We start from the raw sequence: 72,089 nt of genomic DNA on the forward strand, positions 1-72,089 counted from the left end.
TCTAATAACTTCAGTCAGATAGATTATGTAACAGAAATGTATGAAGTTCTCAGAAATACAGTTCACCCAAACTGACAGATCGGGAGTTAGGAATTCTGAATAGTAATGTATTTTTTGAAGAAATTAAATCTTTACAGATCTTACTACAGTAGCTAAGGATGTTCCTTAGTGATAGAGGCTTGACAGTATGGCCAAGGTCCAGGGATGGATCCCAGCACCGTCCAGTGACACCCTCTCCTGACCAGAATCCTAACCACAAACCTTACACAAAGAAAGCCTGAGGTTAAGATGTCTTCTGGAATGACTAACTTTTAGTAGAAACAGTACACACTTTGGCTGTCAGAATCCTTTGGGCTGAAATTCACTTACTTCGTCAAATGGCCTACTTCACCTGTCTTCAGGTTTCCAATCTGTCAAACCTAAGACAGACATCCAACTTTTTAACATTTTGAAATCTGACCATCTTAAAATTAATGGTAGACCATACATATTGACTGTTTCTTTTTTCTTTTTTTAAAGACTTCAACTTTATTGGATAAAAAATTACAAATGATACAGCAATTAGAGTAAAATCAGTTCTTGAGGGGCTCTAATTTAAATACAACAATAACAAAAAAAAATCTAATTATACCCTTGGTTTTACCAAGTCTGCATGTCAATGCCATCCTCACGATGCAGATTTACGGGCAACCATCAACCACAGAGAACAGAGTAGTTCCAATGTGAGAGGTCTCCTTTCCTGTGTCCTAGAACACAAAATGTTTCCAAAATTAAAGCTGTTTACAGCAAAATACTTCAAGCAAAGTTTTCATTCTTTCCCGTGGAGCCGAAGCTTTCTGAGCCCCTCTCAGTGTCGCCCTGTGTTTGAACCTCCTCTCACTCATGAGCTGCGCAATCAGATCGCCTTTTTCCACCTCAAACTCCTCTTTTCCTAAATTGAACAACACTGCGACCACATTTCCGCTATAATGGTGGTCTATGACACCGGCTCCTACATCTAGGAAGTGCTTTACAGCCAAGCCAGAACGTGGAGCTACTCTTCCGTAGCACCCAGAAGCAACAGCTATCTGAATGTCTGTCTTCGCAGTGGCTTTCTCCAGGGGTGGTACTGTATAATGATAGGCACTGTACAGGTCATAGCCTGCAGCCTGCGCGCCGACCCGCGGGTGGGTGTGGTGGCGTGCTCCGAGAGCCGCACAAAGCGCTGAGAAGCGCCATCCTCCTCTCTTGGAGACAGAGCCGGTCGCAGGGGTGGGAGCAGGGCATGGCGGCAGGCGGGGGAAAAGCAGAAATCAATGAGTGCACGAGCTGTCCCCGACTGTTTTTTCTTTCTTCACATTGTAGAAAATAGTGACACTTGCGATACGGTGCCAGTGCCACATCTCTGTACCCTTGTTCGGAAGCTGAACTGGGATAATGTAAATTTCCGGAAGATAGTGACTAGATGCTAGTCTTCTTTTCCTGTTCTTCATTTTCCAGCAGAGTTTGCATAAGGCTGGCATTATTTCTCCTCTATCATGTGAAAGAGTGGACTAGTCCTGTTTTGAGAGGTTTATGCTAATACGTTAGAAGAATCACACGGTAACAACTCCCAGTTGGATCCTTTTCCTCCATATCCGAACATCTCGCACCTGTGCTTCTGAGACACTGACGGCAGTGACTGGATCTTACTACATCAGCTGCCTTAGATGATGCTGGATGCTCTTCTTTTTAACCAATTTAAGACCAATCTTAAATCCTGAAACAATCATTTGAGTTAGGTAAATATTTCCAGCTTTACACATGAGGAAAGTGAGACAAAGCCATTAATTTGCACAAAGTTCCAAAGTTTGAGCTGCAAAAAAGTTAAACGCACTGATAGGAAGGAGTCCGAAAAGGGAACCGCGTGGAAATGAGAAACCACCTCATGTGTTATTAGTGTGATAATTTTTGTAGTATTTTTCCAATAGAAAAGAGTATTTGTTATTGGTTTTATTTTGACCCTGACACCATGCTAGAGCACAAAGCAAATGATAAAGGTTCATAGAGCTGGCTGCCCTGTCCTCTTTCATGAAGGAACATTTTGATGCCTTACATAATATAGCTGGGATGCTATAAGAATGGGCAGATTTTCTCACGTTGGCTGCCAAATCACTCTTTTCCTTTAACTGCTGAAGCAATATAAATTCGTGGATTTTGAGTAGAGAAAAATAGGATAAACCTCTAAGCTTTAAAAAAATTAATTACATTTATTTATGTGCTGGTGGGGGCATTTATGCCACAGCGCTCCCTTGGAAGTCAGAGGACAGTTTGCAGGAGACTCTTGCTCCACCGTGTGGGTTTAGCATCGTTTGTAGGATCTCTGCTCCTCAGTATGAAAGCAAGAGGCAAGGTGAACCCAAGGTGCCTGGGCTTCTTTCCTGGAAATCGAACCTTCCCTTGAGTGTCTGCTCAAGACAGGCTCAGTGCTCCACTCTTTGTTAGGAGGGGAGGAGAAAGCCAAACACTGTCTTCTAGGTCTCCCTGATTTGAGCTAGAGTTTGAAAGGGAACACTAGAGAGGACATTCTGCCTCGAGCTCCAAGGACCCCTTTGGCTAAATGCTAACCTGTACATGTATGCAAGGTAACTGATAATCCAGGGAAAGAAACCCCAGAAAACAGGGGTTAAGCCATTTTCCTGGAGCTGAAACAGTCATAAGAGTGTTTTCTTGCCAGTGACCTTATGAATGTGTCTCAAAAGGGTCAGACAGGTGTCGGGTAGCTTTATTAACTTGGGCCAAAACAAAGCCCACCATAATGAAAATGGCGTAACAAGATCTGGAAAGCAGGAATGTAAAGTTTACATTGTGGCTTACAATAGAAGTCTTTAAAGCAAGCAAGAAAAAAAAAATAAAGATAGGAAATACCCAGGAGAATAAAAAGACAATAAAAGCAGATGTAGAAACGATAGTGTCTGAGGGTTTTATTGCTGTGAAGAGACCCTATGACCGCGACGGCTCTTACAAAGGGAAACATTTAATTGGGGCTGGCTTAGAGTTCAGAGTTTCAGTCCACAGTCGTCATTACTGGATGCATGACTGCAAGCAGGGAGACGTGGTGCTGCAGAAGTAGCCAGCAGCAGGACGAATGAGTGAACCACCGAGCCTGTCTTAAGCATCTGAACCCTCTAAGCCTGCCCCTGCTGACATACTTGTTCCAACAGGGCACTCCTACTCCAACAAGGCCCAGGGTGCTGCTCTGTGAGCCGTGGGGGCCCTTTTCATTCACACCACCACAGACAGAGATGATGAAACACCTCTTAAACCTCTTCACCTTTTAAAGATGCTAAACTATTGTCTGTACATGTGTCTTACATACTGTTACATGTTTCTTATATGGAAGTCTTCAGAGTAGAAGAAAGCTTGAGCATCATACAGAGCAACATAAAGGCCGCATAAAGACCCAGAGGGTAAAGACCTGTGCAGTACTATACTGATCTACAGTGAGAAATACACAGCGAATTAGAGATGGCCTAAGGAAAGAGCAGTGGACTGCAAGATGTAGCAAGGGAAGCTAATCAAATGAGGCAAGGACATAAGAGAGTAAGAAAACTGGAGAAAACAAACAGGCATGCAAGTAACCAAAATTCTCAACCTTTGCCTAAAACTGCAAACCAGAGATTTTCAACCTTCAGCCATTAGTATTTGGGACAGCAAGCATTCCATGTATTGTCCTGAGTATCATAGGTCAGTTAGTAAGGACTCTGGTTTCTGTTTACGAGGTGTGATTGGCACTGCCATGTAGAGGGAGAAGCAGTCACCCCTGGATGAAAATCACCTCCCAAACCCACAGGTCTAGAGACTCAGGGAGCCCCCTGCAAGGAAAGTTAGCAAATTGTACTAGCAGCCACCATCATCATCATCAAACCAGCGAAAAAGAAAAATCTTGGAAGCAGCCAGACTGCAAGCCTGGTCCAGAGACTCAAAGGTGGCGAGAATGGTCGCCAGCGTCTTGCCAAAGGGAAGGACCCCAGCTTAATCTGGACAGTGGTGTAACTTTCAAGAGTGAAAGTCAGTGTTGTTGAACACTCAGATTCTCCGCTAGTGTGGTCTGATTCTCTGTCTTCCATTTGACGCAAAGCTTTTCCCGAGTGTTCTGGTTGGACTACTGGACTTTTGGGTTCCATCTACGTTTCCCGTGAGTTCCCTTCAGTGTGACTATCTCTACCGAGTTCGGTTTTCAAATCCTGGACCTTTTCCATCTCAGCCAGCCTTGTGCTTTCATCCTCTCGGGCACCCTCAGGGTTTATCCCCTCTCTGTTCCTTGAGCTGTTTGTCTTTAACTTCCTTTAATTCTTTGGTGGAGTTCACCATTGTTCTTTCGATGCCTTGGAATTGGAACAGGTGATTCTCACTGGAGAAGTTAGGCCTGGTGGACTCAGAGCAGACGTACTGTTTTGGTTGTCATATTGTTTGCGGTTTTGCAGTGAAACCTGAGTGTGAGTGTTTTGTTGGTGGTTTTGTGCCTGATGAACACAGTGGGTTTCACAGTGTTTTGTTCCAAGCTGGGATGTTCAGAGATACAGGCAGACCTCTCAGAACTGGGCCGGAGCCCTGGGCTGGACTGGGGTCCATCTGAGAATTGGGGCAAGCGTAGGAAGGGGGCTGAGGGATAAGAGGGTGGACTCACCAGGCTCGGCCACAGCACAGCGTGTGCTGACTTGGCTGTTCTTAGGATGCCATGGCATGAGGCCATGGAGTCAGGTCTTGCAGAGTGAAAGCGAATGTTTATAATATGATCGTGGACATTATAAAAACTCAGGCACTGCATCTCTGTGGTAGAGATGGAAACCTTCCCTTGTGATCAGCAGGAAGGCAGGTGGCTTGTATCCCCACTGCTGTACGACACCGAATTGTAAATCCTAGCCTACAACGGGAGAAAGTAGTAGTCGCTTCTAAGTCAGAAAGGCAGCAGCGGTACTGACTATCTGATAATACATAATGTTATTATGTAATTTGATCTTACATAATAACGTTAAAAGGTGAGCTGCTTTTAATCCACCGTCAGAGGTGGACTTGCCCGACGGGCTTGCAGAACCCCAGCCCCTTTCGTAGGCGTGGATCCAGTCTCCTTGATATTAGGCATCTTACTTCTGCGTCATGTGAAACAGTCTATGAGTTGCCTTTCACGCTCTGTGACAAAAGCGCACAGACCAGGACAGAATGGAAGCGAGCCTGGGTTAGAGTCCCCAAAGGTGTGCCCACCTGCTGAGGTGTCACAGCCCTCCCCCAAAACAGCACCACCTGCATGGCGCATTACAGTAACTGTCTCTTCAAACCTGCATCATAATCTGCTTTCTTATTATTGGCTTTTAATGATTATTTGAGTGTTTTAGATACCGGGCTTTATCAATAACGTGTTGGCCAAGTTTTCTTGTTTGAAGCTTCATTGTTTGACCAGCGTGTTTCACAAAATACAACTTTTTAAACCTTAATAAAAGCTACTAACTTTTTTCTTTATGAATCACACTTTTGGTTTTATATCTAAAAACAAAAACAAACAAACAAAAAAACCAATCACTGACAAGCAAAGTTGTCTGAGGTTTCAGCTCTATTACCTCTGGGGTGGTCTTGTTTCAAAAGGCTCAGTACTTGGTTTGTTCTCTCCTCTCCCCCTCCTTTCTCTTCCTCTCCCTCCTCCTCCTCTTTTTCCTGTCTGTGTACCATGAGCATGCCTGATGCCCACAGAGACCAGAGCAGGATGTTGGATCCCCTAGAACGGGAGTTACTGTCAGATATGAGCCACTATATGGGTTCTGGGGACTAAACCTAGGTCCTCTGAAAAAGCATTAAATGTTCCTAAGTTCTGAGTCATCTCTCCAATGCCATGTATATCCCAGCTTTATTCTGCCAATGGGGCAGAAATTTAAAACATTAGAGGACTAAGTAAAGCAAATTGGTACTTTGCACTCTTCTTGTATAAAGTAAAGCATTCTCAGACTGATGGCAGCTGTAAGCTCAGCACTCAGGAGGCTGAGGCAGGAGGATCGCCATGAGTTTGATTTTATTAATCACCTTAAAATTATTACTAGCATTGAAGAATTGTTCATCGATAAGTTTTAGTGTCCCTTAGAAACGGATGTCTCATAATTTTTCAGTACGTACTGCATTAGTCCGTGTGTCTTTTTCCATCTTGCCTTTTTCTTCCACAGGTATCAGAGAAGAAAGGAAAAGAAGGCAGTAGTGGGTTTGGTGGTCCAGTCGTTAGTTCTCTATATCATGAAGAAACAATCAGGTAATTTCTTTTCTGATTTTTGACAATAAAGTGTACGTACAACATGCATGCATATATGTTATGTGTGCACATAAGTATCTATGTATATTTATTTTAATCTGGTAATTTACAATCTGAAACATTATTCTTCCTTCCCTGTTCTTCTTTCTCTTTCTTTCTTTTTTTTTCTTTCTTTTCTTTTCTTTTCTTTCTGTTTTTGAAACAGGGTCTCTATGTAGCCCGGGCTGTCCTGGAACTCAGTATGTAGAAGAGGGTGGCCTTGAACTCAGAGATCCATCCGCTTCTCCTTTTTTTTTTCTTCTTCTGGTATAAAGGTGTGTGCAGCACTGCTGGCTTGTTCATTCTCTTACTTGGATTTGGAAATATACTATTTAACAGCTCTATTAGCTTTTGTGCTGTGTAAAAATGTCATAATCCTTTTTCTTCAACACCATGTAAGTCAGGAAAGGAATCCTGTGCTACTTTAAGGAATCATGGAATAACTCTAAGATTGTCACTTTACACACTAAAGGGGAGAGTGTTTAATGCCTTTATCCTTTTAGTTAACCAAACATTGCCTTGCTTCCTCTCCAATATCAAATGTTTCAAATGGAAAACTCCATTTGGCCTCCCCAAAATTTACTGAGGGGGAAATGAAGAGAGGGTTGTACCAGAGAGAAACTATGAAGTTTTAACTTTCCAACAGTATCAGTCACCTATCTGTGGTAATGCTCTTTATTTGTGTGCTAGTTTATGCAAGGGCCCAAGATTGAAAGTATTTTCCAGAATGACTTGCTGATTAGTCTCTCTTGGAGCATAGGTGATGTGAATGAGGAGTAACTTGGTGGGACAGAAGCCCATCAAACGTCTTCCAGGAAAGCGAGGTAGCGCTCTGGGGAGAGCTTTCCTGAGATAGATGTAAGCTGATTGGAGTGGGTGATGTTGCAGGGCTTTTGGGATCCTGCTTGTGGTTTAGTTGTAAGGACACAGAGACATCTATAGTATAAGCCTTGCTGGCCTGTTTGCTGGGGCAGCCTCTGAGCTAGCCCATCTAACTTTACCCAACTTCCCCGCCATTGCATCTCCCCATGTGGCTCTCTCTGCCCTACCCCCTGCCCTTCTTCCCTTCTCCCCTCACCCACTTCCTAAAGCAATGGCTCTTAGATCAAATCTGATGGCACAGAAGAGTATCGCTTGTTTTGGTGACATAGATTTTTTATCTGTGTGTTGGGTGGGCATGTTGAGACAAGGATTCTTTGTGTAGCCCTGGCTGTCTTGAAACTCACTCTATAGACTAGGCTGGCCTCAAACTCAGAGATCTGCTTGCCTCTGCCTCCTGAGAGCTGGATTAACAGCATTTCCTACACCCCCAATTCTAATGGAGATTTTTAATTCAGCTAACACGTTTTTACACATCTACCCTGAGACAAAACATGGGTATTTGTCTTCACTTCTTCACTTTGAATAGTGTTTTCTCAGAGCTTTTTGTTGTTCTTGTTTGTTTTTTGAAATAGCGTTTCTCTATTATGTAACTCCTGCTCCCTAAAACCCACAATGTAGGCCAGGCTAGCCTTGAACTCAGAGATCCCAGGAGCTGGGGCTAAAGGCGCGTGCCTCCGTGACAAGCTACTCTTAGTACTTCTGTTTCTTTGGTGTTGCTTTGTTAGTGTTCTTAAGACAGGTCTCATTTGGTCCAGGTCAGCCTGAGTGCACAAGGTGGAGGATGACCTTGAGCTCATGACTTTCTCGCCTCCATCTCTTGAGTGCTGGGATCATAGGTACATGACACATTTGCCTTTTCTTAGTACTTTTGACACTTTCATGTATGTATAATAAATACTACTGAGCCAAATATGAACTTTTGCTATAGGTAAGCCTGGTTAGACCTGGTTTGATCTTTATGCTATTTCTGATTTTTATTATATGCTTATTCATTGTATGTGTGGTTGGTGGGGCAGGTCTGAGCCACAGCATACATACAGAAACACGAATGCTAAGACTCACTGAAAGTCCTTATGCTATTACAAGCATAGTAATTCTCTTACTACTTACTACAGTAGATCTGGAAACATAATCAGTCATGCTTACATTAAGAAACTTCATTTGAATAAAGTGGAATAATTCTGTTATAGTAAACTTAACCCTAGTAATGTTTTCCTGCTTTGGCTGCTGGATTGTTGCAGTGAAGTGCCAGCTGTACACTTTTAGAATTTCTTCCTAAGTATTAAAATGTTTTCAACGATGAAAACAGGCTATCTTCTAAAGTTTATGTCATGGGTATTTGGCGGGATATGGTACTACTACTTTTCTAAGATGAATTGTGTTTTAACTGATGTTATTGACACATTCTTTTTTTTATTATTATTAACTTGAGTATTTCTTATTTACATTTCTAGTGTTATTCCCTTTCCCGGTTTCCGGGCAAACATCCCCCTAATCCCTCCCCCTCCCCTTCTTTATGGGTGTTCCCCTCCCCATCCTCCCCCCATTGCCGCCCTACCCTCAACAATCTAGTTCACTGGGGGTTCATTCTTAGCAGGACCAAGGGCTTCCCCTTCCACTGGTGCTCTTGCTAGGATATTCATTGCTACCTATGAGGTCAGAGTCCAGGGTCAGTCCATGTATAGTCTTTAGGTAGTGGCTTAGTCCCTGGAAGCTCTGGTTGCTTGGCATTGTTGTTCATAAGGGGTCTCGAGCCCCTTCGAGCTCTTCCAGTTCTTTCTCTGATTCCTTCAATGGGGGTCCTATTCTCAGTTCAGTGGTTTGCTGCTGGCATTCGCCTCTGTGTTTGCTGTATTCTGGCTGTGTCTCTCAGGAGAGATCTACATCCGCTCCTGTCGGCCTGCACTTCTTTGCTTCATCCATCTTGTCTAATTGGATGGCTGTATATGTATGGGCCACATGTGGGGCAGGCTCTGAATGGGTGTTCCTTCAGTCTCTGTTTTAATCTTTGCCTCTCTATTCCCTGCCAAGGGTATTCTTATTCCCCTTTTAAAGAAGGAGGAAGCATTCACATTTTGATCATCCGTCTTGAGTTTCATTTGTTCTAGGCATCTAGGGTAATTCAGCGTTTGGGCTAATAGCCACTTATCAATGAGTGCATACCATGTGTGTTTTTCTGTGATTGGGTTACCTCACTCAGGATGATATTTTCCAGTTCCAACCATTTGCCTATGAATTTCATAAAGTCATTGTTTTTGATGGCTAAGTAATATTCCATTGTGCAGATGTACCACATTTTCTGTATCCATTCCTCTGTTGAAGGGCATCTGGGTTCTTTCCAGCTTCTGGCTATTATAAATAAGGCTGCGATGAACATAGTGGAGCACATGTCTTTTTTATATGTTGGGGCATCTTGTGGGTATATGCCCAAGAGAGGTATAGCTGGATCCTCAGGCAGTTCAATGTATTGACACATTCTTATCAGAATTGTGTTCAATTGATACGAAAGCAGAAATAAATTTAGAAATATCAAATAATAGATGGGCGAAAAGAAAAAGGCTTTTTGCATAATCACTGCTTTTCCTTAGGAGATAAACAATGTATTTTGAGCGTATTGTGAAGTTCAGGAAGTCAGCAGGCTTTTGAATAGCTTGGGACCAATGGTTCGGCTCTCCTGGCCATGTTACAGATGAGCTCAGAGCCCAGTTTGTGACCTTGTGGTTCAAATCTTTGTTTCTGCTGTATAGGAGAAAGTGACAGCATGATGTCATCATAGCCCAGAGGCCACACAGGGGCAGCTAGTGCTGAAGTTAGTTAATTGTTGTGGGCTCCACCACTCTAGCTGGGGCCTGAGGAACTTACTCATCTGTAGAATGGGGTGATAGTGTGGCATTTGTGTGGAATATACAGATGCATACAAGTGCCTAGAATACTTCCTGGCAGAATATGCATTTCCATAAAGCTTTTATTAGCACTCAGCACAGAGGGCACCACAAGAGACCAAGCGCTGAAAATAGGAACCAAAAATTACAGTTCAGCCTGCTTACAAGTCAGGTGCAAACTGTTTACTTTTGCAAGAGATTCTGGAAAACTAGGAAGGGAAAGCCAGGCTATTAGATTTGGTACACGTGTAATCTTATCATTTGGTTAGCTGTAGTTCTCAGATGAGCTGTATTTTGTTTATACTCCCACATGCAGGGGTACTGTCTACAGGGCTCTGCACATGGTGCAGTCACCAAAATGACTTCAGTGTTCAGTGAACGCCTGCTTGTGTTTGCTCTAGAAGTCAACATACGCATTGAAAAAAATTAGGGCCAGAATTAAAAATAGAAAAAAGGAAAGGTATACTGCCTAGCCAGCCTGCAGAAAGATTTGGTCTTCTCTGTTATATTTTGTAGTTTGATGCCTCATAATCTGTTAGAATTTTAATTCCACTTACTCAGGCAGCCATCTGGACCTCCTCTCAGCGAGACCAGTCTAGTATACAACTGAAATGATTGATGGGCTCTGGAATTGATTAGTTGTTCTGTGAGACAAATGAAGTGTTTTGGCAGAAAATGCCAGAGGTCACTGCTGTGGTCAGACAAAAAAACATGCAGAATTTCAAAGAGATGTTTGCATTGTTGACTTACAAAGTTTCCATTTTTAAACAGTAATAACATTTGAAGACTATTTTGAAAAATAACTTTTCATTGGTTGCTAGTTGCTCTTCAATATTGATTATAAAGTAGAAGAATATAAGTAAAAACGAGGATGAAAATGCTTGCTTTATGCCTTGTTTTCTTGGTTGAAATATAAACTAGACTGAAAGCACAGAAGCTTGACACTGATACAGAAACTATTGTAAATTTTTTGGAAGCAAAATGTGATTGGATAACAGGCAGCAGTATGACATAGTATTATTGCTATTTGTAAAATTCGTTGGTATAAAATTCTACTTAGGGTTTTATTCAGAGCCTACTGTTGTTATATACTAACCTGGTTTTCGCAAGTCTGTTTAAGGACTGCCATTGTTAAACATCTCTTATGTTTTAAAGATGGAGTCTTTGATCTTTACACTTTGATTAGGCTCAGTCATCATGAGACACCACTGTCCCAGTGACAGCACCGTTCTTAGCACTAAGAGCATCTGTTTGGCTGGCTAGTGTAACCCTTCCCTATTTCACTGTTGCCTGCGATCAACACTGTCTTAACACTTTGGCGATCGGGGATAAATTAGATGACATATGTCTTGTTACAGTCTGGTCGTTCCTTGAGGGCTCACAAGTGTGCACAGGCAAGTGGGCAACCCTCTCTTGAGGATCTGACTGCTCAGAATGAACTTGAGCTATGGATTTATTCAGCCTGTAAAACCTCAGCTGGCATAAATAATTGAGAAAGCAAAGGTTTGTCTGTGGTGCATACCTCAGGGACTCATGGCTCCCTTCCTGCTCTCTACCTCCCTTTCTTATGAAAATGATCCCAGTTGCACTCCCAGATAATAACACACCAAGCAATTAAAAGCCATGGGTGGCTGGAGAGAGGAGAAAAGGTTTAGTTAATGAGCTTTTCCTCTTCCAGTGCCCATGAGAGCCTCTGGAATGACAAGGCGATTAAAGCAAAGAGATAATTATAGATTATGTGAAAATGGGTCCCCGGGGACTAGCAGGTCTTGACATAAACAGTAAGTGTTGTAACAGCCTCCTGGCTCTCATATCCTCCCTTTTCTGGTGTGCTTCCTTGGCTTCTGTGTGCTCGGTGCCATGATGCCGACCAAGCATTCAGGCAGATCCACCTGTTTGCAGATCAGAGCTCTTTGAAAAAGGGGTCATTCATCAGCCACAGCCACGGACTTCCCTTTTATCTCCAATCCTGTTCCCTTTCCTTTGTTCCCTCTCTTCCCACTTTGATCTCTACCTAGTCCTGCTCTCCTTCCTCTCTGATATCCTCATCTTTAGCTAGCGACTGACATGCTTACACTCGTGTGTGTGTTTCCTGTGTGTTAATGGACATGCACAGAAAAGGCTAGAGTTCGTAGTTTTGAAGACAGTATGGCCATTACAATATCAAGAGAAAATATGTCGGGGCTGGAGAGAGAGGGCTCAGCAGCTAAGAGCATTCATTGGCTGTTCTTTTAGAAGTCCTGGCTTTGATTCCTAGCACCCGCTTGATGGTTCACAACCCTAGTCCTAGGGGCTCTGACTCCCTCTTCTCACCTCTGGGCACCTTGGACACACGGTATATGGACATACATGTGGGCAAACACTCATACACATAAAAGAAACCTTAGAAATTAAACAAGAGAGGCAGTGTACACATTATAAGTAAAAGGAACAAGGTCCCTCACCACGTCATTAGGAATAGTCTTCTCTTATGCTTTGGTCACCCTGCTCAAGTCATAGTGCCTTATTTTTATTTTTCAAGGTCTAATTAATATAGGGTTTATTGGTGGATTGATTGATAATGATAATGTCTAAATATGATAAATTATCCCACCTTCAAACATATGATAAATTATTATATATTTTAGATAAGGTCTGACATAGCCCAGGCTGGCCTTGAACTCTTGATTCTTCTGCTTCTACTTCTTCTTACTCTGCAGTTAATATAATGACACTATCATCTACTGACTGTTTATACTCATATGATGTTATATGAGCTATCTCACTCAATTTTCATCCTGGTTTTGTTAATGAACATCTGTGTCACAGATGAGGACACAAATTCAAGGTTAGGTTACTTGTCTAGGGTCACTGTGGCTAGTAGCTCTCCTACAGTTTGTGTGCCCTGCTGGATCCTGAAATGGCTGAGGAGACATTGTAATTTTTAATTAATGAAGTGGAATTTGACAGCTGGTATTGTAGTTCTATACTATCTTCACTTTAAAAATTAAATACTCGAAATGTACATAAGAAATACTCAAGTTAATAAAAAAAAATAAAAATAAAAATTAAATACTTTTTCCTTTCAGCATTCTTAAGAATATACTTCCCCGAAAAAAAGATGATGCTTCATCTGTATTGTTTCATTGATTTTTAAACAATTTAATGGTTGGGAATGTTAACTCACCCTTCGGAGAAGTCTTTTAGCAAAGCAGGTGTGTGAATTTTTCTGGTGTTGGCACTGACTTTCCAGGGATCGATCAGAAATTTTATTTTCTTGGACACATTTAAAGCACCACAATTTTCCTTCAACTTTGCAAAGAGGCAGATTTTAGAAGGTAGAAAGGACTTCAAGTAGTCAGTGTCTTTATAAAATCATAGTTAATTTTTCCAACATAACTAATTATCTCTAATCAATGGGTGACTTCCACATACATGTCTGTTTGACATGCAGGGCTTCAAGAATAACATTACAGTAAACCAGACAGTAAGTGCTTTAATCTTAAGGGGTATGCCTTAAATGTGATTACCGTTGAAACAGTGTTTGCCAACACTATGTCTTTGCTTCTTGGTCTTGAAAAAGAGTGGTTCAGGAGGGAGCTATGACTTGCAGGATATTTGTGAAGCTCACAGAACAAACTCTCAGTAATAGTTTTGATAAAATTAAGACTCAAAACTGGTGTTCTACAGGGCAAAATTATCATCTAAGATTTTAATTACATATTAAGTAGAAGCAAGAATTTTTAATACACTAAATTAACCCTTGTGTGAGTAAAATGGTTTTGTTTGTTAATATTTCCTGTTGTTGTCTTTTGGCTTTGGGTTGTTGTAACACAGTAAGGGAAGGCATCTGCAGCAGCAGTCTGCCGAGGCGTCCACGAGGCAGGCCCCTCCGTTAGTACTCACCTCGTTTGTGTAGAAGGACAGTGTGGTGTCCTCTTGCTCCTGATCCAGAGTGTAGAGAACTTACCTTTGTTCTTCCCCAGCTAACTCACTGCACTGCCAACATGTGCAGGGCTCTGTATGATGGGCTGTCCTGCCTACTCCTCCAGTGCCACTGGTACCTCAACCACGGCCGTGGACAGTTGCCCAATTTATTAATTTTTATTGGATATTTTTTATTTACATTTTAAATGTTACCCCTTTCCCAGTTCCCCTCCAGAAACCCACTGTCCCATCCCCCCTCCCCCTGCTTCTATGAGGATGCTCCCCCTCCACTCCCTCCTACCTCTCCGCCCTGACATTCCCCTACACTAGGGCATCAAGCCTTGACAGGACCAAAAGCCTCTCCTCCCATTGATGCTCTACAAGGCCATCCTCTGCTACATATGCAGATGGAGCCATAGGTCCATCCCTGTGTACTCTTGGGATGGTGGTTTAGTCCCTAGGAGCTCTGGTGTGTGTGGGGGGGGATCTGGTTGGTTGATATTGTTGTTCTTCCTATGGGGTTGCAAGCCCCTTCAGCTACTTCAGCTCTTTCTCTAACTCCTCTATTGGGGACTCTGTTCTCAGCTCAGTGGTTGGCCATGAGCATCCACCTCTGTATTTGTCAGGCTCTGGCAGAGCCTCTCAGGAAACAACTATATCAGTCAGGCTCCTGTCAGCATGCACTTCTTGGTCTCCACACTATTGTCTGGGTTTGGCGTCTGTATATGGAATGGATCCCCAGGTGGGACAGTCTCTGGATGGCCTTTCCTTCAGTCTCTGCTCCACATTTTGTCTCCATATTTCCTCCTGTGAGTATTTTTGTTCACCCTTCTAAGAAGGTCTGAAGCATCCACACTTTGGTCTTCCTTCTTCTTGAGCTTCATGTGGTTTGTGAATTGTATCTGAGCTTTTGGGCTTATCAATGAGTGCATTTACTTTTTTTTAAACTTTTTATTTTTATTTTATTTTACTTTATTTATAAGGTCTCATTTGCAGACTCACTTTCTTTCTTTTTTTTGTATTTTAATCATGTCAAGCCAGGAGAGAAAGAGAGAAGAGAGAGGAGAGAGAGAGAGAGAGAGAGAGAGAGAGAGAGAGAGAGAGAGAGAGAGAGAGAGAGAGCGAGCAGAAGAGAGGAAGAGTGGAAGAGAGAGTGAGAGACTCCTGTAGCTTTATTCACCACTGCAGGCTCACTTTCTAATGCTTTCTTTGACCATCCTTATTGTTATTTATATATAATTTTATTTTAAATTCACAAATAATCATGTATGTGTTTATGTGGCACATTGTGTTATCTTGATTCATATATACATTATAGAAAGTCAAGCAAGTTAATGTCTCTGTCACCTCACTAATATGTCACCATTTGTGGTGAGAGTTAAAATTCTAGTGATTTTATGATACACAGAGCTTATATAACTATGAGCACCCTGTCGGGCAGTAGATCTCTAAGATATGTTCCTCAGTGTAACCAAAACTTTGTTGCTTTAACCAACTTCTTCTTTTCTGAGCCCTCCCTCTCTCCCTCCTTCCCTCCCTCTCTCCCTCCCTCCCTCCCTCCCTCCCTCCCTCCCTCCCTCTTCTGGTCTGAGGTAACCACTCTTCTTACTGAATTGATGTGAAATTTACCTTTTAAGATTTCACCACAAAGTGAGGTCATACAGTACTCTTCTGTGTTAGACTTCTTTCCCTAATCAGTGTCTTAATTACTTCTCTATTGCTGTGAAGAGACACCATGACCAAGGCAATTTATAAAAGAAAGCATTTAAATGAGGCTTACAGTTTCAGAAGGTGAGTCCCTGACAGTCATGGTGGAGAACATGGCAGCAGGCAGGCAGGCATTGTTCTGGAGCAGCAGCTGAGAGCTACGGGGTGTGTGTGTATGTATGTGTGTGTGTGTGTGTGTGTGTGTGTGTGTGTGTGTGAGAGAGAGAGAGAGAGAGAGAGAGAGAGAGAGAGAGAGAGAGAGAGACAGAGAGAGACAGATAGAGACAGACAGACACAGAGACAGACACAGAGAGACAGAGACAGACAGACAGTATGGAATGATGTGGGCTTTTGAAACTCAAAGCCCACTCCCAGTGACACACCTTCTTTAACAAGGTCACACTTCCCAACCCTCCCTATCCCATGTTTGCGAACCAGACATACAAATTAGACTCTTTGGGCCACTCTCACTCAAACCAACACACTCCGTTTTCTGTGGTCCCACCTGCGTTCTGTGTTGTCACAGACAGTAGAAACTTCTTCATTCATTGCATTGTGAATGTCACGTCTCCTTCACCCATCCACTCATCGATGGACACACATCTAGGCTATTGAAATAATGCAGATACGAACATGGAGTGCAAATATCTCCTCATAGCACTTCAAGTCCGCTAGCTATACACCCAGAAGTACACTTGCTGGAAACATGGAAACTTCATATTTGTTTTTTTAGGCACTCCTATAATTTTTCAAAATGCTCTATTATTAACAGCATGTGGGAGTTCCTTTTCCTCCATGTTCACCAGTACTTGTTAACATGCACCTTCTTGGTAATAACTGGCTTAGTAGGCAAGAGATGGAGTCTCACTGTGGCTTTAAAATGCAATTCGCTTCTGATTAGAATTTAAATTTTTTTCTCGTGTGGCTATGGGCCATCCATATCTCTCTTCTCCCCCCACCCCCCATCACTTTCCCTTTTCCCCCTCCTCCCTTTCTCCCTGTTCCCTCCCCCCCCTCCTCCTCCCCTTCCCCTCTTCCTTTCTCTCCCCCTTCTTCTTCCTCCCTTCCCTCCCCTGCTCCCAAGAAATGCCTGTTCCGACCCCTTTTCATTTTAAAATCAGGGTATTTGTCTTCTTACCGTTGAGTTTTTGAGTTCTTTACACATTTGGATAGTCTTTATTTGGGTAGCTGACTCCTGGCTTCTGGCCACTCCTGTGTAGAGTACTGGGTCAGAGCAGTGGTGACCCAAGCATCCTTTTGTAGTGCCTGAGGACTTTAGGAAACATTTCCAATTTTTTAATAATTGCAAAAGATAATGACTTTACTTTCTATAAATGATATAATTTTTAAAATAAATTTCACTTCAAAAATGTGGTTAATGAAATTTAAATAAGGTGATAATAATTCTTTTTTTTTAAAAATATGTGACAGTTATTGAAGAATTGGAAAGGGGTGATGCATGGGAGATATTCCCCCAACCCACGTGATGCTTCAGTTATCTCAAAAAGCTACATTCTGATCCTGATTAAAAAGTGTGTGAGTGCGCTCTCTATAAGAAAATTCATATATATTTCTTCTTAGTTTTCACTTCCGTCTTCATTTAGAACTAACATGTTTCTATGTGGTCATCATGTTATCACAGTTCTTTACAACAAAATATGTGTATAAGCTGAAGGTTAAAAATTGTGTTTTCTGAGACATCACTTACTTTTTTTTATTTGAGCTTCTTCAATTATTATATCTGAATATTTGATCAAAGTAATTCACATGATACATTTTGTTAAATAATTAACTATACACGCTTTAAAAAGAGATTGTTTGAGTGAAGAAAACACAGGAAGGGTGACGGGGTGAAATTCTTAGCGCCTGAAGTCCTGTGGGCGGATGAACACAGCAGAAGGTGTTGCTTAGCTGAGACTGGGGATGAGCTCCCTGGCCAGCACATCCCCTGGAGGCCTTTGCGTACTTGTATCTTCCTGGGCCTCTGGTCTAAGTAACCGTCAGCATTTGTTTGTATCTTTTTAAATGTGGTCTTACTCCCTTTGAGTTTTAATCCCTCAAATATCTCCCACTATCTCTTTACTAGAATACTGCATTATATATCAGTCTTCAGTTGCTTAATATTTTGAAGTAAAGTGAAGTGTTTTCTGAAGACTAGATTTCTGAGCTGGCACCATAAGTATATTTTTAATTTTATGAGATAAGTGAACTAGGAACTGCATGGACTTCATGGATCACACCAGGAAGCCTACTTGAAAACAGCCTTTGGCAGGAAAAGATAGTCTCTGCAGAAAGTGGGACAGACAGCAGTTTTAGGAATGAGCACGGCCCTCTCCTCTTGAGATCAGATGAAGTAGCTATGTCAGTCAGCTTTGCATTGCTGCCACAAAATACCAGGAATAAATTAAGTTCAGGAAGCCAAGGTTACTCCGGTGCACTTGCAGAGGCTACGGCTCTCCAGGGCTACAGGCCTGACACTGACGGCGTGCTAGCAGGAGTGCGAGCCACAGGACGCTACCCCACGGCAGCCAGGGAGAGAGAGGCGGGTGGCAGGCCAGATCCAGGGACAGAACTTATCCTTCAGAGACATCCTCCTCAATAAGGGCTTCCAAGGAGCCCCACCCCCTTAACAGTCCACTCAGCCTGCACCGGTCAGTAAGATTAGTCCCCTCGTGGTCCAAGACTCTCTCAAGACCTCCACCAGCCAGAAACCAAGCCTTCAGCATAAGAGTCTGTTAGGGAGGCTGCATATTCAGACTGTAACAGTGGCCATATTCTAACACCACCCCCATTAGGGCGTGTCTTTACATTTCAAGTGAATTTGAAAGATGCCAGTAGGTTCTTTCCCCTTTAGGTATAGTGATATATTTTAAACCTTTGGAGTGATCTTAGAAGAGACTTTTGTCTTGTGCTAGGGAAAAACTCATTCACCAAAGAGGAAAAAGATTATTAAGTAAAAATCGTAAGAGAAAGGGAGATAAATCAGAAGATGCAGAAAGGCCCTAATTAATATTTCTAAGGTCTACACTGTATAAGGTTAGGGTCACTCGCCATCTCTTAAACGGCATCAGAGGGTGATTGTTTCAGAGGACTTCTCGGGAGATTGCAAAGGGAGGAAAAAGTTTGGTTTGTATGTGTCAGATGTGGTAACACATACCTGTAATCTCGCTCTTAGAAGGCTGAGGCAGGAGGTTGCAGATTTGAAGCCAGCCTGAGCTACGTAGTAAGATCCTGTTTACAGGAATTAAAGTGGTTGGCGGTGGGGTGGGGTAATTATTTGATTTGTTTACTAGTAAATAAAATAGTATTCTGGTGTAAGTATTGATATACATATATATTTAACAGATAAGACCAAGAATATCTTTAGTGTTTTTTAATATTAGACACTTGGCTTTGTAGCACATTTGCAGTGGTTTTATTAAAGTTTTTTTTTATATTTAAATTGTATTCCTTACCATGTAGTGTTATTTTAGATGCCTCTGCCTTACCTGTTTAGCAGTAAGAGCTGCCTATTATAAACAGGTAATAGATTTTAAAATGTCTGCTGCTCTTTAGAAATTTTCATACCAAACCGAATAGTTGATACAGGTAAAGCGTCTAAGAAACATTAAAAACGCATTAGACAAGATACACAAGTGAGTGTGTCTGTGCTGCTCTGAGTGCTAAGGGGCAGGCGTGCATGGCATCGGGAACTTGGGTTCAAAATGGAGCAGGCTAAACGCCCTCTCGCCCATGAGTAACCCTTGCATATGACCAGGAGTGGTGGCCCAGGTGGCCTGCAGTTTTCCACTCTGCCCCACCCCAGCTCCCATCATTCCCAAGTCAGAACCGTTGTTCCAGAGACCGCGGTTCGTTCTGCTTCAGGTGATAGAATCATTTTCTCCAGCAGTTGAGGTCATCGCCGCTTGAGTTCCAAGGCCCTGTTGTTCCCAAGATGGAAATAGAAACCCACTTTTTAGCAGAAGTAGTGTTGCCATTGGTAGCCAGTGACAGCAAAAGTCATAGTATATACAGCCATAATTTTAAAACAGACTTTTCTAGGGTTTGGCCTTAGTTTTTCATAGTTTGTTTGTTTGTTTTGGCTTTGGGGTTTTTTTTTGGGGGGGGGGTGTCTAAAGCACACTTTGATTTCTGTGAAACAAGACATGGTTTCTTCCTTACAACCGAGCTCACTTTCACTGGCCGGAAGCAGGCCGTTCCTTCTGCTCTCCTTCAGTCCTTTCCCAGGACAGATTGCCCAATTTAATGATGCTCAGAGTTTGTCACTTTTACTCTCCTGTCACGTTCTTGCTCAGCCTTGTACCTCTGGTTGGTATCACCTTGCCCAGTGCCCTCTGTGTAGTGGGCACACAGTGAGATATAATAAATGCTTCAGAAAGGCCGTGTGTGGTTGCTGCCAGAGTTGTGTGTTCTGAGATCATCAGCTACGGTTGCAGTAACTTTTTACTCTGCATGGCTATTCAGATTGTCTTTTAAGGTAGATAGATTCTGAAGGGTTTCGATTTTTTTTAATGAGTAGATGATAAGGTCTTGAAAATAATAAAACACATTAATGCCCAGTCGGTGGTGGTACACGCCTTTAACTCCAGCACACAGGAGACAGAGGCAGGAGGTTCAAGGCCAGCCTGGTCACAGAGCAAGTTTCAGGATAGCCAGGGCTACACAGAGAAACCTTGTCTCAAAATAGTAGTAAGTAGTAGTAGTAGTAGTAGTAGTAGTAGTAGTAGTAGTAGTAGTAGTGGTAGTAGTGGTAGTAGAAGTAGTAGTAATAAATTTGGGAATACAAAAATTCTTTTATACCTGTCCATAAAGTTCATCTACATATTAGAGATGTTCGTTTTTATATTCTAAATTACCTATTGCCATTTTTTGAGTCACTAATCTAGAAAAATGCACACATATGCATTACAGGGATAATTCTATGTAATATTTTTGAGGCTTCATTTATCTTTATTGTATGTGTACATAGGTGTTTGCCTGAATGTGCCCGTGCATTACATGCATGCAGTGCCCGTGTAAGCCAGCTGAGGGCATTGGATGCACTAGGCTGGAGTTAGAGACAGTTGTGAGCCATGTGGGTGCTGGGAATGTAACCCAGGTCTGCTGGACGAGCAGGCGGTCGTAACTGTTGAGGCATCTCCCCAGACCCAGTTCCAGGTAGTATTTTAGAGAGCTTGCAGACCTCATACTAAAACAGTCTGCCATAAATTCTGGACTGGACTGCCTCCGACTAGTGGAGGCACATGACATAATAGAAAATATATTATTATATATATAAAAATCAGCTGCTCTCAGTGAGTTCTGTTTTTAAAGATTTTTAACTGTGTGCGATGGGGGTGCCATCTATGCACTTGAGTGCAGGTGCCAGAGAGACCCGATGTGTCAGATGCCCTGGAACTGGAGTTACAGGAGGTTGTGGGCTGCCAAGAACTGCACTTAGAGCCTCTTCAGGAGCAAGCAGCGTGCACTCTTAACTGCTGAGCCATCTCTCCAGCCCCACAGCTTTGCTTGTTTGTTTTTACATTTGATAGCTGTGGGTTAATTTGCAAGGTTATTTAACCTCTCTTTGCCTGTGAAGTGAGAGTATTGTAAAGAATGAAGACTGGGGAGAAGGGGTTTGCCTCACAAGCATGAAGACTGATTTCAGCTTCCAGGGCCTAGGGCAGAACTCAAGAGGCAGACAGGGGACCCCTGGTGCAAGCTGGCCAGCTAGACTTACTGAATTGGTGAACTCTGGCTCCGCAAAGACCCTGCCTCGTGTAAAGGAAAGAGCAATCGAGGACATCCACACGTGCTCACCTGCCTTCACACACAGGAGTGTCCTCACACTTGACACACGTGTGAATGAACGCATGATGCATAAATACGGGCCAAACAAAGATGAAATGAGTTTCTCATTTGCTATACTCTGCTCCCTCCGAATTGCCATGTTACCACAGTGCTGCTCTAAATGAAAGCTCCTCCCAGGAATGTGCTGTCAGGGTATGAAAGTGACCGGTGCAGGACAGGGTGCAGAAAACCCACCTTGAGGCAACTTTGGAGGAGGGGAAGTCTTTCCTACGAGGACCACGGTTTCTGTGGTCCTTTTAGACACTGGGAATCTAATGCTCTGCCTGTCACTTTAAACCCACTAAGGTCTATGTCCTCAGAGAACAACTTGTGTTAAGACCATGTAACCTTTGTGTTTTATCCAGTAGGACAAACAAACAGCTTTTCTTTTTTTTACTCTAATTAGGGAAGAAGACAAAAACATATTTGATTACTGCAGGGAAAACAACATTGACCACATAACCAAAGCCATCAAATCGAAAACTGTGGATGTGAATATGACAGATGAAGAGGTATGGAAAGCAAGCCCTGGGGTGCCAATGTCGTGCATGGGTGCTGCGGGTGGCCGGTTACGTCACATGCGTTTGTTGTTCTGCTGCAGTGACACTTTGTCACTGCCGTGCTTCTCAGCTGCAACTCTAAGTGGAGCGGGGCCAAGGGCATCTCAGAGAGCATCGTCCATGCTGTAAATTAAGTTAGGAGCTGAAACTTGCCAAGTAGCTTCCATTTGTCTGTGGTAAAGGAGAGGAGCCATGAGCACGGTAAGCGGTATCTGTAGGTATGCCTTCGGTCATGCTGTAAATGTGCGAGTCTTGTTCAGAAGTATATTCCTGGAAATCTGGCAGAATTTTTGTAAAGCCAGTCATTTAAACGCTGGCCCACTATACTAAATTATTTTGTAGGATATACTGCTTTGCAGCTGACTTTGGGTATGAAGTTGCAGCATACCGAATAATTGAGTTACAGTTAACACAGGAGCAAAATTTGCTAGTTACCGTTTAATGACTTCTTGTTATTTTGTGATTCTGTACAAGAAAATAGAAATAGTCATAGGGGCCCTTGGAGGGGTGGTGTGCACAGCTGTATAGTGCTTATCCAGCGCCTGCAAGACCCCAAATTCCCTCCTTGCCACTAACAAAGGAACAAAGAAGGGAGATCTAATAGCAAATGGCTAAAACGGAGTCGCTCTTAGGAAGGAGACACACAGCGTCCATGGGTGATCTGCTGAGGTACAGACAATAACTGTGTGTAGTTAAGAGCTCTGTATACAGGCAGCCTTTGGTAGCATCTCACCTTTAGAAAGCATCCTCCCTGTACTATGTTGTCAGTGACTTCTGGAGGTGAAAGGGTAAATTACTATTCTACAAATACTAGAACACATTTGACTCTAGCTCACTTGAGGCCAAAACTTTGAATTCTTTAATTACTTCTTTTGTAATTTCTATATATCATGCTAAATGACACACTTTTGTCTTTTCAGTTATTGAGTGCCTTCTGTTTTGTATTTGCACTTGCCTGTTTTAATCATCTTGCTCTCTGTCTTTCTCTGCCCTCTTAAATTTCAGCTTTCTGGTAGAATATTAAATTGGTGTTTATAATTCTACACTGTGTAGACACTGCTTGTGGTTGAGCTGTCAACTGTACTATGTTATTAATCAACTTTTGCTGCAGAAATGAACAACTCCCAGAGTTCAGCAGCTTACAGTGTCTTGCTCATATCACCTTCTGGTCATGGGTGATAACATTTCCTATATTCCTATATTCTTTTACTTCATTTCCTGTTCAATGGTAATCTCTCTATTTCAGAAGGGCTTGGGATTAGTGAGGCCTCTGCAGGTTCTCCTGGCTATGTTTGGCCCAGTTCCTCTTCATTTCAAGTGGCTTTTCTCTCAAAGGTAAAAGGTCAATGAATTAGATACTGTGGGGTAGGAAGAACTAAAGATAGGCACAGCCAGGCCTCCCTCTACACACACTCCACGTCCATTAAATGTTTTATTACAAGTGTTAGCTATCACATCTACCTACATTCCTTTGGCCAAAACAAGTCACAAGACCAAGGATTTTTGGTGGGATGTTCTTTCTGATTATAAACTAGCAAGGCAAAAAAGAATCAATGACTATATAACTGTACATAGTAATACCTACTTACTGTGGAATAACATTTTGTCTTGACCTGTTGTGTGCATGTCATCCTGGGCCTTTTTTTACTGTTTTGAGATTTGTTTTCTCTCTTGCCTGGCTTCATGTTTTCTGTGTCCTGTGAGCTTTTCTCTTATTGTTTACTTCCTTGATTTCCTGGAGCATCTCCTTCATACCTTTTCCTTTATTATTCATTTCCCATTTTTGTGAGTCACCTCTTCTAGTAGCTTCCTTTTTTAAAAAAAAAAGTATGAATGGCTTGAGAGCTCATTGAAATTCTCTCAGAATTCTCGGCATACTCCCTGAATAGTTAATGAACTAATGAGTGACTAGGTAGAGATAATGGAGTAATGGTGGAGGCAAGACCCCATGGATTCACATCCAGTCCCTATCACTTTCAAGCTCCACGACCCACGTGGAGCTTCCTGTGCCTCAGTTTCCTAATGATAGATGGAGATAGTGGTGCTTGTGTGGATCACTTTGAGTATTAGTTAATATATGCATGTAAATTGTACCCAACACGGTGAGCACACAAAATTGTCACCTTGTTAACTTTAATATGAATGAAAAGTGATAGCAAAACTAAGAAATACATGAAGGAACTCGCTCTCAAGAGCCACTTTCCATAGAAAGTATGCAAATACCATCTGACCCGTTAGTGTTTTTATCTTTCCAGAATAGTACTTGGTGCAGCGTCTGTAAGAGTCTGCGGTGCATTTTTGTTTCTTACTCTACCATAGTGACAGGAGCTCTTTAAGTTAAATTAGATTCATCTTTATCCCACAAGCAAGAGCTGACATTCGGAGGTGAGCATTTGCCTTTCCAGTGCAGACAGCTGCCAGGTAGGAGTGAGGTCCAGCAGAGTGCTCGCCTCTGGACCCAGGAAGGAGCAGCAAAGCCGGGGAGCAGCACAGGTGCCCAGATCACTTAGGGTTTGCAGCAGCTGCCCTCCCTCCCCTCCCCTCCCCCTTTCATCCCGAGCAGTTGTGAAGGTCATATCCAAGTGTGCCCTCTACAAAGAGTAGTGGGTAGTCCGAGTAAGTGAGTGACCGCAAACAGCTTACACAGCAACACATTCTTGTTGATGGAGCTGGAAGAACTGGGAAGGCTGTTCTTGACCACTCAGTGTTGGATCAGCGCGGCTGCTCAGCTCCTCCAGTTTCTTACCCATGCAGCTGCCGGTACCCCAGCCTGCCAGAACACTGTTTCCACGACAGATGAAGTGCTTACACATTCATAGACTGAGACGCCGAGAATTCAGTTGGGTTCTCTCATTGCTCCAAGCAGATTTCTGCCTTTCCAACCATGACAACGCTGGCTGAGCTTTGAATACTTATGGCAAGCCCTTTATTATCGATCAGGGATTTCTATGAATTAATTTAAGAACAAGGGGACCTGGGGCTTCAAATCAGAATCAGATTTGACAGCCTAAGTGAAATAAACTGTAGTGCTTCATGGCCTCGAAAGCTCTGACAAGTAGAACATTTGGTGAGCGTTGACGATACTAAATTAAGTGCCTCAAAGTTGGGCTTCGCAGCTGAGAAGGGAGTTTAGTGTCAAAAGGGCAGCCTGTCCATGTGTCTGAGTTTGAATTTAAGGCGTTTCTGTGCAAATTGTACAGGATTTCTGAAGATACCATTATCTTTATTATTTTTATTGAAAATACTCACCTAACAAGTTCAAACAATTTTAGTCTCGCCCTTATGTGACTAAAAATTACATTTCTTGCTTATAAAATTTGCTTATAATGAACTTTGTAACTTCATTATAGTCATAAAGTGAAAAGCACATATACTGTGAACTATTATGCACTAAAAATGATGCAATAAATTGTTAAATTATTTTAAATATATTAATCATTTTACCTAAGATTCACGTGTTTGGACCTGACTATCATAAAGTAGGAAAGAATGTATATGAAAGGCCTTTTAAATAAGCTGTGTTTCCTTGTACAGTGAGGCTGCCTGAGTATATATAGGTCCATATTCGTCCATATTTACTATGTAATTGCTCATAACATAGTAAAGCCAGAAGCTGTGTTTCCTTTGTTTCCTTTTTATTTTATTTATTTATTTTGTTTATTTTTATTTTGCTGTGTGAGTCTCAGGCCTTAGGCATTGGGCCACACTTTCAGCTGAGGCCTGTTATTTCTAGAAGAAGTTTTTTTTATTCTTTGAGAATTTCACATATGTGTTTAATAAAATATGATCATATTTACCACCCAGGACATGTATTTCTAATTTGAGAAAGTACCATGGTCTTTTTAGTTGACGAAATTAGGAGATAGTACTTTGCATAAGAGAAAAGTTCTTGTAGTTATTCCTTCTATTCGGGAAGATTTTCTGTCAGGTGTGTTTCAAAGCCTAAGTTTATAGGAATTCGGTGTTATATGGGATGGCTTTTACATTTAAATTACAACTTTTACTGTAATTTTAATATCTACAAATGTTTGGAGCATGAGAATTATGAGAAAACCTGAAGGGTCGACTGTCAGAGCCGCTCTTCATTTCATATACTGGCTTGGGCTGTGTATGTGAGTCAGGGCTGTGTATGTGTCAGTCAAGCTGTGTTTGTGTGTGTATGTCAGTCAAGCTGTGTTTGTGTGTCGAGCTGTATATGTGAAGGGCTGTGTATGTGAGTCAGGGCTGTGTATGTGAGTCAGGGCTGTGTATGTGAGTCAAGCTGTGTATGTGAGGCGGGCTGTGTATGTGAGTCAGGGCTGTGTATGTGAGTCAAGCTGTATGTGAGTCAGGGCTGTGTGTGTGAGTCAGGGCTGTGTATGTGAGTGGGGCTGTGTATGTGAGTCGGGCTGTGTCTGTGAGTAGAGCTGTGAGTAGAGTATGTGAGGCAGGCTGCATATGTGAGTCAGGGCTGTGTATGTCAGTCAAGCTGTGTTTGTGTGTCGAGCTGTATATGTGAATCGGGGCTGTGTATGTGAGTCAGGGCTGTGTATGTGAGTAGAGCTGTGTCTGTGAGGTGGGCTGTGTCTGTGTTCAGTGCTCACTGCATGTGTAGTGATGCCTTGGAAGGACAGGAAAAGGCATCAGATCCCCTGGAGCTGGAGTTACAAACCCTCCTGGGCCACCAATGAGTGAGTACTAGGAACCAATCCTGGGTCCTTCGGGAGAGCAGCCAAGTACTCTTAACCTCTGCACCACCTCTCCAGCCTCAAGAAAGAGTCTTTTAAGGGGGAAAGAAGGTATAAATAATTTGTAAAGTATATTCATGGCATAAGCAGATTATTATGAAAATAAGCATAAATTATATAACCTTTGTCTTGTATATTACTTCTCAATAAGTTGCATAAATAAACACTTAATATTTACTGATGACATTTGAATAGTATTTTAAATCTTTACAGTAATTTGAGTTTAGTTTAGAGCACAGTAGTGATGTGCTCACAATGTTAGAGGATGTCTTAGGGTTTACTGCTGTGAACAGACACCATGACCAAGGCAACTCTTAAAAGGACAACATTTAATTGGGGCTGACTTACAGGTTCAGTCCATTATTGTCAAGACAAGAGCATGGCAGCACCCAGGCAGGCAAGGTGCAGGAGAAACTGAGAGTTCTACATCTTTATCTGAAGCTGTAGAAGAAGACTAGGAGGAAGGTCTTAAAGCCCACACCCACAGTGCACTCTTCCTCCAACCAGGCCACACCTCCAAATAATGCCATTCCCTAGACCGAGCATATTCAGCCTGCACAGGAGACAGATTCAGTGCGTGTCTACCACCAGCCCCAGTGTGCTCACACACGAGGCTTGGTTTTCTGTACTTACCCAAGCGGCTGCTTTACGGTGGTTCTTTCCCTTCTGACCGCCGAAGCCATAACTGGTATCATTAGCTACCTTCTGTATGTCTTCGCTCTTTTGTACACTTTGAGGGTCACCTTCTGTTGACCCTGTCACTTCCCTTTGCTTTATTTTAAATCGGTGTCATATATCATAATGTAACGTACAGTTTTGGCTCAAGACACAGCTGAAAACTATGATAAAACTGACAGTGTTAACCCAGCAGAAAGGTAAAGATTTAAGTAGCCTTTGAACTGAAGCCAAGTTCATGATTTTATTTGAGATTTGGAAAGGAAAAGAAGAAAAAACACACACAAGGCACTAAACTGAAGGAACTTTTGTTTTCCACGCTGATTGGGAAACAGATGACTAACTCTGTAATTATGCGTATTTGCACTGGTACAGGCAATGGCGTTTAAAACCAGTGGCTATGATTTTCATTAGCAAAACTGCTACAGTCATACATTACATCAGAAACTCATACTTGCTGCTGAATCAGATAGAAAAGTAGCTTTAATTGGATGAAGTAGACATCTTCTTTCTTTTTTTTTTTTTTTTTTTTTCTTTCGAGCTGGGAACTGAACTCCAGGCCTTGCGCTTTGCTAGGCAACTGCGCCTACCACTGAGCTAAATCCCAACCCCGACATCTTCTCTCTTAGATGGTAACGGACACATACCATTGCTGCTGTATTTATGTGTATGTTGGTGCAGTCGTCCCCCTCCCATAACACATCTCCCTCAGCTGGAGCTCTGTCACACTGCATCAGTCTCCTTTATTGTTTTAATTTTTTATTTAAAAATAATTTAATTAATAGTTTTAACAAATTTATTAATAAATTTAATGACAATTTAATAATTAATATTAATTAATAATTTTTAAATAATTTAAAATTTATTTAAAGGTTATAGGAAAGACAAAACAAAGCTTTCATGTACTTTATGGTATTCTTTATTAAGCCATAATGGCATTTTTTTCACAGACAAACATACAAACAAGTATGCTACGGTTAAGAAACTTTCTTTTCATGAAAGAGTCAGAAGTCGCAAGGTAATTCCAGGGGCTTTTCAGTGACATTTCTTATTTTTGGGGACTCTGGGAAGTCCTCAGCCCCTACAGGTACCGTAAATGCAGCAGATTCCCATCTGACTCCTTTTATCCGTATACCTGTGAGGGAAGCAGTGTTTACACAGCCAGCTAGGTCTCCAGCCCATGGATTCTCAGCTCCCACAGCAGCTTCTGGACAGTTTCTAATGGCGCCTATTTGATTTCCACTGTCTGTAGTGTGGAAGTTCCAGTTTACCGTGTTCTTGTTCATGTCCACATCCGGAGGCCAGGTCTGACAGCAGTTGGACCTCTCAGGGCATTCTCCCATTCTTTTCGCAGTACTCTGCAGGCCTTATGTCAGTTGAATCACATGTATCTGTCTTCTTCTGATTGGCTACTTGTTTAATTATCTGCTAATTATATGTTACCCCCCCCAATAAATATTTGATACAATAGCAAGGGGAGAACTCTCAAAAATGTATATATAGCAGCTTTAACCTGTTCTCCTTTTTTTTTTTAAACCTAATTTTTTTTTAATAAGACAGGGTACATATACTTTGTATATGATCTCTAAATACCATAAGAATATTCATTTAAGTATCTGCATTTAATTTTGTGGTGTATAGGAGAAAAATCTCATTTTAAAATTCTACATGGTTTAGGACAATTAACGATATCAAAGAAACATTTAAAGTACTAAGACCCACTTTCTGTTTTCTAGAAGATATAAAAGTAATACCACTTAATAGCATAGTTGCTACTGTGCCTTCCAAAGCACTTTAGAGTCATCCGTCTGTCTAAGGAGGACGTGCTAACACCATGTTAATAGATGAGAACCTTCCCTCCCTGCATTTATTGCATTTGAATTACAGAATTTACCCAGAGCTCTCCAGACAGTGCTTGTAGTTCTGAGGGCCTAGCAGAACCTTTTTAATAACCATCTCCTTGTCCCCTAGCTACTACCAAGATAGTTTTCAGTAGGATTTTAAAACTAGAAACATTCTTATTATATTTTTTAGTAGTGAGAAATATACTTAGCTCAAAGATTTGTAAGAGATTATATTACTTATTAAAACAAATTTGGAAGAAGTTTTTGAGCGAATGTAGCTCAATTCTTGTACCTACCTACAGTAGTGCACAGCTGTATTCTGTTAGCCTATGTGGGATGTTAACCAAAACGGGAAGAAACCGCGGTGTCGCCCCTGAGTCTGTATCCCACTGTGAGGCGGCTCTGCATTACTGGTTATGTCCTCGCTAGGAATCATCTTAGGTGAGGGCATGCTCTCAGAAACGATAACCTGAGAAAGTAAAGGGTACAGGCACTGCTGTCCTGACACTCCCTCATCTAATTATACATGCAGGCGAAGTCCCCAGGCCTGCTTTGTTTTGTCTGTCTGTGAATGCTTACTCCTGTTCTTGTTCCTGAACTTTTTAATATTGCAGAAAACAGTAATCATTGATGTGGATCTCTCTAGCAGTTCTACAGAAAGTCATTGTCAGAATTTATTCTAATTCAAGGTTAATTAGTGTACCATTAAAATAATGTGTTACAAAAATTAATTACAGTGCAGGTCAGGATACGTGTTAAAAAGCAAGTGCAAATGTCTGCGAGTGCATCATCCTTCTTAGGGCCGACTGTGTGCCATCCTTCTGGAAAACGCATCCAAAGGGAAGATCACCCCGACTCCGCCCACAGGTGTCTCCTCTAAAGTAAATTTTGGCACCACATGTGACAAACTTAAAATATAACCCCCATTAACGGTGAGATGTGCTGCTCAGCTGCTCTCCCATCACAGCAGTGAAGGAGGCATAGGTCAGCATTAGTCGGTGAAACATGACTGGGTCAGACCTAAGGCAAAGTCAGGAGCCTGCTTGAGAGGTAGAAATTATCTATTCATCTTGTGGTATGAGTTCGCAGTCCTAGGTTTTCTAACGATGATGTACTTCTCATGTACACCATGTAAGTATGTCACGCACCTTAATTATGCAGTGAGTCTTATTAATGGTTGAACTTAGTACCTACTCTCCAAATACTTAAATTGGACTAAAAATAATAAGCTTTTATCTGATTTTTTTTTTTTTTTGAGACAGGGTCTCTGTGTAGTCCTATCTGCCTCCCTAGTGTGGGAACTAACGGCATGCACCACCACACAAGGCTGATTTTCTTTTTTTTTTCCCCTCAAGAGAAACAGTTTATTTAGAATAAAACAAAAGCAGCTCAACTGTGAGCCCATGTTTGTGTGGCAGCTACTTTAAGCTGTGTGAGCCATAAAACGGGTTTTTCTTTACTTTTGTAGAAATCTTGCGTACACAGCACAAAGCAAAGAGGTCATTTTTCCACTAAAAACACCAGCTTTGGCATTACTATAGCAGATACACAACGTTAAGCTGCCATTTTAGTAAAATGCACAAAATACTGAACAGATTAGCTTTCTTCCATCAGAGGCCCACGTAACTCCACATAAGCCACTTCTCTTCAAAGAGGTCCATTAGAGCTTAGAATTCTGTATCTTCATCCGCTGTTCACCAGTTTTGCTTGCAGGAGGAGGGAAAAGGTTATTCAGTGAAAACGTTCACAGTATTAAAAATATGTAATTTTCCCTGTGCCCTTATAGATGAACATAGTAGGAACAAGACTTTAAACTTTAACTTCAGAAAGCACCAGTAATATCCACTGGCACAAACCTTGAAATAAATTTACTATATGAATACACAAATAACAACAATATGGTTTGACTATTTAAAAGACTTAACCAAGGTTTGTAGAACTGGAAATATTGTTTATCCTCAAAAAACTAACAAATGGCCAAGTGTCCAGGAACAAGCAAATTTATAATTAACCAATATCTTCTAAATATAACTAAAAATGTGGAACAGAAAGATGGAGTTAGACAAACTTAACCCCTCGGAGCTCATTTCTGTTGTTCATGTGAAGTGACGAAGACTGGTTAAAGCTACTGAGCCGTTTACTAACCACCTTTACCTATGTTACCAAAGACAGTAGCTGTCACTTTCTGTAAGAAAACGCACCTACAGTTTGCTATCCACACTTTCAAACTCCTGTTTCCCTCTTTTACAATTTTTATGTGTGCCAGATCCTTTTTAGGATTTTGTGTAAGAAAGTAGGAATCCCAGATCAATAAAGTCAGTCAAGCAAGTTAGACCGATACAAAAGGGAATCTGCAGGGAGGAATCTGACCATTTACCTGACCGGTTAGGCTGACTCATGCATCCAGACAGTCTGAGCGGTAAAAAGCAGCCTAGGCAGCTTTAGAGAAGTTACCTTGGAGGCTGCGTTTTAAGGTCTCCCTTGCATCAACTTCTGTATATTTAGATCTTTCCTGCAGTGTGGAAAAGCATCTTATTCTCCATGAGATATCACTGCTGCCCTCAAAGGAGAGTCATGCCATACACCAATCACCCCCTTGTTCAGAGGAGACCAGCAACCTAGGAGGGGTTGTTTGCTGGGGCAGGAGAGTAGGCTTCACTTATTAGGTACACCAAGATTTTCTGACAGTCAAAAAGCACATTAATAGTACCTGTAAGTCTTTGCTAGCTAGTTAGTAGTAGTACGTCATGTGGCTGAAGACATGGTGTGGCCGTGAGGTTATTCACTCAAGTATTTTGATTATATTTCATATGTTTATTTGTGCAAGTATGTGCACACATGTGTACCTGCACGAAGACCAAAGGCCAGCTGGCAGCCGGCAGTTCCCTTCCTGGGAATGGAGCTCAGGTCATCAGCCTGCAGCAGGCATCTTGTGGGCTAGGCCGTTTCGGCAGCCCAACTCAGACTACTGGTTTTGTTGTTTTTGTTGTTTGTATTACCATTTTCTGTTATTCAGGTCAGGAGAGTGATTAAACCAAAGCAGTTACGGGCCAGCGTGCGATCAGATCAGAAGTAGAACTCAGGCCTTCCCATTGCTTGTCTATTGCTTTCTCATAGTGCACCTTAAATCATTCTCAGAACAGCAGTTTTCCCATCTTCCTCAGCCTGTGAGCTCTGTATGGCCCACACATATTTAACAAGTTCCTTTGCCATTTGCTACTCACAGGGCAGAGCTCTGCTCCACTGGGCATGCGACAGAGGACATAAGGAGCTGGTGAAAGTCTTGCTACAGTATGAAGCCGGCATTAATTGTCAGGTAAGAGTACATTTAAAAGGAGCTTGCTTTTTTTCTTTTTAGTTAAGATTCGTTAATATTTATTGTTATGTGTATGGGTGTTGTTCCTGTATGTATGTCTGTGCATCATATGTGTACAATGCTACAGAGGCCAGAAGAGGGTATTGGATCCTCTGAGAGGAATTACTGAAGGTTGTGAGTCTTGGGAATCCGATCTGGGTTCTCTGGAAGAGCAGCCCACACTCTTACCCACGAGCTAGCTCTGCAACTCTACAAAGGAGCTTTAATACGTGTGTGCGTGTGCGCGCGCACACACACACACACACACACACGCACCTGAAGTAAAATTCTCATAAGAAAAATGTATGTGATTAGATGTCTTAAGGCATATGTCACTCGAGCCCCTGCTGTAGAGTTCCACAGAATCATGAGGCAAGTGCTTTCCTGTTTTCTTTCTCATACTTACCCTCAAGCTGTGTAACTGGTGGAGCACACCACAGGACCTCATTCATTTTTATGGCTAGATTACTAGTATATGAGCATAAATGACAATGGTGACATGATTTCGATTTATGTTTTCCTAACGACTAAGCAGTACTGAGCCTTTTTGGGTTTTGGCAGTAGAGGGGCTGGGATGGGCTGTGTGGCCCTGGCTGTTCCAGAACTGGCTCTGTGGATCAGGTTGGCCTTCGCCTCCCTGGTGCTGAGATTAAAAGTGTGTACCACCACCCAGCTCTTCTGGCATATTTTAAAATTTATATTATATTATACTTTTGTGACCCATTTGTTCATGTCTTTTGCCTAATTTATTATTATATTGATAACTTTAAAAGAATTATATAGGAGCTGGAGAGACGGCTCAGCGGTTAAGAGCACTGACTGCTCTTCCAGAGGTCCTGAGTTCAATTCCCAGCAACCACATGGTGGCTCACAACCACCTGTAATGGGATCTGATGATCTCTTCTGGTGTGTCTGAGGACAGCTGCGTATACTCATAGCATAAAAGAACAAATAAATTGTAAAAATATTTAAAAAAAAAGAATTATATAAATATTTTATGTAATTTTAAGAGATTATAAACATTTTATGTGTCTTAAGACAAAGTTTAATACATATGTGACATGTTAAAACTGTTCCTCATGCTTTTTCCTGAAATTTTCTCCCTTTCATGACTTCTTTGAGCCATCTAGAATTACCCAATGTTTTGTAAATGTTAGTAGAGATTTTACTTTGTCCGGATGCCCAGCCAATCGTTGTAATGATGTTTACTGAATAACCATGCTTGCTTCTTGCAACTCGCAGCAGCTTCCTTAACGTAGTCTCTGGCTTCATCTCAGTCTACTTCTGACTTGTCCTCCTGTCCCGTACTCTGTTCTTCCGTATGTTCTTAGGCCGTGTTCCTAACAAGCATAGCTTCAAACGTTTGAACATTGGATAAGACTTCACTGTTCATTCAGAAATTTTTCTACAGTGCTGCTTCTCATTTTGTAAATGTTTGAAGTTGTCTTCTTACCCTCGCTTTACTTTCACTAAGTTAAAGCAACGAGAGAACACCTCCCTCCCCCCGGTGCACACTTGCCCACACGGGACTGTAAATTCGTCAAGGGTACTTTAAAGGAGGGTGTCCCCACACTAGGCCTTGTCTGAGGTTTCTGCCAGTTCTGTGTTGGGTTAGTATGAGCCTAACAGTCTCAGTCCCTGCCTCGTGTGACATTAGAGCATCGTGGACGCCAGCTTTAATGCAGCCGAGGTTCCATGCAGGTTTTTAGGACGGATGGGTTAGGACTGTGCTGCCTGACAGTGCTCTCCTGGCTCTCTGCATTAACGCAGCCATTTTACGGTGCTCTGACTTTGTTCTCGACAGTTATAATCTGATCTCTCTATGCCGGTATTGGGAATGGTTTGGCTCTCTCAGCTTGAGCTGGTAACAGGCCTCCAAGTCAGAGGGCTTCTGCACTCGGGTCTCAGAAGGACTTTCCCACTGTTGTTTCTCTTTTGGTTTCCTTACGGAACAGCACTTTTCAAATAGAGACAATTCAAGCACAATAAATGGACGTAAAGATTCACCTCCCTCATGACTCAATCTTTCTTAAACAATATTATTATTGACTGGCTTATTGGTTGCCAAAAAAAGAAAATCAATTTTATTAGGACTGTTTGCTTGGCCATAGATCTTGGTACTAACCCAGCACAGGCAGGCCGATGTTATCAACTGTCTGAACAATAACCTTCCTGAGAGCCTGGAATGAGATGATTAGAGCTGTGTCAGGTCTGTTCTGTGTATTCCCGTCATTTTACTCTGTCTGTCTCATAAATTCCTTTACTGAACTGCACTGGTTGGATTCTGTGGAACTGGTGAGGTTGGAACTAATATTTATTTCTAAGAAAGATCTTTTATGATTCCATCTATTAGTGTGTGTTAACAGATACTTTGTTTCTTCCTGCTTACTTGTGACTTTTGCTTCTACTCTGGAAGTTGGGGTATTGTCATATTTAGTGTTAGGGTAATGGTGTAAATGCTGTGTGTGTGTGTGTGTGTGCGTGCAGACATACTCATAAGCACTCTTCTTTTGACTCATCTTTTCTGTTCTTGAAACCCCTTCACAGCACATGATATAGATACTTTTGTCTTGACATAAAACACTTTAAAGCAGCTTAGGGAGGAAAGGGTTTATTTTGGCTTGAACTTCCAGTCCCAATCCATCACTGAGGGGTCAGGAATGGAACTCGAGCAAGAACTTAGAACAGGAACCATGAAGGAATGCTGCTCACTGGGTCACGTTCACCTAGCTTTCTTATGCAGCCCAGGGCCTCCTACCCAGGGATGACCCCACTCACAGTTGGCTGTCTGTCTGCATCTTACCTTAGTCAACACAGTCTTTCATGGTCTTTCACAATCACAACATGAGCAGAAGGCCAGTAAGATGGAGGTTTCCCCTTCCCAGATAACTCTCAATCATGTCATGTTGACAACCAGACTAACCAGGGCAGCATTAAAAGACATTTGGAGTGTGAGATTCTGTGTGGGATCACCCGTGTGAAGGCTGAGGGAGATCAAAGCAGACACATTTTGCCTAGGTGAATAGAAGCACCAGCTCGGTGTGCCTTCAGTGAACACCTTTCCGCTAGCTATTTGTGGTAAAAGGTTTCCAAAATGCGAGAAAACTACAGCATAGTAAATAAACCATTGGCGACACCTCTGAATGTGGGGTGAAACTTTTCCCAGCGCTGACATGTGCCCAGTGTTTTATGCGCACTGTTTTAGTCACCACATCAGCCCTGTACTGTGCACATACTTTTCCTGTCCTACTGAGGGAGAAGCAAGAGCTTAGAGAATCCCTGGAGCGATCCTAAGTTTAAGCTCTGAACCTCGCCTCTGTAAAATTTGAATGCATTGCAGTCTCATCTTTTCCATATAACCACTTTTCTTTTCTTTAAAATTTTTGAAGTATAAAGCAAATTCAGCAAGGTACATTGTACATAAATCCTAAGGATACGGGACACACACATGCACATGCACCTGCCCTTGTAACTACCACTTACATCAAAAGGCAGCATTTCCTGAACTAGCAGATTCATTGTCTTAAGCTACTTCCTGTTAAAATCCACACTTCCTGTACCACCCTGAGATGACTGCTACTCTGCTTTCTTTCACCACTGATCCCTTCTGGCTCTTGGTGAAATGTGAATCTTTATAACAGTGTTCAGTCTACAGTCCACAGTGTAGAGTATGGGCACTGGATCTGGCTTTTACACTCAACACAGTATTTATGAGGGCGATCCCTGTTGTTACATGTATTGTTCATTTATTTATTTATTCATTCTTTATTTTTATAGCTGGGTAATATTCCATCGTACACACATGCTGCTGTTGGACAGTTAGGGTTTCTTTTTTCCCTTCAGTTTTTTGTTTATTATGAATAAAGCAGCTGAGAACATTGCTGAATGTGGATGTACATTTAAACTCTCGTTCTTTTCAGTATGTGCTCCTAGGAGGAGAATTGCTGGATCGTAGGATAACTCTGGGTGTGGCTCTGAGGGGCTGCATGTCTTTTCGAAGAGTGGTACCATTTTACATACACACCAGCCTGTATGAGGGATCCAGTCCTCTACATCCCGTTGACACTTGTTTCCTAAGCACATATAAAATGGTGTTTCACTGGGCTTCCGATGTTCAGGTGTATGACAGTGACTCCAGTTTCTGTCCGTGCGCTTACTGGCCATTTACACATGCTCATGGGGAAATTTTCTATTCAGATACCATGTCTGTTTTATTTTATATTATCTATTTTACTTATTTATTTTTTTAAGACAAAGTCTCACTGGCTGGCCTGGACTCACTGTGTAAACCAGGCTGGCCTCAAAGTCACAGAGATCCACCTACCTCTCTCTGAGTTCTGGGTTTAAAGGAGTGTGCTACCTCGGCTGGTTCTGTGTCCACTTTAGAAAAAGCAGGGTTGTCTGTCATGGAGTTGAAGGGGTTGTTTATGTATGCTGGATACAGACCTCTTCACATACATGATTTGCAAATATTTTCTTGTATTCAGTGGATCTTTCTTTTATTGATAGTGTCTTTTGAAACAATGTTCTTGTTTTAAAATTTTTAAAAGTGTGAATCCCATTTACTTTTTTATTTTCGTGTGTTTTTAGTATTCCAAGAAACTATTGTCTAATCAAAGATTGTGATAATTAAGTCCTTTTAAGAAGTTTACAGGTTATCTATTTGGTAATTGATTCCTTTTGGATGGTTTGCATAGAGTATGAAATAATAGTTCAACTTCACTTTTTATATGTAGATATCTAGTTGTCTAATCATTTGTTAAAAAGTCTATTTCTGGACTGGAGAGATGGCTCAGTGGTTAAGAGCACTGACTGATCTTCCAGAGGTCCTGAGTTCAATTCCCAGCAACCACATGGTGGCTCACAACCATCTGGGATCCGATGTCCTTTTCTGGTGTGTGTGAAGACAGCTACAGTGTACTCATAAAAAAAATTATATATATATATATACATATGTATATGTACATATGTATATATATATATATTTTTTAAAGTCTATTTCTGCTTCCGTTAAACTTCTGTAGTACCTTGTCAAAACACTTGACCACAAAGGTGGAAATCTATTTTCAGACTCTCAGCTTTCCCCAACTGTCACTGTGGAAATTAACAGCCACCATCATCTGCATATTCCTTCTGATCTTCTCAACTCTCCACTGCCTCTCCTTCTGATAGTCTCATTATGTACTGCACTTTCTAAAACTGGGGTTCTTGCTCCCCCATCCATCCATCCATCCATCCATCCATCTCTCTATCTCTCTATCTCCATCTAGTACTGGACTGGGAATTTTTATTTTCACAGTGTCAAGGTCCCTGACCTGGTGTAGCCGTAGTTACCTTCTAAAGGCCATTCAGGTATTCTCACGTGGGAGGTAAGAGCTTCAGCGCACAAATGTGGAGAGTGTGCTGTGTTTTCATATTCACATTTGTTCTTTATAAACAACATGTTGTTAGGCCTTAATTTTTGTCCAGTATGATAGATAACTTTGTCTTTACTCCCCGTGTTCCATTCGTTAGTATTTAACGAGACTGCTGCTATCGTTGTATTAAGCGCACTGCTTTGCTATTTGTTTTCTGTTTGTCCCACCTGGATGAGTGCTTTTGGTCTCTCTTTCTTTATTAACTTGTTTGGCACTTATCAGGTATTTTTTTTTAAATTGTTGAATTTTGCCTTCTCTATTGAGTATTTATTTCGTAGATCTTTTAAAAACTGCTTTTTAGTAGTAGAAATTACAAGTTAGAGTAATATACTTGTTATGTCTTGATTAATATAAGAACTGTAAAATAGTTTAATTCTGTTCTTTTCCCTGCCAGTGTTGCTATGGTTATGGTGTGTTTCTTTTTTCTTTTTTTAATAGATTTCATAAGGTACTTTTAAGATAGCATTTTGCCTGATAACACTTTGCATTTCTCCTTAAACCTCCCTGACACCTCTGGTATCTTTCCTTTAGCCTGAAAGACTGACTAGGATGTGTGCTGTTGCATTGGCTTCCAGTGTTGAAGTGTCTCATCCTTTCTTTGTATGATGGTGACTCACTTACAATTTAGATGCAATAGTGATTGATGAGAAAGCATTATATATTGGCTGGAGATTTTGTGTCTTTGTTTTTTGTTTTGTCTGTCTTTCTGTCCTTTGCTGTCCTCCCATTGTCTTATAACCCACATATTTTCTACAGAGGAATTAGCTGTAATTCTTATTATTCTTCAGATAAAGTGGACACATTTCTTGAGAAAAAGACTTACTAAAAGTGACAGAACTTTAAAATGTGAATATTCCTAGATGTATTTAAGACACTGGAATTACAAACTTGACTTTACCGTTCAAAACCCCAACCTTGGCTTTTAAGATTTTTCCACACGTTCCATGCTCCCCAGCTTTTTACTGCTCCTAAAGTTTGGTCATGTAGAAGTGAAGGTTTGCTATTGTTTCCTCTCTTCTATTGTTGTTGCTAGTTTGTGGAGTTCAATTTTTGTTTTTTGTTTGTTTGTGTTTTTCTTTTGCTTTGTTTTGTTGGTTTGGTTTTAACTAGATCTTCCTGTATGTCCCAGACTGGTCTGGAACTCACTATGTACCCCAGACTCAACTCAACTTACAATGATCCCCCTGCCTCAGCCTCCGGAGATCTGGGATTATAGGCATGAGTCACCACCACTGTTGTCTCTACAATTTGTTGTTTGAGACACACCCCTCCCCTCATCTCTTCAAACAGAAAATCTTTAAAGACTGCTTGAGATTTTTGTGTGCTCTCTACACATGGTGTGGGAGAGCAGCTACTCTGTGTCCAGAAGTTGTGCTGATTTTATTTTTGTCGCTGTCTGTTCCACTTGCACTAAGCTCTGGCAGAGTCCTTGCAGAGTCAAGAGCGGTGCCAGAGAAGCAGCCGCAAGACACAGTTGATTCCTCCCAGTACCCCCCTGCTTTAGTTTGTTTGCCTTTTGTTTCCATGACTCCACATGTCTTTATAACTACAATCTTGTCTATTACCCCAACTTAAAAAATGCTGCAAGGCTAGAGAGATGGCTCAGTGGATAAAGCACTTGCCACACAAGCAAAAACACTGGAGTTGGGAGTCCCTAGGACCCATGTAATTACCCAATAAGCTTGGCAGCCTGCCTGTAATTACAGCACTTGGGAGAGCAGGAAGGTAAATCTAGAGTAAGCTGCTAGGTTAGCAGAGCCATCAGGCTTTGGATTGAATAGAGGCCCTGCTTGGGGAGAGCTCAGGGCCACAACTGACATCCCCTGGCCTACATACACACACACACACACACACACACACACACACACACACACACGCCCATGTATACATGACATCCCTCCCCCAACCAAAAAAATGCTGTCATGAGAAAACTACCCTGATTCAGCGTCAATTCTACCTAGAACCGGAAACCAGCCATATAGATTTGGTACCTTCATTCACTTAATGTTATGTAGTGAGCACTTTTCTATGCCATTTGCTACGTTTTCAAATTATTTTTTCTTTTCTTTTTTATTTAAATGTCTTTCCCAACTGTAGATTTTATATCCTTGGCAAGAACAGAATACATGGTATAATTAGAATATATGAAAAACTGCAAGATAAATGTGCTGCTTCTTCCCAAAGAAACCATTTTCCTTAAAAGTTTCAGAGTACAAATAATTTAATTTGAAAGTACCTGTAAATCACTTTATGCATACACATACAGTTGTAGATTGGGATATAGAATTACTTAGCTGAAAGGAGGCATGGTTTCATGACCTCACTACAACCATCATTAAGGTCAGAAAGGAGAGTTTTGATAGTTTCCCAGTTCTTTAGATTTTTCATCAGTTTTTCTAACTTTAGTGACATGTGAAGTTTCCTTTCGGTGAACGTCACTTGAAGAAACACATCCCAAAGAAATAATAGGCTGCCTTTTCTTCTATTACAAACGCAGGTGATTCTGGGACATGAAATAGTAAATATGCCACAGGTATGTAGAGCGTAAGCTTACTCAGTATCTGCGAGTGGTCCACTGTTTTCATATTCGCAATTCTTCAGCACATTTCTAAGAGCAGTTTACAGAGACCTGGCCAATATGCTCTGCAGCTGCTGTGGGTAGCAGAGCCTTGAACCACAAAGCAGCAGTATTTGGCTGCAACATTCTGTTGTGGTGTGTTAAACAACCGCATTTAATCAGCTCTAGGATGAAGTGTTTTCCTTTACATTTTACCGTCTTGAAATTAATGTAGTCGTAAGTTGTGACTGTGTCTGAGTGGACGTGATCTTGACTGTCAGCATCGTCAGTTCAGTTGAGTACATCCACTGCTGTGTTGGCTTTGTTACTTAAAATAGTTTCAGGAGGGCTGGAGAGATGGCTCAGCAGGTAAGACCCCTGGCCGCTCATGATTCACAGGTGCCTGCGGCTCCAACTCCAGGGCGTCCAAATCCTCCAACCGCTGCATTTACATGTCCACACCCTCGCAGACACACATCCTCAAAAGTTATTTTAAAAATAAATCTTAAAATCTTTTTTGAAAATAATGACTATAATTGAATATTGAAACAAAAAGATTATTGTTATCTGTTGAGGAACAAAGGTAGGAGTAGATTTGATATTAGTTGAACAAATGTTCATCATAAGAACAGCCATTGTTCTGTATGTATGTAGCTTACTTTTTGTGGGTTTCTTTGGTTTGTTTTGTTATTGTTTGTTTTTGATTTTTGTGTTTTTGTTTCTGTGTGAGACATGATATGTCTATATAGTCCTGTCTGTCCTGGAACTCACTGTGTAAGCCAGGCTGGCTAACAGACATTTCCTACCTTTGCCTCCTGAGAGCTGGAATTACATGTGTGCACCATCACATCAGCCATTTTCTTGACTAAGATTGATATGGAAAAATACAGCCCACTGTGGGCGGTGCTACAGCCTAGGCAAGTTGTCCTAGGTTATTTAGAAAAAGCAAGCAGGATGTGCCATAAAGAATAAGCCAGTAAGCAGTGTTCCATTATGGTTCCTGCCTGTGTTTTCGCTTGAGTTTCTGCTCTGACTTCTTCAGTGATGGACTTCCTTCAGTTGCTTCTACTCGCGGTCTTTATCACACTCCAGTAGAAACAACCTTAGACAATGGTTTTTTCATATATTCCTTCTTGCTTAATTAACATATTTCAGATTTATTTTGGTGTGTGTGTGTGTGTGTGGTATGTGTGTGTGTGGTGTGTGTGTGTGTGGTGTGTTGTGGTGTGTGTGTGTGGTGTGTGTGTGTGTGTATGGTGTGTGTGTGTGTGTGTGTGTGTATGGTGTGTGTGTGTGTGTGTGTGTGTGTGTGTGTGTGTGTGTGTGTGTGTGTGTGTGTGTGTGTGTGTGTGTGTGTGTGTGCCCACAGAGGCCACAGGCGTCACCTCCTCTGGAGCTGCAGTCAGTTATAGTCAGCTGTGAGCTGCCCGATGTGGATTCTGGAATGAAACCTGTGTCCTCTACAAGAGAAGTATGTCATCTTCACCACGGAGTCATTTCTCTAGTCCATAAACTATGTATTTAGAGAAATCATGTTGTGCTATGGGGTGCACATGTGCCACAGCACCACACGCCGAGGTCAGAGGGCAACTCTGAGAATTGGTTCTCTCCTTCTTCCACCTTATGGGTCCTGGGAATCAAACTCAGGGCTTGGGACAAACACTTTAATCCATCATCGGCCATCTTCTTTCTTATATGTAAGGTATATTTTAGAGACTCTCTCTCTCTCACACACACACACACACACACACACACACCATACACATAATAACAATTTTTAAGATTTTAAAAAATATTCTCTTGCCGTTCACATAACATATTCTACAAGTTACTCCATCTCATTTCTCTGAGTGATTTCTCTTTTATTCATACATAAGTTATTCAGTCTTTTTCTTTGTGCATGTAGCATACTTTATTCAAAGCCCTCTCTCCCATGTATGGGCTTGTATGTTTCCAATATTCGGCAATTACCAACCTAATGCATATGTATTTCCCTATTGTTGGAATTAGACCTTCAGAGTAGAGTTCTGGGAGTAGAATTAGTGGGTCAAAAGTATGTGCATTTGTATCTTTGGTACGTGTTGTCAAACATCCTTCTAGAGGAGTTTCCTGGCTTGCATTTTCCCAGCAGTCCTTGAGAATGCCTGTTCCCCTACCACCTTGTGGTATATCTTGCTGCCAATAGATTGTACATTTTAAAAAAGAATTAATTATTTATTTATTATATGTGAGTACACCGTAGCTGTCTTCAGACACACCAGGAGAGGGCATCGGATCCCATTACAGATGGTTGTGAGCCACCATGTGGTTGCTGGGGATTGAACTCAGGACCTCTGGAAGAACAGTCAGTGCTCTTAACCACTGAGCCATCTCTCCAGTCTTAGATTGTACTTTTATATTTTAAATGTTTACTCTTGACAGAGAACTGGCCTCAGTGGTATTTGAGTTTGCATATTTCTGTAAGTGAAGTGTTCATCTCATCATCCGTTTATGTTTGAGAGGCAGTTTATTGTCCATTTTCAGTAAATTGTCCACACATTCTTATCAAGTTTATTCTTTTGATAGTTCCGTTTTGACGTATTCTCTCTATATTAAGAATATTAACCTTTGTGGCATATGAAGCAGACATTTTGCCCTCATTTTTTTATGGCACTTTTTGCTGTGTAAGTGAAAATGTTTTTAATTGCTAGGTAGATTTTTTTTTTTTTTTTTTTTTTTGGTTCTTTTTTGGAGCTGGGGACCGAACCCAGGGCCTTGCGCTTCCCTAGGCAAGCGCTCTACCACTGAGCCAAATCCCCCAACCCTTTAGGTAAAATTTTTATTGTCCTGGATCTTAAGTCAGAGTTTTCAAAAGCTTCTTGCTGGGCATGGTGGTGCATGCCTTTAATTCCAGCACTCGGGAGACAGAAGCAAGCAGCTCTCTGAATTCGAGGCCAGTCTTGTCTACATAGCAAGTCCCACGGCAGTCAGTTCTTCATAATGAGAGCATCTCCCCAAAAGGCACTAGACAAACAATGCTTTTCCTGCAGAAAACTTAAAGGGAATGTGTGTTCTCTTTTAGTGCTTGCTTGGTTTCATAGTCTACGGTTAGATCTCTGGATGTATAGTTGGACAGACAGATCGACTTTCACATCGTTCCCCAAGTGTCTACCTAGTCTAACCAGCACTGTGGATTGACATGGAACCTAGAAGCTGCCACACTCATTTACTGCAGTCCCGTGTGCTTTTGTGTCTAGTTCTCCTGGTCTCATATTTATGTACACTCTCTTAATTAAAAGTCTTAGAGCAGACTCAACACTAGGACAGTTATTTCTCCCTCACAGTTTCTCTTTTAAGTGTTTTCTTGGATGTTCTTGCCTTTGTAAAATATGAGCTTAGGTATCACCATTTTGCTGCATAAAAGAGCTTGGGTTATTTATACTGGAGTTGCACTGAACTCTCTCTCCAAGCGAAATTTCGTCTCCAATTGGATAATCGTCTTTACATACTCAGGAGTCTTTAGGATTTGCCTCTTATAGGTTTTGCCCATTTCTTAAAATTGTTCTATTTTTGTTGCTGTTTATGTTTTGCAAACAGGGAATTTTAGACCCTGATATTTATACTTTCACATTGACTTTATTCCATTTAGTGATGTTAAGTGTTAGGAATAAGTTCAGGGTCTCAAAGACAGACCACCATTGACACTGCAATGCCTGGGCAAAACTGACTGCACTCGATCCAGAGGATGTGAGTCTGAAAAGAATTGCACAGGAAGTGAGGGGAGAAGAAAGGGGTAACTGTCCCAGGGAGAAAGTGAGACCTGGAGCACAGCAGAGGACCTTTGTGGAAAGAAAGGTTTTACTGGGTTGGGGTATTAAACATTTGTATAGAAGTCTTAGGGGAGTGTCAAAAGATTTGAATTCCTTGTCCTAGACACATTTCATAGTAGTTGACAGAAAGAATACATATTTGAAATTCCTTACATTAAATCATTGTCGATATTTCAAATACTCACATGTAAGAAAAGGTGTCATGCCACTGTGCTTAATTTTCCTGTTTTCCCTGGTGTATTTCCCCTCATTAAGGAGTCATTGGAAAAGGCTGGGCTAATGTGTTAAAGCACCTGTGTGATTTGCTATTATTCCATTAAGAACGTTGCAAGTTAATGAAGGCCAGGTGTGAAAACAGCTGCTAGTGCCCAAACCCTGTGTGTTTTGTTGTTTGATTTTTCCTGGAGGTGGAGCACTGCGGAAGCAGCTTTCTCTGCAAATTCTTAATGACTTCTCTTAATATTTCCCGTGCAGTCACGAATTGTATGAATTGTACTTTCTTCCTAGATTGCCAAGATGCTTTGAGAAAGAAATGTTTACTAGTATTGAGCATAGCACCCTTCAATGAGAAAGTGTAAAACTCTCTCTAAAATGAGTGTTTTGTGTACTCTTCAGACCCATCATCAGTGTGTCCACCTACCTCAGTGTGTCCAGTGCCGTGGTAGGGAAAGGATGAGCCAGTGGCCTTTAAATCCACGTCTAAAAGTGAATATAACTTTCTGTTACAGGCATCATTTGTGCATACCAGTTCCTACCCCACACAATCACGTGATGAACAAGCTAAATCCCCAGCCCCAACAATTCCATTTTTAAAGGTTTCATAAGGCATTGATTGAGTATAGCATCATTTGCGGTTTTATGTTGAAGATGTGCCTTCCAGATAAGCTTGCCGTCCTTACCAAGGTGAGGGCAGAGTTTAATGCTTTAATTTTGCAGTGATTTTAATAATAAAATAATGCCCAGCTCGGTGGCTCATGGCTTTCCCAGCACTCAGGAGGCAGAAACAGGTAGATCTCTGAGTTCTGTGCCAGTCCGGTCTACCTTGTGAGTTTCAGACCAGCCAGAGCTACATAGTAAAACCTGTTTTGTTTTGTTTGTTTGTTTGTTTGTTTGTTAAAATGAATGAATTAGAGGCTGAGGTGGCTGAGCATACTTGCTGGTCTTGCAGAGACCCAGGTTTAGCTCCCAAACCCCACCTACTTGCTCACACTGTGTGTAACTCCAGTTTGGAGGATCCAAACTCTCTTCTGCCCTCCACATGCGTGCACCAGGTATGCACACAAAACATGAAGTGCACACATAAAATACATATCTAGCTCGTTAAAAATCACTATTTCCCTTAACCTGATCGATTCTTTTCCGTATGTTCTTTGGAGCCAATGAAAAAATCAGTATTTCCAGAATTAAAAAAGTAAATGAGTTTTTACTGCATCAGAATTATCAACTGATTGTATGTTAGGCTTTTAAGATCTCTTTATACTTTATGAAAATTGGTCAAAGCACCAAATGCCAAAAAAAACCTGTCCCAGAATATTGACATTCCTATGTAATATTCTTTACATAGTCAAATACATTTTCATGTATAGGGGCTGTCATAAAGTTAGAACAATACAGTGTTGTTCTAACTGTTGTTGTAAAGAACATGGTGTAGAATTCCCATTGGCCTATCCCACTGGCTTCGGAATTTTAAAGTAAATAGATTTGCACATTCCTATTGTTTTTAAGCTTGGACATTGCTGTCTTGGTAGTATATCTGTCTACGTCTCATGTACTGACTAGCTTGATAGGAAAACTGCTATTGGCTGGCCTTTTTCTGAGATGGCACAGTGTGTGTGGATGTGTGTGTGTGTGTGTGTGTGTGTGTGTGTGTGTGTGTGTGTGTGTGTGTGTTGCTCTTTTCTTGACATACTTACGAATTTTCTTTCTTATTTATTTATACAAATCATTCTTTGGTGAGTTACTATCTAGTGAAACCCTGAACTAGCTCAGAATGCTAACATGACAAGTCCTTCCGTCTCTCTACCCAAAGAACCAGTTTAAAAACTGTAAGAAAAGGTGAGTTTACAGTGAACAAAAGGAAATAAAAAGTAAATGAGGTAATCAGAGTCAGAGAAACTGATATTGGCAGGTTGTTCCTAGATGAGCAATCTTTCAAAATACTTCTTGTACACTGCCACTATTCCTTTATTTATTATTAAAATAACATGATCCATGAGGAGCATAGGGTGACTCTCGGCCTAGCTAATTCTAATTAATCCAGTCAGAGAGCAGTAGGGTAAGTGGAGCAGTCTATCGGATTGAAATTCATAACTTAATTGAGGTCAAAGTCCCGGTCTGGGAGAACAAAAGTCTTTTGCTGGGACCAGGCAGATCAATAGCAATAAATATCTGGCTTGGATACAAGTCGCTTATAGTGACAGATTATCTGACACTGGCCAGAGGTCTTGGTTCTGTTAAGGGCAAAGTCTTGAGCATGCCATGGTTCTCGAAGATGTTTAGTCCGTACCCATGACACTTGGTAAGAAGAAATTCCCTCAAGAACTCTGGGAAGTCTTAGGGAAGCAGTTTACATGAACTTCCACATGGCTTGCTATTATCCAGTGAACATTTTCTAAGGATAGTTTTCTTTAAATGGCAGAGCGTTTCTGTCACTGGTTCTGTTCTGTTGCTGGTAAGACCAAAGGATATACAATGTTGGTTAATGTTCTTTTTCGGTGTGTATTCACTATATAAAGAAATGGATTTCATTATGACACTTCCCTATTAAATGCCAAATATCCTGTCGTCCCTGTTACCCTTCCTCATTACCCACCCTCATTCTGTTCTCTTTCCAAATAGTCAAACTGGTTAATGTTTTGAAAGGTGTGTGCATGTGTGCACTGTATGTGTGCAGGTGCCACAGAGGCACAACGGCCTGAGCAGGTGTTAATAGGCGGTTGTAAGCAGTACATGGGTGCTAGGAGCAAACTTGGATCCTCTTGAAGAGCAGGAAGCATTCTTATCCAAGCTATTTCTCTAGCCGCTATTCAAAACAATGTATAGAATTGTTTTCAAGCAGAAACGTACTAAATTATGTTGTCTTTGTTTATATATAATTGTAAAAGTGAAAGGGACAGTGTCAGTTGGTATTAACTCTTTTAGACGTGCTAATGGCATTGTGGTTACATAGGAGTATATTTTTGTTTTTAGGTCTGTACTGATATATTTAGAAACGAGGTAATAATGTCTATAATTTCCTTTTTAGGCAAAACAAAAACATAAACATGGGAAGTTATTCAATCTGAATAATGAGTCTCTACTGTATATATATTTGTGTGTGTGTATATATATAAATATACATATATAAATATAAATATACAAATATATATATTTGTTTGTTTTTCATAATAAAAAGTAACAGCTCAGGGGCTGAATGATGGCTCAGCAGTTTAGAATGCTGACTGTTCTACCAGTGGACCTGGGGTCAATTCCCAGCCTTCTTATGGTGGCCCACAGCTAACTGTGACTCCAGACCTAGGAGCTCTGACCCTCTTCTGCCGTCCACAGGCACTGCAAATACATGATGCACAGAAATACATGCCGGCAAAACATCCACGTGCAAACAATAAAAGTAAATAAAACCCCCAAAAAAACTTTTTAAAGCTTAGAGAGCCTGCGTGGTGAGACCTTTAGACTGACGTTCTGATGTTGTGAGAAAAGGCTTACTTCTGTTTCAGCCTGTTTGTAATCTCTCAGATCATCCCGAGCATGGTGCTCTTTACCCATATGGCACTACTACAGTTAGTTAATACTACAACATTCTGATATACCTCTCATCAGCCAATACTATTGCCACTGAGATTCAACAACCTCCCGACTTGGGAAAACAAACCCTTGAGGTCAGCAGTTGTTGGCCTTACAGAGTGTGGAGAACTTGACAGTCAGGATTCTAATGTGTTTCCAGTGAGCTCCAGTTTCAGTCAGTTCATCATCGTCAAGTGAAGAAGGGCTTCATGAGGAAGATGCCTTCAGGCAGAACAAAAGGCAGGGCAGCGTGCTACCAAGTCATTTTCCCAGCATATTTCCCGTTAAGACAGATACTGCCCTTCATTTATGTTGTGACCTACACATGTCTTATAAGTTTATACACATACCAAATAATAATGAAACAATAACCCCTCATGCCAAATTAGGAGAACAACAGTACAGTCTTTAGTGGGTTGTAAAAGCCAAATCTAGGCCAAGTCTGATATCTTAAATTTGAGAAAGCATAGAAAATGTCTTAGCCAGAGGAGTTAAGAGGATCATGAGCTTTCTAGAAAACTAACAGACATGCCATGTAACTTTATAAATAAATACATCTTTGTACATGGAGTCTCTGTACGGTCCTGCTTTAAATCCATTCACTCTAAGATCTCCTTTTTGCTGTCCTTGCAAAATATTTTTTAAAATCTGTGGTGGAAAAATTTATTGCTGTCTTATGATTTTGTTTGTCATTAGATTTGGGTTGATTCTTGTGATTGAGAACTGATATTTTTCCTGTTCTCAATACCTAGTATTTTAGTGGACATACCACTTAGTATGTACAATATAAACAAAGAATAAAATTTTAGAGTAGAAGTAATAGTACATCAAGACGTGATGAATGATGTATTTTGGAAATTAAGGGAAAGGGAAATGATCTTTTTAAGTATCTTTGTGTGGAGATGTGATGTGTGCACCTTTATGTGGAGACCTGTATCAACACTGGGTGTGTTTCCTTGTTTGCTCTCTGTAACCTCACTTTTTGAGACAGCTGTCATTGAGCCTGAATCACATCGAGTTGGTTAGGCCGGTCAACCAGCAAGCGTCAGGGGTCCTCGTGCTTACCTAAAAGGTGCTTTGTCAACTCAACTCTCCCTACAGTCCCAGAAAGGGAAAAATCTCAATAGAAATGCTTGACATTATGATACTGTAATATTTCATGACTTTCTTCATACATCTTGTAAATATGTTTATTAGCTTTATAGAGACTGGTTTAAATGTAGTGATCTAAACAAATATAAGAGCCATTCTTGAACTGCAAATGTGAAAGACTTTGTTTTAAAAATAAATTAGATCTACTCTCTTTTTAAAAAGCTCTGTGTATGCATATTTGTGCATCCACATACCTGTATATGTGTGTGTGTGTGTGTGTATACATATTTCTCTGTATGAGTAAAGGCATGTGCTAAGGTAGGTGTGTGTGTGTATATGTGTGTGTGTGTGTACACATATTTCTCTGTATGAGTAAAGGCATGTGCCAAGGTGTGTGTGTGTGTGTGTGTGTGTGTGTGTGTGTGTGTGTGTGTGTAGGTCACAGGACAACCTGAGTATCACTGCTCTCCTGTCTCATGTTCTCCGCTGAGTAAATGAGGCTAGCTAGCCAGTGAGCTTCCAGGAATTCCTCTCTCCCTGCCTCCCATCTTGATGTAGGACTTTTCAGATCCTGGGATTTCAAATACATGCTACTAAGTCTGGCTTTACATGAATTCTGGGTATCTACACTCAAGCCTATGTATTTCCGTGGCAAGCATTTTACCCACTAAGTCAACTTTTCAGGCCCAGATGTGCTTGTTTTTGAGACAGGGTCTCACTATGTGGCCTTGGCTGGCCTAGAACTCCTAGAGAGCCACCTGTCTCTCCCTCCTCAGTGCTGAGAATGAAGCCCTGCAACCCCCATGCCCACCTATTCGTACATGCATATTGCAGTGCCTATTTTTAAATAATTCATTTTCTTTGACAATGGACTGAGTGTATTTCATGAGGCTGTTACTTGCCTTTTTTCAAACATTTTTTTAGAAACCTATGTCTTGTTTTAATATTTTTAGCACTATAAATGAATTGAAGAAAGTACAAAGAATTTCCTTAAACGGGTAGAAGGCCTTGGCTTGTGACCAGAGCAGAAGGAAGAGCTAAGGTATCAGATAAAAGTACTTCTCTCTTATTTCTCCCTTCCCAAATGTGAAAGGGACACCTGCTTTTCTAATAGCGTCTTCTAACAGAATTGCAATGGGCTCATAGGACAGTCCAAACTGCACAGCTCAAGATGTGCACAGCCAGGGCAGGCCTGAAGAGTGGCCAAGGGACAAAGGACTGGGAACTACAGGGAGTTGCCATGGCTGTTCTCATGCAGGGCAGGCCTTTTGTGATGTGGGCCTCCATCTGTACTTGTACTGAGGACCCCCAGAGATGTTGGGGGAGATGTGCCCACCACCTTGGTGGCTTCAGAATGCGAGGTTCACAGCGACCTCGAACTTTCCATCTAAACCTAGAGTTTTACCTGTTTTCAGATTAAGCTTCCAAAAAGATTGTTTTTTAAAAAGTTTCCTATAAGGGGTTCATTAAGATTTTGTTTTGTTTTTTTTTGTTTTTTTGGTTTTTTGGGTTTTTTTGGGTTTTTTTTTTCGGAGCTGGGGACCGAACCCAGGACCTTGCGCTTGCTAGGCAAGCGCTCTACCACTGAGCTAAATCCCCAACCCCTCATTAAGATTTTGAAAGCACATCCAGATCGTCCTCACACCCCACAATGAAATCCTTTTTCTTTCTTTCTTCCTTCCTTCCTTCCTTCCTTCCTTCCTTCCTTCCTTCCTTCCTTTCTTTCAGATTTATTTATTTATTTTATGTATATGACTATTACTGTAGCTGTCTTTAGACATATCAGGAGAGGGCATGGGATCCCATTACGGATGGTTGTGAGCCACAATGTGGTTGCTGGGAATTGAACTCATGACCTCTGTAAGAACAGTCAGTGCTCTTAACCACTGAGCCATCTCTCCAGCCCCCCACAATGAATCCTTATATGTGAACATCGTACATACCTGGTCTCCCTCTTTAATAAGTCGTTTTTATGTTGAATAGTCACTTCTGCTAAGTTTGTACATGAGAATTAACTGGCTCACAGTCTACTGTGAATCAAGTTCAAATTACTTTGAGTCAGAGAACACCCAATGTCACGTTATTTTTACATCTAACTGAATTATAGGACACCGTCAAAGTGTTATGACCTTATATAGTAAATTGCACCCTCTTAACAGTTCCCTGGCTACATTCTCTCTTGCCATTGTTAAAAACCTGCAGTCGTTGACATCTAACGCTCTTGTAAGCTTGAAAATAAGAGAATTTTTTTTTTATATCCCTCAAATAACCCTCTTGACCTAGAGATTTCAGACCTTCATGTAAATCATACTGTCTTGTAGTGCTTAAGGCTAATTCTAGCCTATGAGTTAGTAATTCTATAACTTTCTACTTTTTAAGAACTCTGGAATAGAGGTGGATTGTGCAGAATAATCACCAGGAAGTCTGATGATTGTAGTGAACAACTCATGAGTAATGAGACTGCAGTGTAGCGCCGAGCAGACAAAAGGCAACGGTACCAACCACCACAGAGAACGGGAAGATAATCCGTAAGGCCACTGCAAATACTGTTGCGCATGTGCAGTTAGCAAACTCTTTTAATATAAGGCATAAAGCTTTGTATGTCCAGAAAAGATATGGATAAATCAGAAGAGTCTAGAGTAGGATTACTAGTTTGCATATGTAGTTTTTGAGGCATAGCTTATGTTCACATGGGCGATGTCTTTTTGCTTGACAGATCTGTTATCCACAGTCTTTTGGTTTTAACTGCCAGTTAATTTCACAAAAGTACAGGCTCTGCTTCTCTTTAAAAGACTGAAACTATGGCACCCTGGCTGGCACTAAAAAAATTAAAAACTATGGCCCCAGTCGGCTAGAGAGCTCATGGCTGCTGCCTGCTGTTGACAGGCCTGAGCTCCAGTTTCCTACCATACAGCTTCTCTCTGACCCAGATGACCTCACGCTAATGTTTTCTGCTTGGTGGCATTGTGGGGGTTAGTGACTGTTGTTTAAAAAGAACAGCCTTGCTTTTCAGATACTTGGTTTTCATTTTATATTCTGCTGCTTGAATAAACCATAATGAGAAATCCTAAAGATAGAGAGAAATGTGCTGATCATCTGGTTCAGCATCCGACATTTAAGACATTTCACTGCTTACCATCCAAAGGTGCTTAGCTGAACTAGCCCTGGAACAAAGTAGCCTGTGCCATTTTAGAGATTCTAATTGTTGCAGACTTTTTCTGTATGCTGGATCTATGTACGTACGTCCGCCTCTCTCTCTCTCTCTCCTCTCTCTCTCTCTCTCTCTCTCTCTCTCTCTCTCTCACACACACACACACACACACACACACTCACACACACACACACACACACACACACACAGAGTCATGCCATCTTTGGGTTCAAAGAAGACAAGTCAGACCTCCCTCTCTCGTGTGACAGCCTTTGTTGTTATATTTGAGAACAGTGGTCATTTCTTTCCTAAGTCATCTAAACTAATCCTACCATTCCACTGCCATTTCCACAGTGAGTCATGTCCTTTCTTAAACACATATTTTTAAAGCACTCAAACTGTGTGTTATGCAAGGTGTCTGCACAGTAGCACAGAAAACAGCACAGTGGAGCTGTGAAGCAATGGTGGGGAGCAAGGGCAGGCGTCTGCCTTTACACCTGGTCTTGTTTCAAGTTTGCTTATGAAGAAATGTTCTTAGCCAGCTGAGTGAATGTTTTTACAGCAAAACATTACACAGATGTATCCTGTTAGACTGTCTCAGCCCAACCAGCTTAGAGGGTTTGTAGGATTTGTAGCCAGCCTTTATTGTAGCTTTGTTTCAACTACTTGCCATCTTCAAAAAAAAAAAAAAAATTAAAAACAAAAACTTTAAAAGGTTAAAAATGCAGATCTGGACACATCTTGTTTTCTTACTGGTGTAATGGAATTTGTCGGTGTGGTCATACGTTTTAATTTTCTGGGACTTGCAGACTTAATCCCATGAGCTCACTTCTAATTCAGGAAAGGGTATGAGCTGTCTGTGTGGTTCAAGATGCCACTCAAGAGCTTCTCCTTCCACTGGAGCTTTCTAATGGAATTCAAGGTTCCTTCTAAGGGTGAGCATTACAGAACCTTCCCAGGTTGCCGTGGGAGGGATTATAGCCTGGGTTCAAGGACGCATGCAAGGTTTAATGTGCACAGCGAGCCCTGCTCTTCCGCGCCTGCTGGCTGTGATTGGCAAGGTTAACTCTGAGAGGCTGCCGCTCCTTAGAGTGATTTGATTAGACCCACCACTCTGATCCTCTCACCCCCTCCCTCCTCAAGAACCACACAGCCCTCTTCTCTTTGTCTTTACCTTGCCGATATCCTTTTAAATCCCATCCCATTTTTCAGTCAACTTTGTTGTTATGTGAAGCAAAATAAAGAATTGAAACATAAAGTAACTTGTCTTTCTGAAACTTTGACAAGCCCTTCGTTTTGACTAATGGCATAAGAAAATACAGGGTCATCATCGTTTCTACTAGTGACTCACGGAGATTGACAGATGTCATCCCACGCACCTCCATCAAGACTAGGTTTGTGCAAATGGGTTTCCCTCAAGGCAGATGTTTAAAATCCTTTTTAATTACAAAAGCTTCAGCAACACTGAGACTTACAGGCAAGTGCAGTCGCTGTGCTCGAACACCTGTAACAGTGCTCCTGTTTCAGCAGCTCCCTCTGACCAGGCTAGTTCAGTCTTCACTGCTGTCCCCTGCAGCGAAGGACAGCGGCTGCTGTCACAGATGGAGACAACATACAGGTCGAGATCTGGAAACAGTTTTAGTAGGTCTGCATATTTGGAAGTGCTAACCCTAGCTAGCCTGGAACTTGTGTAGACCAGGCTGGCCTCCTACTCAGATCCGCCGGCCTCTGCCTCTAGAGAGCTAAGGTTAAATGCTTGTGGAATTCTTTTTAACAGGCTCCTCCCTCATTTCCAGGGTCAGTTGTTTCCTCTGATTGCTCATCACCTTTTCTTTAAAGACGATGCTTTTTTTTTTTACTGATGGTGACACGTTTGGGAGACTGAGCATCTCAACTTTAAGGCCCAACAACTCAGAGTCTTATCTGGAGCTTCTAAATTCTAATTGCTAGCAGCAGCTAAAAAAAAAAAAAAAAAAAAAAAAAAGCTGATTGTTACTTGACCACAGGGCAGCCTTTCCTCAGCGTGCTTCTCTTCCTCTGTCAGCTGGTACTTTACTCAGTCTCTGGTCCGTCTGTGGTCAAAGCAGCCAGTAACTCTGTGTGGTGGTGGACACTCGTACTTGTAGCTGGTTGAGGCTGAGTGTTGTTGAGTTTTGAGCCATAAGTCAGTACCCCGTTTAAACAAACAAACAAAGAGACAGACAAATCCGAGCTGGGACATGGCCCCAGCAACCTGAAGGATTTTTCCATAAAACCATCTCACTGGGGAATTTCATACTGTCCAGACTTTATGTGAGCCAAGTGTACATTAAGATTTATCTTATTATTATTTTGCTTTTGGTTTTGAAACAGAGTCTCAGTGTTTGGCTGGCCTCAAACTCATAGATATCCACCTGCCTCTGCTGGGTGAGTCCTGGGGTTGATTTATCTTTATTTTTAATTACGCTTGTGCATGTGCGTCTCTGTGAAGTATGTCTGTGCTCAGCTGTCCATGGGGCCAGAGGACGGTGTCAGGTTGCCCTAGAGCTGGAGTTTCAGGTGGTTGTGAACCACATTAGTATGGGTACTGAGAACTGAACTCAGGTCCTGCTCAAGAACAGAACACGTCCTTAACCACTGAGCCATCTCTTCAGCCCTAAAATGTATTTTAAGTAGATACCGAAAAAACAGTGATCTAATTCAGTTACTAATTATTTTATAATACTAGATGTGTTAGTTTTTGTTTTTAGTGTGGTTTCTCTCTCCCCAATCCCCATGGAAAGAGGGACTAGAGTAAGAAACCCCTCATTTTAGATTTTTAAATCCTTGACGGTTTTGTTCAATTCCTTCACCTGTTTGTGATTTCCTATTATTCTTTAAGGGATGTACGTGTTTCCTCTTCAAGGGCTTCTACCTGTTTACCTGTGTTCTGCTGTATTTCGTTAAGGGAGTTATTTATGGCCTCCCTAAGGCCCTCTACACCATCGTGAGATGGGATTTAGGTCGGAGCCTTGCTTTCAGCTGTGTTAGGGCGTCCAGGGCCGCTGTGTTGGGAGAGCTGGCTTCTCATGGTGCCAAGTGGTATTGGTTTTTGTTGCATATTTTTTTGTGCTTGCCTCTTGCCATCTGGTTATCTCAGGTATTAACTGGCCTTGCTGTCGCTGACTGAGTCCTGTCCCTCCTTTGAGCCTGTGAGCCTGGTTGTGATGGAGCTCCTGGCTGTCTCTGGGTGTGGGAGGGGTCTGGAGCGCTGACTCTGCCCTGAGCCTGAGTCGTGAGCCACTGGAAATATTTTTAATTTTGTTGAAAATGGTGGAGGGGCCCAGTAACAGCAAATGTCCTAGAATGTTTAGTGACTCTTTTTGACAAACCAAAATAAATAGATGACTGTAGACAGTAAATATAGATCACCTTGTCACCCTCTTTCTGTGAGTGAATGTAATCCCTGTGACACACACCACGTTTGTGGTGGCCCTGTGGAGTTTGAAGACTGAAAACCTGGGTGTTTACCCCACCGTATGTTTCAATCCCTTCCAGCAGGGCACTGTATAGTGTTTGTTGGCCAGAAGTGTTGAATAGCTAACTAACCTCTATTCTTTTTTGAGGTTGGCTTTACTGAAGAGTGCCACTGACAAAATCACTAACCGTTGTTTTTGGTCTATCTTAAAACATATTTTTGATAAAAATATCCATAAAATTTGAGGTGCTTTATAGATTCTGCTGTTTTCTTTGCTGCTCGAGCTGAAGTTACGTTCTCAGTTGTTTGAGGGTGTGCTCTGTGTAGAGACGCCTACCTGTGCCCAAACACCTGTTTTAAAGAGGAGAAAGTTTCTTCTAATGAAAACTATCTCTACCTACAATTTATTAAACCTTGACATACCGTGTTACTTAAGAGTTCTCAGAGAAAATTAAAACCCTTTTGACTGGGTTTTTGCAATGCAGGGAAATTTTTAGTGACATTTAAAAGGGTTCTCTTGTGTCCCTCTAATGGGATAAATAAAAAAAAGGCTTGTTTTAGCCCAGCAAATGGGGGGACAATCCAATTTCCTTGATTCCATCAAGACACTCTTAAAGCATTAGCTGTGCAGTTAAAAAAAAAAAATTTCAGCTGACCCCCTTTGCCTGATGGCTTTGAAAAGTGTCCTGTGTGTAGGTATTTGCTCAATACAGCATCCTTGGTTATTGCTCTCCCAACACATCCGTTGATGGAAGACTCTTATGTGAAGCTCCAATAAATGTCAGCTTATGTTATAGAACTATAAAAGCAGTGCACAGACGGTAGCGGTCTCCGATCTGCAGCCTCTCACTTGGAGATGAAAAGAAATCCTGTCAAGTATGCTTAAATTAAAGAATACAATAAATCATGTAAAATAGCGTTCTAGCAAACACTTTGGTCACTTCAATGACTTCCCTTGGGTTGATATTTACTTTTGTTGTTCAAAAGATGGTTCTGGTTTACAAAGCCAAGGGCAGTGGTTCTCAGAGAGTCAGCCACAGAAGGAAGGAGTTTTGATTCAGAAGGGATAAGGCAAGACCCAAGAATTTTAGCTTCTTAAAAGATTAAACTATGATGCATGTTTATTAAAAAAATATAAATTTCTGGGTTGAAATCCCAAAAATTCAGTTCTGAGAAGTATAGGTTGTTGTTGTTGTTTTATAATTAAAATATAATCATAGCACTTCCCCCTTCCCTTTCCTTCCTTCAACTCCTCCTCCACTTTCTCCCATGTCCTTACCACTCCTCAAAGTCATAGCCTTGCTGTCTGATTGTTATTATTACATACAGGCATAACGATATACAGATACCTCCTCCTGAGTCCATCTAGTGTGGCTCGGGTCTAGGACCTACACTTGGATAGCAGCTGGGCTTGGCCGTGCATAAAGAGTGGTAGCCCCTATATTTGCCGCTCAAATTCTCAATCAAGGTAATTACTCTGAAGGTCTTCAACATCTGAGCATGCCTTAGTGTGTGAGCAAGGGCACGGGGTGCACATCAATACGTCTCACGCACCAGCATTTATTGTGCATTTGGCTCTATTTTCCCCCTCAGCAAAGTTTAGGTAGATTGAATCCTTAATACCCAGTGTTAAGGTGGAAACTCTATCTTCTAGCATGAAGATAGACTATTATCTTCTCTAGTTTTGTCAGCCATGCTTACTTAGAGCTGCTGTCATGGTCCACTTGTACGTCAGAGCTTAGAGATCAGCCATGTTTTGGTCTTCTAATATGCACTTGTAAAATGTATGGAAGTGTAACCACATTTGTGCTGACTTATCCACAAGTCGGAGCAGGAAGACCTAGACTGGAAGGGGAGGCTTCAGAACTTTGATATTCTCAAAGCTGTGTGTCTAGCAGGCATTCCCATTGTCTGCTGGAACAATGCGTTGCTCCTGTCCCTTCGCTGCTGAACTACTCTGGAGAGAGGCACAGTGCTCCATGCTACATTTCTGTTCTTGTCCATCAGTACAAGAAATCATAACCTTTGCACAAAATAATATATATTTGCATAATGCTGTTTTTTAAGTGGAGTCTTATATGTATTGATTTCACATTGTCCTCAGACTAAAGTCACAGGAAATCTGTAGACTGAGGTGGAAGACTAGAGTCCTCGCTCCCTGGAAGAAACAACCAGACTTTATAAGTACCATCGTCGGCATTGTCACCTTCTAAAGTATTTATTGCATTTGGAACTAGCTCTGAAGCAAAACGATGCTGCTTTTTTTTTTTTTTTTTTTTTTCATCTTTATTAACTTGGGTATTTTTATTTACATTTTGATTGTTATTCCCTTTCCGGTTTCGGGCCAACATCTCCCTAACCCCTCCCCTTCCCCTTCTTTATGGCTGTTCCCCTCCCCATCCTCCACCCATTGCCGCCCTCCCCCCAACAATCACATTCACTGGGGGTTCAGTCTTGGCAGGACCTAGGGCTTCCCCTTCCACTGGTGCTCTTACTAGGCTATTCATTGCTACCTATGAGGTTGGAGCCCAGGACGACGCTGCTTTTAAAGAGTGATCCAATGTCCCACTTTAGGGGATAAAGTTCTATTTGCGTCATTCAAACCCAGTGTGAGAACAATTCAAGCCAACTTGGAAGTTGCCATAGGTTCCGAGAATGGGGTCAGGTGAGCCCCACTCAGGAGCCCTTTCTCATTTCCCTGTATCTTGTGATTTCCATTCAGCCCCAACTTTCTCATTTTTTCCCCCCTGGCTAAGGAAAGGTAAACCAAGTTAAATGACCCTGCGCATCGTAGCAGGTAGTTTTAAGCTGAACTTTCCCTCAGACGCAGAGATGGAGTCCAGGGAAGACTGGGAGGTCCGTGGAGTGATGGCCACTAATCTCTGCCGCTCTGATATCCGACAGCTGGTCTGCCGTGGGCCTGGTGCCAGCAGTGTCTTTACAGGCTTTGTAGCAGAGATTATTCAAAGGAGATTAATCGCTCTAAACCCCTTATATTTTAATTATTTCTGTATGTATTTATAAAGCCTGCAGTCTGCTAGTTTCAGAACACAACTGTCCAAGACTGTCTTTAACCTGGTTTCCACAGTCAGGAAGTGCATCTCTGCTGCCACAAAGGGTACACTATTGGTTTGCTTTGTTGTTGTTTTTTTTACCATTAAACTTGTTTTTATTTTGCTTTTTTGTTTTGGTTTTTTGTTCAGTGTTGACAACATGACTTTTTTAAATGAAGGGTAACCACCCAAGGGCTCAGGGATCATCTTGAAAGAGAAGGCAAAACGATCGTAAGAGCCAGAGGTCAGGGAGGATGAGAAGTGTCCTCTGGCCATGACTGGACTGCCATGTCCATGAGCTCAGAGCATCTGTGGCTGCCTGCACCCGATCACAACAGTGTTCTAACATGGCGCAGGTAGGGGCTCAAAGGCCCCAACTGCTAGTTCAGGAGTATTGACCTTTCATGCCCCCCGAAACTGTTTCAGGTGATTGTGAACTACCCAGCATGGTGCTGGGGACTGAACCCTAGTCCTGTGGCAGATGGCAGGCATCTTAACCACTGAACCACCGATAGGCATGTGCACCGTACTGTCCTGCGTTGCCAGGTAACCTTACATCTAACCTGCAAGCATCTAGAACAGAAGTTTTATCAGGGGTCCTAAAACCTCCCCCACGTGTAAGGGCTCGCACAGAAGGAAAGAGCAGAGAGCCAGGAGGGCTCTTGAAGCCGGGCTCCTGAGCATCAGCGCCATGGAGGTGCGGCCGTGTCTTAGAGACGGAAGCGCTGTCTCTACGCTGCTGCCCCTTTATACACAGAGAAAAGGGGGGTTTGGAGAGCTTCTTCCTGAAGCTCTTCCAGCCTCTAGGGAACCTCTAGTAAGAACTATATTCATCCAGAATGTCTCTGTGACAGTCGTGTCTCCCAGTACTTGTTTTAGGTAAGTACAGCGTTGTATGTTCTCTGATGAGTTTATTACGGTGAGGTGGGAGTGGGTCCTGTGCTGTCCTACGGCACATTTGCAGAGGTCAGAGGACGACCTCATGGAGTCATCGCTCCCTCCATCTGCATGTGTTCCAGAGATGAAACAGGCGTGCCCGGCAAACAGCTTTGCTGCAGAGCGGTAGCCCCGCGGTTGCCTTTTCCAGCCCTCAGACGCCCTCTCTATTCCTCCGTCCCTAACTGCAGCAGCGTATAGGGGCAGGTGTGCAAGGGTTCTTGTTAGCCAGAGTAGCAGTACGTACTGTCTCACACTCCGTGGCTTTCTCTTCCTCTTCCGCTCCGTCATCAGGAGTGAGGCACACATACCTCACAACCTGCTACTTGCACTATGTAGGTCAACAGCCCAAATTGTTATAATCCTACACTGTGGCTTACTGCATTGTTTTAGACAGTTTATTTCACCTTGCTGAATTCGAGTTTCCTTATCATAAATTGGATCCATAAATAACTGCCCCACTTCAGGATACTAGTTGAAAATAAATTGTTATATATGAAAGTAGTCCGTCTATAAAATAACATACCAGTATAAGTTTTTTGCCTTTTCAAAATGGCATTTCTGTATCATGAAATGATGTGGAATGGTGGGTAGTATAAAGATTTCACAGTTCGTATTAAGTTATTTATTATTGTTTATTATGTGTATGTGTGAGAGTGCACACGTGCTACATGTGGAGCTCAGAGGACAACTGGCTGGAGCCAGTTTTCTCCTTTTCCCCTGGGAATCCCAGGGGCTGCTGTCAGATACCAAGCGCCTTTACCACTGCTCCATCCCACTGCCCCCCTAGTTAAAGCTCTGTGCTGTCCGTATTTTGTGATTGGTTTTGAAACTGACATTAATTGAGCTTTTTCCCTTGTCTATTTCCAAACAGTATATCTTTTCTCCCCTATAGTTATTATGTTGGAAAGTGTCTTTTAGCATAACGGCTGTTACAGAGCTTGACCATAAGAAGTAAACTCTAATCTAATACCTGGTATGAACAACCGATTTGTTCATACAACAGATTCTTATATTTGAGCTGATCTACGCTTCCTCCATATGTATCCTTAATTCTAGTGTTATGCCAAATTCTAATCAAACCCAAGGAAAGCAGTAGGAAATTTTGTCTGATTTGAAGATGACTAGAATACACTTAAAAACTATAAGTAGATAATTTCATAATTAGGAAAATCCTTACAAAAGGGAAAAACCAGAAGTTTTAGGGATGCTCTTGTAGGAGTTAGTGGATGAGGAGATTAGAACCTGGGTACTGCAGGATTCATTACCATGAAAAAAAAAAAAAAAAAGGATCAGAGACAGTACAGAAGAGTCCAGCCAACCTCGCATCAGGACAGGTATCTTTAAAGTCATGAGTGAAGAGGGAGCTCTTGCTCTGTGTGAGGGCTGTGTAGGGCTCATGTGGGGTCCTTGAAGAAATGTCTTTAAGAAAAAGGACTCATCAGGCTAGAGAGATGGCTCTCTTGGTAAATCACTTGCCATGTGACCACGAGGACCTGAGTTAGGGTCCCCAGCCCTTGAATAAAAGTGCTGCTGTGTGCCTGTAACCCTGGTACGAGAGAGGCGGAAGTATGCTGACCCCTGACCAGCCACGGTAGCCAAACCTGTGAGCTCCGGCTTCAGTGAGAGGTCCTGCCTGAGAAATAAGGCAGAGAACAATTGAGAAAGATACCCAACATTGACCTCTGGCCTCCTCATGGTACATGAGTGCATGTGCACACACCTACACAAAGACGTATACACACATACTCATCACATACAGAAAGTCAGTGTAAGACATCTATGTATAGAGATGTTTTCCCAAAAGACCAGTGATAGACTCTAAGAGAAAACTGAATCTTAATACCTCAGGATGCTGCAAAATCTTCATGAAAATGCATAGGAAAAAACCAGAACAAAACATGAAATCTTTGTGGTGCTTGAAAGCATAAGCTTTGGAGCCAGAGACATAGTTGACATTCACTTTGACACCTGTGAGTCCTGTGGCCTTGGGCCAGACGGAGCTTCAGTCTTGGCGTTTGCGGAAGGAGGTCATGAAGTGCCTACTTGTTGAGGGTTAAATAGAACAGCAAACCTGAGTTGCCCAGTGTGCTGAGCAGCAGCACGACTCCCATCGCCTTCACTGAGAAATAGTGAAATTAGGGGTGGACTTTTGTTGTTCCTGTTACAGCATATAGTATGCACAAAAATATATGAAGCAAGGTACTATTAAAGTTGTCTAGGATATGGAATAGAAGATGGTGTGTATGTTGTTGATATACAGTTCTAATTCATAGCGGGCTTGGGTGGCATATTTTATTTTTTTTGTACTGTATTAGGAATAAGACCTTTTCATTTGTCTTAGTTGTACAACCATACACAAAAGTTATCTCATTACATAAGGATGGAAAGAGGTAGGGTGGAGAGATCAACTCAGGCTAACATTTACTGAAAAGGCAGTCCCTTTAATAAAACCAGTTACTTGCACCAGAAACAGTGCCTCACAGCCGTCTCCTCTGGAATATATGGTCTTTGTCCAACCCCCCACCCCCACCCCCCGGCTTTGTGCCCTACTTTTATTGGGTCCCAAGCAAAGCAGATTATTTGACATTTCTTTAGGAAGCCCAGGCAAGGATTTAGAAGGACTAATGTGCACAGTAAAAATTGAGGTAAACATTCTCCCTGTTTGTAAACATTTTGGGGAAAAAAAAATTCCCTAAAATCGAAGAAAGCTTGAAAATGGTAATAAAATTACAGTTGATAATATTTGTAGGCAAATGGTTCTGAAGAAATTATAGGACTCAAAAAACCAGAGATTGTAGCTTGAAGGAACATGGAGGGTTAAATCTCTGAGCTGTAGGAGCAGATTGTGTTTTCCTTTTGTGATCTGGTCTGACAAGACATCAGTATTCTATTCATCTGTTGGGAATTAGGCTGTTAATCCAATCAATGACTCTTGAGTGAGCTGTGGCCTACCTCCCCCACTGGGGAACAATCGGATCACACTGCAGATTGTTTAAGAGCACAGTGCTGTCCTCATGTCAGGTGGAATTCTCAAGCGTTCCCTGGTGACCGGGGATAGGGAAAGCTGTCTTGGCACATTTATCCTGCTCCTTAAATAACCAGGGTCTGTCTCATCCATAGGAAGCATTTGGCAGTAATGGCACAGGAGAGCTATAGAAATCCATTAACCTGGACTCACAGAAATGCGGTGAAAGGAGGGACGTTTCAGATACCCACAAAGCCCTGATGCAGGGCTCTCCACTTTATTCAGATATTTTCCTACTCCACTGCCCTAAATCATTTTCCTCGCTGAGCTATTATTATCGTTATTAATTATCATTTACTCTTTTATGTCACTGAGTTTTGTTAGCCACCACCAGCTCTTGTGGACTCTCCCTACCCTGGATGTATGTTTCTAAGTCAGCAGGTTACAAATAAATTTTAATAAAGATTATGGGAACACTAATTAAATAAAATTTTAATTAAAAAATATCTTTCTCTGAGGAATGCTAATTAAATACAATTTTAATTGTAAAATATCTTAGTCTGAGCATACATAATTTTGACATCTTTTGCAGCCTAGCAAAATTTGATTTCTAATTACTGATGTAATAGTCCATTAGGTACTTTTGGAAATTATTATTGAACTGATTAGACAGAGGTTGAGGGTTGCAATTATAATCTATAAAATACTGTCCAAAAGTTTTCCTGTTAACCAGTAAGGTGACATGAGCTATCATGGGGTAAATTATCCACACTAGCAGGGAAAATTCCACACAAAGAAGCTATACACTTCCCCAGTCTCCATGATGATAGCTTAAGCAATATTTCCATTGTTTTCCCACTGGATTACATTGGCATATTCCAGAAGATTTCTAAATCTGCCAAATTTATCCAGTCATTCTGTGAATGGATAGCTACTGTCCTCTGTGTACTCAGGCTTCTGAGCCTCGAGTCACCACTGTGAAGGACACAGGAGTTCCTATGAGCAAAGCATAACAAAACTGCCTCCGGTGGGTGCTAAAAGATGAAGTGGAGGGATGCTCAGGTGAGGCATTTACTAAGGCGACAGTTAAACCTAAGGTTGAATGAAGAAAAGCCACGCCAATCATTTCCAAACAGGAGCACTGGCATGCTGAGGACCAGGTGATGGGCCTGCCTGTTTTCAGGACCGGCACCGTTCGGCCGGCCAGGTAAAGCATCTTCATTTTCTTAGGAACTTTGTGAAAATGAAGATATCAGACTGTCCCAGATGCTGAAGGCCTGGGGGTGAGCCAACCAGCCTGCGACAGTGTTGAAAACCACAACTCCGTTTCCTGTGTTGTTGTTTAAAGAGTGTGAATGCAGATCCAGACAGGCTCCTGAGTCCGTCTCTTTTCTTCTTCTTCTTCTTCTGTTTTGGGGTTTTGTTTTTGTTTTTGTTATAAAGAGTCTTTGAGATGTTTGGGGAAGAAAGGACACAAAATCTGGAACTCAGCTTAAGGAGAAAAAGAAATAAATGAAATAGATATCAAAATCCGAGAGATGACTCAGTGGAAGATTTGTATATGTGAAGTTTTTCATTTCAATATTAAAAGAACATGAAAATTTAATGTTTATCTAAAGGGAGCATAGATATTTAAAGGTTGGGAAACAACTTACTATAAAGAAGAGTTTTTCTAAATTTCAAACATGTTGGTATTTTCTAGAGCATTTTGACTGTGTCTTGGCATATGCCACATCCTCAGGAAGAAATCTATCATGTTAGCCACCACCAGCTCTTGTGTACCAAGAGCTCAGCCCCCCATCACCTCCCTGTCATCTCCATTTTACATTTAAGATTTCTCTAGCATTCAGAATATTTACCTTTTTAGAGAAGCAGTCATCATCTGGCCCCTAATGAGATGAAGTTTAGTTTCATTTACCTCACTGAATTCATTTACTTTCACCTCAATGCTTACTGAAGTGGGAGAGAGGAGGTGTCAATCTTGCCTTTTGTAAATCTAGTGTGATTGGAAGGTAATTTCACAATAGTGAAAAGTTAAGCCCAAAGTCATTACTAACGGTAGCACACCCTTATTTTCAAGTACCCTAACATACCTTACTTAGCCAGTGAAGGCCGCAGGCACCTGATCCAGCTGCATTGCTGCACACAGCTCAGGGCCGAGCCAAATGGCGAAGAAAGTCTTCACGTTCAGGAACAGTGGCTCTTCCCATGACAATAAAGGGGACGTAAAACCAGGGAAAGGAATAGAAAATACACCTTAAAGTGAGATCTTTTATGGTTTATACTCATGTCCATAATTAGACCATTTCTGTTTTCAGATATGTAGGAAATGAAATTGAGCATTTTAGTTACATTTTATCTTAATTAGAATAGAATCACTTTCCCCATCCCCTTTCTTCTCTCCAAACCCTCCCATGTCCTCTCCCATACCTCCTTATTCATGGCTTGTTTTTATTATTGTTAGAATTATAGGATTATTGTTATATATTTATGCACATACACATAACTATATAGCTATAATCAGCTGGCTTCATGTAATGTTGCTTGTGTATTTGTGACTGGGGCTGATCACTGGGTACTGGGTTCCTGGGGAGACCGATTCTCTCTTCCTCAGCAGCCATCAGGTTGGCTGTGGTTCTCTCTCTAGGGTGGGGCTCCTGAGACTTCCTCCTCCGATGTTAGCGTGTCTGTTAATGTTGACACTGTGGGGGCTTGGCTTAGGCCCCTGCACAGCTGACTTCTTGGTCCTCTGACTTGTACAATGTCTCTGCCCCTTCCTCCGTGCATTCCCAGAGCCTTCGGGGCAGGAGCTGTAGATGCAGCCACTGGGGCTGGACACGCCATGATCACTTGATCTCTGCATTCCGACCAGATGTGATTTTCTGTATTGATGACTGCAGAGATGAGGATGAGTCTAGGATGCGGTTAGCAATGACACTGATTTAGTAACGGGGTGGTAGTAGGCTCTCCTCGAACGTCAGTGACCTCATTAGTCCCAGGAAGTTAGCAGGAGCAGGCCTTACGCCCATGCAGATAGTCGTAGCCTGGCACTGAGGTGGCGCACCACTGCCTCACCCCTGAGTATCCCACCGTGCGGTGGGTGCGTAGCACAGCTGGGTGAACCCTTCCTTCTCTTGGTAGCCTGCATGCCACCTTCTGGTCCTAGCAAAGCTGGAACTCAGGAGGCTTTCAGGTCAAACTAGCCGGAATCTTCCAAACCCTGTGTCCGAAGTGTACGCTGTCTTCAGTGATGGGACTTATCTCCAATTCTGTGGAGCAGCCAAGAGGAACTACCATAGCAGCCTGTACCGTTTTCAGAGTGTCTTGGATTATTGCCCTGACCGACAACTTTAAAGAAGTTTTCTCATGTCTCATACTGGGTTTTTGTTAGACTACTGTTCTGGAGGGGACTATTATCAGCCTAAGAGAATAACCTTATTTAAAGTGTGTGTAGGGGGTACATTTATGTAAATATAAAACAATGTGGTTCCTTAAGGCTGTTCCAAGTATCTGTGGTGTTATTTGTCCCTCCCCTCCCTCCCTCTGCCCTCCTTCCCCACTCTCTGCTTGTTCTGTTTACCCCTTCATGTTTCAGATATCCTACTACTCCTACTTCTAGCCCTTGCCTCTCCCTGCCCCTCCTTCCTCAGGATTCCTTTATACTTTGCTGGTGTCTGCAGTTACTCCAGGTCATATATTCCACTGAAGGGTTAGAGCCAGGAGCTCTCAGGTGAGCAAGAACATGGAGCTTTTGTTCTTTCTGTATGTGGGTTCCTTCTCTGAGATAAGAGTTTCCACCTCCATCTGTTTACCTACAGACGTCACATTCTATTCTTCTTTACAGTCAACTGAAGTTCCGTAGGGTATATTACCACATTTGTTATCCATTTGTCAGTTTCCGAGCTGCTGTGGACAGAGCAGCAGTGAACACAGCTGAGCAAATGTCTGTAGGACAGGATGTCAGGTCCTGTGGGCTGTGACCAGGAATGGTATGGGCGAGTCATACAGTACTCTGCTTTTTAGCTTTTTAAAGATTCTCTGTGCTACCACCTAGATGGCTGAACCAGTTTGCATCCCTAACAGATAGGGCTGAGGGCTCCCCTTTCCCTGTATGCTCACCTGCAGTTTTTGTCGGTTGTTTTGTTGATCTTAGTCAGTTTGACTAGGGTGAAGTTTTTAAGCCAGCAGTGCAGTTACATTAAGAATGGTTACATTGGGGACTGGAGAGATGGCTTAACACTTAAGAGCTCTTGTCGCTCTTCCAGAAAACCTGAGCTCGATTCCCAGAGCCATATGGCAACTCACAAGCACTTGTAATTCCAATCTGGGGATCTGATGCCTTCTTCTGGCCTCAGTGGGCACCAGGCACAGCCATGCAAGCAAAACGACATTACACATAAAAATAATAAATAAAAAGATAAACTTTAAAACACCCAGATTAAAGGGTGCTAGCAAAGTAATGTAAGTTATAGAATGACGTCACAGTGCCTACACTGAGAGAAAACTTTATATCCTTCTCCATTTTATATGGGAGTAGATAGCTACAACTCAGCAATTCCAGTTCTGGGAGATTTTTTAATCATGATTAAAAGAGTAATTGCTAGAAATTTAGTATATAGTCAACCACAGAAGTCAGTAATGTAACCACTGGGCGGTTGTTAGGCTCAACGTAAATATTTTCATTAACTACTCTCTGACCCTGATGTGCCAAGACACGAGGAGACACAAAGGCAGTATGAGCGTGGCCTCTGTCCTCAGGTCATTGCCCGTCTAACAGAGACAGCAAGGAGCTCGTTAGACCACTGGCAAACAGTATCAGGCCAGTCTCTCAAGTGCCATAATGAGAGAGACGCTGGAAGTGCAAAGGTGAGGGAGAACTGAGAGAAATCAGTGGAACCAGAGTAGTGAGAGCCATGCTTCAGTGTGAGCTGTGGCTCGACACGAACCACGGTGAAGGGAGGTGATGTTTGCCAGATGCTGATGTGAGGCTAGGGATAGGTAGCAGAAACAGATGGGCAGAATGGGAGAGTTGTACATACTCAGATCAAGATCTCCCCCGCCACCCGTGTGTGTGTGTGTGTGTGTGTGTGTGAGTGTGTGTGTGTGTCTGTGCGTGTGTGTGTGTGTGTGTGTGTGTGTGTGTGTGTGTGTGTGTCGTGTGTGTCTGTGTGTGTGTGCGTGTGTGTGTCTGTGTGTCTGTGTGTGTCTCTGTGTGTGTGTTCAGAACAGAAACATGCTGTCCCTCAGCTCTGTAGGCCAGAAGTCCAGCATTACTTGTGAGATGCCTAGGCCTGCTCATTTGTGAAGAGAGAGCCCGTCTTCCCATGACTCCTGGTGGCCTGAGCTGCATCATGGCTTGCAGCTCTTATCACTCCAGTGCCAAGCTATCTTCTTAGGCTTATATTAAGAAAGGTTCTTGGAAGAAATTATAAAACTTGCTTTCAAATTTCTAAATTGACAGATTAATTATCTGCTTTTATAAACACAGATCTGAGAGGCACAGATTCCAAGCTTAGAAATATTTATTAAAATGGTATTATATAAGAAGTCAAACTATTTTTTATCACCACATCTAATTCCTCATAGCCGGTGTTCTTGAGCATTTCCTTTAGCATCTCTTCCTTCTGTGGGTGTATGTGTGTGTGCTTACCATGAGGATCAAATGTGATGATTTTTAACATGCTAATTTGTTAAAGCATTTCTGTTACTCTGGAGAAGGGCGGGAAGACAAGTGAAGATATCGTCGTGTTCCTGTGGGAATCGGTAAAGCTTCTGCATTTGGGTAGAAAATGTGTGTTGCTTTCACACAGGTACTCAAATAGTCTCTTAACAGGTTTGTTTAAGAGTGCCAAGAAAAAATACTAAAACTAGGTGTCCTTAAAAGTAGGTTCCACTGCTGTTGTAGAGGCCGGTGGGTTATGTCCGAATTACGCATTACTGAGGGGGAAAGGAGAGAACCAATTTAGCAGTGCGTCCGAACAGGTTAAGGACTTGAGAAATAAAAATCAGTTTTCTGGTTAGATTCAGAGAAACACACTGAATGGGGCAATAATTTAATAAAAAATATAGGTTTTGTTCTTTAGTTTAACTAAAGCTGAAGAAACATAACTTTATGAAACATAAGAAACATTAACTTTAAAGGACAGAAAATAAGTTGTTTAAACAGAGGGGTGGATCTGCCTGGAGAAGATTGGGCCTTGAGGCTTGTCCTTGAGGCCTGCGCCTTGTCTCTGGTGTCTGTTTCTCTGTCTCTTTTTACTGGGAAGCAGCTGCATTGCTCTGCCCTGTGATGCTCACCAGGGTATTCTGCCTCCCCAGGAACGGCCACAAACAGTAGATCATGGAGTGACATCTTTGAAACTTTAAGACAAAATAAAATCGTCTTCCTTTAAAAATAAAAAGGATTTTTTTTTTGCAGTGTCCTAATGTAGTTTAAAATTTTCAGGAAAAATTTTATCTATAAGTGATGCAAAAAACAACTTTGGTGAATAGGCATATTTTTATCACTAATGGCATTTATCTGAAAACTTTAGAAGTCAGAGGAGAGCCCCTTGGTCCTGTGAAGGTTCGATTCCCCAGCGTAGGGGAATGCCAGGGTGGTGAGGAGGGAGTGGGTGGGTTTCAGAGGGGGAACCAGGAAAGGGGATAACATTTGAAATGTAAATACATAAAATATCCAATAAAAAAAAGTCTAGGAGCAAAAGAAGGCAATTTGAATTTTACTTGTTCATACATTGTTTAATATGTCTTAAGCTCTTAGAAAAAGCAATCAAATAAATTTAGAACTGTTTAGAAGGTTGTAAAATATAACTGTCAAGAAATATGCAGTATCTATATATAAAAGTTAATGACCCCGTGTTTGCTGTTGAGTGCAGGCTCGCTGTTCCTGCCTGCGGTCTGTTCTGTACAGTCCATGTAGGCGCTCTTCAGTCTTGATCCTCAACTCTACCTACACTCATCCTTGTTCCATTCATTTTAACTCAGGTGCACACTAACGTGTCTGACCCAGCTTCCGGTTTAAACCTCAAACCCCGATGATTCTCTAGACCATTTACCACATTGTAACTCAATTCCCCACCGTTTGTCCATTTATTAATTTGTGGTGCCAGAAGTCAGAACCAGGATCCTTAGAACCCTAGCTTGTGCCCCTGGGCGGATAACTCACTAATTGTTTTTTAATTTAGTGGGGAGGGGGAATGATTGTGAATCTCACTTATAGATCCTGCTGGCCTGGCTATAAATTCACTATATGGCCCAGGCCTCAACTTTGATCTGTCTCCTCGCTTCTGCCCCCACCCTCCTACTGCACAGGCATTTGCTACCACCTGGCTCCTTAACTCTTAATTTCTCTTATTTTCTCTGCTCGCCTGATCCTAAACAAGGCTCTCAACCCAACCTGAATCCCAGAGCTAATCTTTTTTTACCCCACTGTTTAGAGCAGGGACTGAGAGTGGCAGTGCCAAGACTGGAGCTCAGAGTCAGTTCCGTCCACTTCCAGATAGTGACTTACTTCCTGGAAAAGACTAGCTGCTGCCAGCATTATTACTGTCAAGATTTTATTTTTAATTTGCCCAAAAAGAAATTTTAAAAGAGGAGTGGACCCTGGCATTACTACTCTCATCACTTGTTCTTTTGTGCATTCATGCATTCAACAGATAGTTACTGGCTGCCTACAGTGTGGCACCGCACTTTTAGAGCAAACATAAAGCCTGTCTCGTATACGCTCAGTACTTAAAGGTGTAAATGCCCATGAAAGAGACCATAAAGAAATGTCCGGTGTTCTTCCTCCTGTGCCTACTGGTCGGTCATGTGAGACGACATCCCAGGGCGGGAGCCAAGGAGTGCTGTGACAGCAGTTCATCTTATGTTGGGAAGCTCTTGCTATTGGTCGTCGTCGTTGTCGTCATTTTAAAGATGACTGGTTGCGGTCTCCTCCTCTTCCGGTGCAGTACAGATCCACTTCCGGGCAGTCTGGATTCCTGCTTCCTGATGTGTCCTCTTTTGATGCTCAGTTATTTTACTGTCCAGCCTGGTGTCCGGCCTTCCACTGAGACCCTTTCTCTTGTCTTGTCTTGTCTTGTCTTGTCTTGTCTTGTCTTGTCTTGTCTTGTCTGTTTCTTGTCTTGTCTGTTTGGTTTTGTTTCTTTTAAAGAAGATACCGTCTTGCAGCAGATGTTCTGACCGTCTGGCTCTTCCTGGTTTTGTGCTCGCTCTCCAGCCTTCCCTGAGCCTTAGGTGTAGGGATCACGTTGTCAATGTTACACTGGGAGCAGGCCCTCCAATGAGGAGTGGCTCTCAGTATTTTGACCCAGTATGGCTTCTGTACTAGGCTCTGTCTGCTGCACAAAGAAGCTTCTTTGACGAGAGGGCAGCGCTGCACTTACTTGTCAGTATAAGTAAGTGTTTAGAGCGTGGTTAGAAATTACACTGACTGAAGAGAGTTGAAGTAGTAGGTTCTCCTTTAGAGCCCGTGCTCTCACCAGCCATGGGTAGTTGGGTACGTTTACAGTGTGAGGCATGGACTCCTTCCTGCCGGGTGGGTAAAGTCCACTTGGGTGGCCGTTGGTCTCCACCACTGTAAGTGCCCCTATTGCACCCTCAGAATATCCTGCTCTTCTCATCACTGCTGGTTTATAAGCATTGATAGTTGGATAAGAGTATTGATCACTATTCTCCTGGGGCAGCTTGCGTCACTCCTGATATTCTGAGGGCTACTCCTCAGGGAAGAGGCTTCCAGGTCAAATCCATTGGATTTCCCCAAGTTCTATTACGTCTAACATGCTAGTCTGTAGTTTGGGAGACGAGTGCAGTCACCCCAAGTAGTATAGTTTAAAATACATATATGTATGTCCACACAATTTTGTGCATATATACTTGTAGGTAATTTTAAGTATGTATAAAATAATAATATTACCTATGGGCTTTTTCAAACATTCTCGTTCTTCCTCCTTCCCTCTCCCTTCCCCCAAGCCCCACCATTTTTCCCATTTCTTCCTTCTAGCAACTGAGTCCTACTGGTCCCCGTAGAGTGTCTTTCCCTAAGTGAGGTGTAAGTATACAGAGGAGATGGTTTAGCACTAGCTATTCTTCCATAGGACCTGGGTTCAATCTTAGTGTTTCATAAAGGCAAAGTGTGACCTCTTGTTGCCTTCTCAGCTCAGCTGGAATTCTCCCATAAAGTGAGCAATTACTTATTTATAGCATGTTTAACAGTACTGTTGTCTCTAT

General features: G+C 41.9%; 1 pseudogene; it reads right to left on the reverse strand.

The window, feature by feature from the left end:
* Window positions 1-795: 795 nt before the first annotated feature.
* LOC116911642 lies at window positions 796-27,468 on the reverse strand (annotated as a pseudogene).
* Between the last annotated feature and the right edge of the window lie 44,621 nt (window positions 27,469-72,089).

This window comes from Rattus rattus, chromosome 10 (genome assembly GCF_011064425.1).
Source record: "Rattus rattus isolate New Zealand chromosome 10, Rrattus_CSIRO_v1, whole genome shotgun sequence".
Taxonomy (NCBI): Eukaryota; Metazoa; Chordata; class Mammalia; order Rodentia; family Muridae; genus Rattus; species Rattus rattus.